Consider the following 72,089-nt stretch of genomic DNA (forward strand, 5'->3'; position numbering starts at 1 on the left):
GTCTAAAATTTCTCTAAATATTAAATAATTGTCATATACCTTGTATCAATTATTAACCAATGTTTTATATTATGTCTAATTTGTTATAATTACTTAAACTGCACATGTTTTTATTTTATTTTTGAAGATTGTAAAATTATTATTTTTAAATGTTTTGTAATAATTTGGAGCTTTTCACCCATGCCTCCACTGAAAATGGGCTTCTACCCAGTTGGACTTTCCTGGTAATCAAATGTCAATAAATAAATAAATAAATGATTGTATTACTGATGCATTAAAAGGATGTGGAGAGGGCAGGTATGCTGGTTATCAAAAATGCAGAAACTTGATGGCACCAAATAAGACCCATGGGTAAAATGCACACCACCTAAATACATACCTGGCTGTTATGATTGATTAAAGGTATGGACTTGCTGAAAAAGAAGAGAATTTGAAAATGCAGGTGCAAGTCAAACCTTACTAGGTGTATAACATGCCTAGATACAATTGTCCTGACTGTAAATTAAACCATGTGTATTCTACTTGTAGTACTATCACCAAGGTTTTAGTTGCTTTTGAAGGTAAGGGTCTGAGGGTCTTTGTAATTATCAAAGGGTCAGTCAGAAAGGTGGCAGTGGAATACACATTAATGCTGTTAAAGATAGAGGAAGGGGATACTTTCTGGGTGGCTGAGATAGAAGCTTCATAGTATCATGGACATATACATAGCCGGCCTTAGGCACAGGCCAACTAGGCGGCCGCCTAGGGTGCTGCTCTATCAGGGGCACTCTTCCAGTATTAATTTGGTGTAGGTAGACCAAGATGGGGGCACTGGGTGGTGTGGTGAGGGGCGCCATGGAGCCCTTTTGCCTAGGGCACCAATTGACCTAAGGCCGCTCCTGGACATATAGATCAGAAACTGTAAAGTCTTATTAAATAGGTAATGCTGAAGCACACTTGAGATGCTACCTAAACAGGACAGGATAATGTCAAAAATCTATTACTGAAGGATTGACACCATCCCCACTATGACCAGACTAGTCACTCACAGGATTCTCCACCATGAATTTGAAGTCAGTCTGGAGGGAGGGGAGAAATAGCTAAACCATTATTAGACAAAGAATTGATAACCAGAAGATTGACCATTTGAGATACCCAGAGCCCACCTTCAGAGCTTAATTATATCAGCCCATCTGTTGGCGTATAACAAGTGTCTGGGGTAATTCTCACTGCCATATCATTTTTCATATTTGAAAGGGGAGTCAGTTAACAAGAGCATAGATAAGAAGGCTGCTAAGGTTCATTCTGAAACTCTGGACAATGTGATCAAAATTATAAAGTCAACTCAGGATCTGTACATTGTAAAGCTGGATATAGATTCATCCTTTCACTCACTGCTGGTTCAGTGACAGGACTGGCAATACTTTTTTTTCTTTTTATTTTTTGGCTCCTTGTCTGTCCTTTCCTTATTCACTGAGTCTAACAGATGTGCTTTATTCTCTCCTGGAATCTTCCTGACCCATATCTGGGGCTGGTGGGGGTATGAAGGACTGTAGTGCAGTGTCATACTGTTGACTCTGACTGCTTTCCAATTATTCTTTAGCCCCCCCCCCCATGGCATCCTTGTAAGTTCCACAATAGCTGCCTTTAGGAGGTACATGAGCACATCTGCCCATGTGTAACCTCCTGACCAAGCAGCACACCTCTTGCTGCATGGGTCATGATGCACTCTTCATGCTGAAATTGCAGCGGTCTAGGCTGTTTCCCTTCAAGGATGGGCTTGCTTGTGTTGGTGGATGTACGTTTTTTTTGTGTGTGTGTGTGTGTGTGTGTGTGTGTGTGTGTGTGTGTGTGTGTGTGTGTGTGTGTGTGTGTGTGTGTGTGTGTGTGTGTGGCTGAGTGCATATGGGGAAGTGCCTGATGCCATCCAAGATTCATGGACCATCAGTGCTAACTGCCTTAGGGTGCTTATCTGAACTCATGGTGTTTCATTCATTCAAGCACATAATGCCTTTTTTTGTATATTTCCAGTTTACTCCCACAGCTCCTTCTGGCATCTTTTTTTGGGTCTGGTTTCTTTAATTAAGTAACTTACCAGCTAATAATAGACAGTATTAGAAAGTACATGAAGTCATTAACAAAATGACACTAAAATTGTTAATCTAGGATGTCCTGCAGTAGCAAAATGAATCACTGTTTGCCATTTATTATTCATATTTTCATATTTATATTTATATTTTCATACCTGGGTGCCCTACATGTTATTGAGGGGTATGGTGCGATATGTGTGGTAAGAGAAATAAAAAAAATATTTTCAATATCCATTTATATTACACTTTATCTGAGATAATGCTAGTTGTTAGTAATAATGAAAACAAATAATATTTCCATATGTACTTAATACTTCAAGAAACTTGACTTACATACTGTTGCATGATATCTGGTGAAATCACTCATAGATTAATTTTTTGTGTCATGTGAAAAAGTTATGTCCGTTAACAAAAATATTCTAACAATATATGTCTAAGTTGTACAGTTTCCAAGCTATGATAAATATTTTGTGAATGTTTAACAAGAAATATAATCTTGGGTTAGACTATATTATATTGTAATATTTATGACAAGACTATGAATGCACTGACTGTTATCACTATAAAGACTCCTTCTTACTGATAACACTGCTACTTGTACAGTTGTGATAGCCCTTATTGTTCACAAAATATTTAAATTTGTTTATCTTATGCTTTTTAATTTTATTTTTCAGAAAATGTTCTGGAGTGTAAAACGTGTGTAGGTTGTTAGAGGTGTGACATTCCATACCACATAGTTGTTAATGGTGATTCAGTGACATGCAAATTAGCTGACAATGAGTTTGTTCCTCATAGTGAGTAATATGCCTCTGAATCAGAAACACTGTATTGCAGAAATAAGCACTTTTTATTGCAAATGTTTCTGTGGGCATTAGGTGTGTTTCTGAATCCCGAGGAGAATTTCTAGAACCAGCTTTTCAGTTTTATGTTGTTTATTTACAAGGATGAACATCAAATTGCTTTCTTGCAAAAACTATGAGGAGTACCACTTAAGAAGCTCAGTCACACATGCACTTCTAGTTTGTTTCAATAAATACTTTTCTAACACATACTCTTGTAAATCCAAGTGCACAAAATCCAGTCTATTTACAAAAATAGACATAGATTCTTACCAAAGTACAGTAAAAGCTGCATCCTTTTAGTCTATAAAAGTACAGTATCCATTATCCTTCCTGCTCATTACACAGAGTGTTTCCCAGAACTGGCCATTAAAATAAAGAGTACTTATAGGTAGTACCATTTTCCCTTCAACTCGCTTTACCATATAAGCAGGGGTAATACTCGTAATATAGCCTTTTTAGAACAACAACTCATGTCCTTTTTCAGGTTTAAGGGACAGCTTCCAGACTATTTTCATCCTTTACACACATCTTCATTGATACCGCTCTTCAGCATACTCTTTACACCCAGAGGTCATGAATGTGACTCACTTAGGAGGCATTGGTCAAAAATACACTCCTAGAGGCATCAGATACTTATTGTCATGTAGGATTCCCCCTCTCTGGTTTGCCTGCTTGCTTTATGCTTACAACTCCTGCATCTCCTTCTCTCTTTCTCTCTCCATCCATGTGGTCTATCTGCCTTTTTCACATTTAGAAACTTTGTATGTCCCTTCTATGACACATCAACTGGGTAAGACAATAGAAGCAAGTGTATAAATGAACTCATCAATAAGCAGTGTGCTATCCAGTTCAGCAATGACTATGACATGTGACCCCCCCCCCCAAAAAAAAAGTAAATCCACTGGGTCTTTCACTAGCAAATGAGGTGTAATCCTGAGACAGCCTATCTGCATGTAGATAACCATTGCTGGATGATATTGGGTTTTAAAACTATAAGGCTGGAAGGTCAATGCTCATCTAGCTAATTTTGGTTTGCATTCCGTCTGATGGTAATTGTAGGGGAGGCATAGTTATTGATCGACACAATTTCTCTCTGCAGTAAATAGTAATTTTGCATAGTGAAAGCTTGTATTATTGCAAGACGTTTTCTGTCTACAGCTGAATAATATATGAATGTACTTTTGAGCTTTCTACTTTGCAACACATGTGATACTCATCTCCATTTATAGACTAATGCAAGTCTACACCTTTGCCTGCCTCAAAGGCATGCATTAGCACTAAGAAGTGCTTGGAAATGTCTAGTATTGCTTCTGAACACAGCATATAATTTAGATGTCTAAAGGCTTGATCTGCTTCAACTGTCCATTTAACTAACCTTTAAGAAAGCATTACAAATGGTCATATCAGTTAGGGAGCCAAGCAATGGTAACAACATTAGCTTGGCAAGCCTAAAATGTGCCTGGAGGAGTAAAAGGTTTAGACATGCTGAAGACATAGTGAATGCTTTAAAAGAGCAGGTAGAGAGATGGTGGGGAAGTTTTAAGGAGTTCCAAAAACACAGAAAGAATTTGGATTGAGGAGGTGAATTGCTTTTTTGGGGGGATAGAAGGAACAAGAGCAGATAGGCAACAGAAAGGTGAACAGCAGAGCAGATGGAAAAGCTAGTAGGAAGATGAGAATAATAGAAGAATGGGTTCTGATAAAGAAAGGTAGAATTAATTTATATATATGGAGTTTAGGAGAGGAAGACAGAGAGGGTACTATGAAAAGTTTACTGCTGACATGGGAGAAGAACGGCTCCCAGTAGGGTAATAAGACGTTCTGGACAGAAGTATGGAGGTTAGCTAGGAAAGTGGAGTTTATGGACCAAGTGGAGGATGTGCAGTGAAGATTTCATTATAGATGGTAGGAAGTGCCAGTCCAGGTGAGAAGGAAAAAATGGCGTCCAGATGAAAAATGATGGAGATGTTGAGAGGAGGCAGTAGACCATCTACGTACATATTAGTCCTGCAAGGCAGTTCAGAAAATGTGGAGTAGAACACAGCAGGGAAAGCAAGAAATATTTAAGAAGAACATTGATTTCTTGTGGGCCTTAAGCTTCTGTGGTGTGGAATGTGAGAATGATAAATGGAAGAAGGTAAACAAATAGCAGTGTTTTGGGCAGGAACAGGATTTAAAAGCGTAGTGATAAAGGATGGGAAGGAGATGAGTGGGCAGTGGGGAAAAGATAATTTACACACACACACATCCCTGATCCAATAATGGAAACTTCATCTTGTGACCTAAGGTAATGCCTCTATCACTCATTAGACCATCATGGTTCTTTATTTGAACTGTATGATTCTTATTTAGTAAAATGCATATAATACATCTAAAAAAGTGTTTGTTAACTCAAGTACACTTCAGAAGCACTGTCTGGTTATGTGATTTGTTAGAGTACAACTGTTGGTAAATGAACGCTTTTAGACTCAAACCTAGTGCTCCTGAAGACAGGAAACTGCCCCTTTAAAAATGTTCAGCCTTAATCCCCTGCACTAAATACCACATCTCATTACACATCTTCATTTTCTAATAAATTACAAATGATTTAAATCATTGAGATTTAGAAGCATTTAATAAAGCCAGACTTTTGTGTTTCATAGTTCTTATACAAACCTGTTGTTCTAGTATCCTTTTAAGTGACTCAGAGTACCCTAACTCTTATATGGCTCAGATTTTAAATAATATTTTCTGCTATATTTAATGTATATTTATTCCTTGTCCCTCACTAACTTCTTTTTTTCCTTTGGTAAAATCACAGAGGAATGCAGTCATTGTATAACGCCAGTTATAGCAATGTCATAGTTCTTATTGTTCAGCAAATACTTATCCATACAACTCCTATTTTTGTGTCAAAGTTTAAGTGAATTAGAGTTCTCAGACACTTAAGGTCCTGAAATAGCAAATTTCTTCCTGTAGTCAAAAGTATAGGTTTTGAACACTTCTACCTCTATGTGTCTACTGTATGACTTTGAGCAAATCACTTAACTAGAGAGTGCTCCAAACTGTCCATGAAAATGGATGCTGACCAGTGGGGTTATGATTTGTCACCCCCCCCCCATTATTATGAGATTTACTCAGAATTATTGAGCAAATAAATTGAGAGGTGCTTTTTTCCTGGTCTGTATCCTGTAAAATGTGTGGGTTTGTAGAAAATTGTTGCAGATTGAGGCAATAAATAATGTCTGGCATTTGAGTTTCAGACTTTGTACACTTCATAAAATGCTTACTAATGCAAATATTGTTATTCTAGCAATTTGTAAAACATATAAGATAAATATTTAACATGTTTTATTCATTTTGTTTGTTTGTGTCTAATTCTTGAGGTTTATAAATAAATACTTGGCTAGCTACATGTGTGGGTCATTATAAACCTAGCCAGTTTCCTCAAAGGTGAGAATCAAGCTTGGTACCTTGTGTCTGTGAAGTAAACATTTTAAAAATTACACCAAACCTCGAGCCCCAAATGGAGAGTGAGGGGAAAAAACTTTTTCCTACAGATGGCAGCCTATTGACAGTCCACCCACTTAGTCCTTAGCATTAGTTCCATGGTCAGACACTGGGCTTGTCTAGGATTTAAATCTGGGACTTCTTCCACCCTAAATGAGAATCATACCTCTAGACCAACATGCCTCTGACAAAGACTGAGGCCAAAAGAATTTAGCAGTGTAAACTTTATAGGTAAATACTAGGCTAGCTTCTCTTGTGATCCATTCTAAGCCTAGGTGATTTCCCTGAAAGGTGAGAGTCAAACCACACACCTTGTGTCTATGAATTATGGACATTGACCATTATCCCAACTTCCTAAGACAGTGAGAAGGCAGGGGAGAACTGGGTTTTACTTTATGGTTCTGGCAGCAGTGAGCTGAGATATATTCCTAGGCCATTATTTATGGACTTATTCATTCAGCTTATCTCAAGCAGATATCTGAGTTGTACAGTCATAAAGTGTCTGTAATTGGTGGCTGTGTGTGTGTGAGCGTGTGTGTGCATGTGTGTGTGTGTGTGTGTGTGTGTGTGTGTGTGTGTGTGTGTGTGTGTGTGTGTGTGTGTGTGTGTGTGTGTGTGTGTGTGTGTGTGCAGATGACACAGTTCCCAAGTGTTCCTGATGTTTTCTCCTCATATTTGTGGCTTGTTCCTTACAGCTTATGGCTTTCTGTTAGTGTTGTGGACTGCAGTATATGCAGTCAAAGAAACAGCTGTTGTTGTTGTATCTTTCAGCTTTTCCTGGTTAGAAGTCGCCACAGCGGAACTCCGGTCTGCTAATGATTGGCAGTAGATTTTTACATGCCGAGTTGCCAGCTCTGATGCACATCCTTCATCGAAGGTATGCCCATTCACGCATGTCTCCACACAGAAGACGCTTTAGCTGAGAATTGAACAGGACAACGTCTTACTGGGAGGTGACAACGCTACCGCAGCACCACCACCGCAGTATAGAAAGAGCTGTAATTGCTATATTTAAATGCTTGGTTTCTGTAACCCAGAGTATTTATGGTGTAAAGGAAGGAAGTGATGGAGCATCATCATATGAGCCAAGTTCTTTAGGGACAATCTTTAGTTTATTTGTTTTGTATATTATGTCACTGTGAATAGACTGGAAAGTATGAAGTTTACAAGCTTAATGTTAATATTTTGAGTATTAATACATTTTTAGTTTAGCTTATTTTTAGCAGGAGCATCATCACATGAGACATGTTCTTCAGGCATAATCTTTGGTTTTCTTTGTTTTATTGTATCTATATTAAAAGATTGAATGCCCACAACACTGAAACCCAGTTCATTGAGATGAGAACATTGAAGAATACAAATGTCAAAATCCAACTTCTTCGAATCTCACTGCATCGAATTGCAATAGTTTGCCAACAGCTCAGAAATCTCCATTTAAGTCAGATTGAATGCAACTACTAATGCTACTACCAACATGTTATATATACTAAAAGTAACATGGAAGATGTTAACATCTCAGCTGTTGGCCAACTACTGTAATTTAATGAGGCAAGATTCGAAGAAGTCAGCTTGGTTTTCAAAAATTGTATTCTTCGATGTACTGGTCTCGATGAACTGGGCTTCAATGTTGTGGCCGTTTGAATACAGATCCATTTCATTGACTGCTAACAGTTTGTTTATTATTTTCTGGAGAAGCATGAAGTGTAATGTTTTAATGTTATTGTTTTAACTATGATTACAGTTTTAGTTTAGCTTGTTTTTTGCAAACACGTGGGTGTGAAATGCACTGTGTTGTGTTGCAACAGTTTGTCTGGCACTTAGTGAAGATGAGTAAGGTTATCAGCTATTAATGAGCTGCTTCTAGTAATACAGGTCTTGATTTCCCATTTCTCTGCTGTGTGACTCTGAACAAATCACTTCATCATACATTTCTCCTGGGCTGCCCCTGAAAAAGGAGACTTGTGTCCAGCGGGCTGTCCCAAGCTATTAGCAAATGTTTTATACATTTGTCTTTTGAATTTCTTTTTTCTGCAACAGAGATATAAATATTTGAATAATACAGTTTTTTTGTTTTTGCTGGGAACTGAGATGAAATTGTTTGTAAGCTAATATGTGTTTGGAAGCATACATGGTTGATTTGATGTTAAATCTGTAGTTATTTGAAATTATTTTGTGTATAGGCTTAACATTCAACAGTTTATACAAAGATATCATCAATAAATTAAAGAATTAGAGCACAATAATGTGCACATATTTTGTGATAGTTATTTTATGTATAAAATTAGATAATTGTTTTATAAAGAAAGGGGGGAGAACTCTTGAAATACATAACACTAGAAGAATCTGGTCATTTGTAAATTTAAAGTTGTGATTTAAACAAGGGTAAAATAGGAAGAGATGGGATCAACAAAGTGTTGATTATTCAGGATGCTTAGCTGAAGTTCCAGTTACATTTAATACACAGTTTTCTCTCACTGATAATTGTTGTGACTTTTCAGTCCCCCTATATATATATATATATATATATATATATATATATATATATATATATATATATTGATATATATATTTCTTAGCAAAAATATTGTTTCCAGCCTTTGAAACATTCCACTCCTTTTGTCAGTAGTCTGAACAACCATGACTATCTGTAAAGTATTGCATGCTTCATCACCTTTCTGAATCCCTTATGTCCTGAATGCAAATGTGGCCTGAATTTAAAAAAAGTATGACCTGATAGATCTATACATATGTAGAGTTCCTCACATGCACAGAATAGGAGGAATACTGTATACAAGAATGCATAATTTCCTGCTCCTACATAAGCCCATCATCCAAAGAAACACAGAAAAACAGAAACATGCATACACACACAAATACACACAAACACATCATGCAGCAAAAGTGTTATTTTGTTATTTTATCTACATAAGCAACATGTGTTTGCCAGAAAATTAAAAATTTGCACTCTGTCCTATCAACTAAAACGGTCTGTAAGACAATATTTTCTTTTCTCCATTGCATCACATGAATGATGTACACAGCTTTTAGCATTTGACTTTTCTGCAATAATCTAGATTAAATGATCAAAGCACTAATGTTTTTTTTTTGGTCCCCAGCATCACATTCATATCAGGTTTACCAGCTTGTCTCTGCCCCCCCCCCCCAGCACTTGCTCCAGTGTTGCTGAGGCTGGTTGTGGAACCTAAGGAGATCCTGGGGGCTCATCTAACTCCACTTCCCTCCTGAGGGTTTATTATATGCCCTACCTATTTTCTGCCCTGATTTTCATGTGCATTAATTTCATTTGAGGTCAACTCCCCTCACTGAACCATAGCTTCACTAAGGGAGCATCATTGCTGAATGATTTACCACCCAAGATAGGCACATCGACCCCTCCCTCCCTGCCACTCTGTCTGTCTCCTGAGCCCTTAATTGAACTTGGGTTGACTGGGCTGTAGTAAGGATTGTATCTCTCCATGCTATCAGAGTTGCTAAAGCATTAATGTTTTAACATTATCTAGTATTCTAATACATTTTCTCTAACCAGTATAACATATTTGAATAAATTAAGGACAATTTTTCAGAGGTGTATTTCACAGATTTTGGTAGTGAAACCAAAAGCATTTAAGTATTAAGTAGATAATTAATCCATCTGCATTCCTGGCCTTAACACTTTGATGCTCTGTATCTCAATTTCTTCAGTAGTGCAGTAAAAGAAACATCCTAATACAATGGGAAAGTGCATGTTACATTGTATCCTGTGGAAGTGCAATGAAAGGAAGTGCTGTTCTTGTACACACAGCCTTGCTTATTATCTGCTACTACATTTTGATAACACTTTGCTGTGCAGGTTAGTCCCAGTAGACCAATGATCTCTTCTCAGGGGAGACAAGAGGTGGCATTTATATTATCTAGAGGAAATCTGACCAAGGCAAAAGGGACCCTCCCATACTCTTTGATAAGTGCATGCATGTGAGATACCACCAGTGCAGGCACTGACATATTATGGTTAAGCATTGCACAATCTATTGTTCAGATTCTTCTCATTCCTGCTGACTTCAGTGTTACTCTTGGATTTTATATGTGACTTGTAAACAAATCCACAAATTCAAACAACTATAGTCTTCACACAGGTTTAATATTCTCGACAAAAATAAAAACTTAAAGTGCTTTTCGTTTGCTGACATGCAAACTTCTTCAGAAGTACCAATACAAACAATTAACTATTCTTAAATAGGCACTCAGTCAAAAATGCGGGAAACAACACAATTAATTACTTAAACAGACACTATCCCTACAAAATGTCAATATATTTTAAAATTATTTTTACACTAAATTCTTCATGTACCTGAATTACATTAAAAACATTAATTAATTAAAATAAAATTGGAACAATAAAACTCTGTTAAACTGCATTGCTACATTGCTACAAGAGTGTTCACAGACAAGGAAAATAATAACACATTCTAATAAACATTATCTTTGTAAACTTTTAAGTTTAAGAACACTAGTGATGGAACATGATTCATTCAAGCCTGGAATATTAAACGCATTTAGTTTAATCTGCCATATTAGTTCCAACTCTTCTAATTTGAAGGAAAACGGACCACCCCTAGCGTCATACAAGATATTATCCATGACCATGAATTTAAATTGATGATGCACATTTGAATGAATGTGCTTTGCTAGAGCATTATCTAATTTATTATGACTAATGGCGTAAAGGTGCTTGTATATTCTGTCCCAGAACCTACTTTCCATTTTGCCCACATAAAATGCGGGGACACCTTGAGCATCTTGCCAAATAAACTATGGACCTAGTATTACAATTAAACCTTGATCTTAATTTATAATGTTGCCCATTTATTACTAATAAATTTGTAACATTAATATGTTTACAGTAATTACAGTTTTCACACTTAAACATCCCTACTATTTTAGAGACCCTAATTTGCCATTTCTCTAATAGGTTCTTCAGGTTGCTACCCTGTTTAAACACTATAGTTGGTGTACTGCCCAATTTCTCAAACAAAACCTGATTACATCTAAAAAGGTCCCAGTTCTTCCGCACTATTTTAACAATTAAGTTACTCTGAGCATTGAATGTAGTTATAAAGCTACTTTGTGAATTTTGAACATTCTGTGCAGACGACTTACTACTAACTGCATTTATCGATACTTCTGATATCATAGAACTAGAACCTGCTAAAGATTTAATCACCAAAATCAGTTTGAAGGTCAACTTTTCTCATTTATGAGTGACCTCTTCTATTAAAGAGTCCAATAAGGATTCTGGATAGCCACGGTGCATGAACATTTTTTTCAAAAATAAACATTCTTTAGAAAAATCGTCGTCTTGGCTAGTAATATGTGAAGCCCTCACTAGTTGACCTTTAATAACAGACCTTTTTTGATGAAAGGGTGGCAGCTAGAAAAATGAAGAAAGGAATTAGAATATGTACCTTTCCTGAAAATTTGAGCAGTAAAACACCTTAATGTGCTATTTTTAGTTAATACTACTAATCAGCAAGAAGCTGCCCAAGGTCGATCATTAATTCACCACCAAACCAGTTCTGTTTATCGGCAGGACAGTGATGGAAATCCTTTTTCCTTAGCAGCATGGAACTACTCTTTTTCTGTCGTGGATTTGGCTTCTTCTGGCGATTCACAGCCGGGGAGAGGTAACAATTTTGGTTCTCCTGACGCTTACTTGTTGAAGCTTAAAAAAACTCAGCTTGAAATTTCTTATTTTAAAGAATGTTTAAAGCAAAGAGTGGTTCCTAAAGGCTTACATAGAGTACAATACCCGACTGGTTTAGTCAAACACTCGCCTTTCCACACTGAGTTAATTCAACTTTTCGATAAGCAAGGTTTCAAGCTTATCGAATTAATGATTAAACACTACTCGTTGTTTGCTGATGTCATATCAAACATGATCAATGAGTTAGATAATAAAGTGCACAGTGACTTAGAATTTGAGAGATATAAATTTGAATACAGTAGAGTTTTCTCTAGTATTGACCAGCATATGAACAAGCTTAAGGGAAACAAGGTTAAAAAATTGGATCATGACTGTAAAGCGTATAGCCAAGGGGTAGCTTATCCACCCCCTTCGCTTGCCCAAGTTTGGCGTCCTGGTCAATTGGTTTTCAACCAACAAGGGACTGATTTACAGCAAGCAAGCAACTTGACCGTAGGGCAACCAGTCCAATTTGGTGATCACATGTTGGTCTTGAATAATAGGAACAATGTTCAGATGGATGAGCTCGATAATTTTGTTGAACTCGGTGTGGATGGTTCTAGTCAGCCCGAAATCCGGAGGAGTGAGAGGCTGCAAAATGCCCCTCGAGTGAATTGCAATTATAATAACAGACAATTCTTTAACCAGAATGGTAACCAACAACAGGTTTTTTGGCAGGCCAATCACACAGGTGCCAAGCCGAAACAACAGAGAAATGCCCAGGGGAACAGGGGAAAACAAAATTATAACTGGAAACAAATGTAATGTTCATGGAAGACTCCTTTAGTGAGGCAGTACTAACCTCACTAGGGGTTTCTTCACCTCTGTCTGTGTGTGTGCTGATGTTGGGTTACATGTTCAGGTTCGTAATGATGTTAATTGTTCTTTTACATCACCAGTTAGTTCTGTAGAATTACAAGTACAACAAACAGGACCGAGAGTAATTGTAAATAAGGAGGAAGATTTTAGAGTTTACAATTTTTCAGCTAGTGTAATTTCTTTAGATATAGTGAACTTTTTAGCTAAAGGTCACACCTGTGTATCATGGCACCGAATGGATATTGCTAAAACTATAATAGAGTTAAAGACCTTTACTAGAAAGTTAAACTTTCAGTTTGCGAATTCAGCAAATATAATAGGTGCCCATATGTTCTGTACCCCAAGTACTTATAATCCTCCATTACATACGGTTCTTCAAACTTTTGAACAGCTGTGTGAACTGGACCTTAGGTATATGGTTAATCATAGGTCAAATTTAAAATATTGTTGTGATAGTTACAATAGTGAATGTGACTATTTAAAATATATTCAATCTCAAGGTATACGGTTGTGTAAACCTGATATAGGGGGTGGATTAGTGGTATTTGATAGGGCCGATTATATTGATCGTATGGAAAGATTGTTGTGTAGTGGAACTTACCAAGAGAGTTCTAGATCAGAAGCCAATAAGGCTTACAATTTAATCAAAATATGTTTAAACGATTTGTTCATTGAGGGCCGTATAGATCAAGTAGTGCTCAATTACATGGTCACCGTGTTTCCTAAATATCTGTCCATGTTCAGAATCCCTAAAATACATAAGGATTTAGAAGACCCACCTATGAGGCCACTTGTTGACAGTCGTGGGTCTCCAACTTATGCGTGTTCTAAGGTCATTGACTCAATGTTGCAGAAATTTGTAGTCTTAGAAAAGCAAATATCTAAAGATTCCTGGTCATTCTTGGCTAATGTGAATGACTTAGAATATAAGGAGGAGTGCAGCTTCTTAACAATTGATGTCAAGGACCTATAAACATGTATTCCCCATCAGGTTAGCATTGAATGGGTAGCTGCAATGATGGAGAAACATAGTGCTTCGAGTAAATATATAGCCCTGTTGATGGAACTTTTAGATCTTACCCTCTCTAACAATTTTTTCACTTTCAATAATCAGTTTTATTTACAAAAAGTAGGCCTGGCAAAGGGTTCACCATGTGGAGCAATTGTGGCCAATTTAGTTATGGCTCATTGGGAATCCAACTTCGTGCTAAATGACACAAACGTTTCTGAATGTCTGGTATATTATACTAGATTTTTGGACGATATTTTCATCCTGCTTAGAGGTGACGAAGAAATAGCACGTGAGTTGGTAGATAGGTTCAATGAGACCACAGATTTTTTTGCAGTTTACATACAGTTTTAGTATTGAAGCCATATCATATTTAGATATTTGGTTAACTAAAAATAGCACATTAAGGTGTTTTACTGCTCAAATTTTCAGGAAAGGTACATATTCTAATTCCTTTCTTCATTTTTCTAGCTGCCACCCTTTCCATCAAAAAAGTTCTGTTATTAAAGGTCAACTAGTGAGGGCTTCACATATTACTAGCCAAGACGACAATTTTTATAAAGAATGTTTATTTTTGAAAAAAATGTTCATGCACCGTGGCTATCCAGAATCCTTATTGGACGCTTTAATAGAAGAGGTCACTCATAAAAGAGAAAAGTTGATCTTCAAACCGATTTTGGTGATTAAATCTTTAGCAGGTTCTAGTTCTATGATATCAGAAGTATCAATAAATGCAGTTAGTAGTAAGTCGTCTGCACAGAATGTTCAAAATTCACAAAGTAGCTTTATAACTACATTCAATGCTCAGAGTAACTTCATTGTTAAAATAGTGCGGAAGAACTAGGACCTTTTTAGAGGTAATCAGGTTTTGTTTGAGAAATTGGGCAGTACACCAACTATAGTGTTTAAACGGGGTAGCAACCTGAAGAACCTATTAGAGAAATGGCAATTTAGGGTCTCTAAAATAGTAGGGATGTTTAAGTGCGAAAACTGTAATTACTGTAAACATATTTATGTTACAAATTTTTTTGTAATAAATGGGCAACATTATAAATTAAGATCAAGGTTTAATTGTAATACTAGGTCCATAGTTTATTTGGCGAGATGCTCAAGTTGTCCCGCATTTTATGTGGGCAAAACGGAATGTAGGTTCCGGGACAGAATATACGAGCACCTTTACTCCATTAGTCATAATAAATTAGATAATGCTCTAGCAAAGCACATTCATTCAAATGTGCATCATCAATTTAAATTCATAGTCATAGATTATATCTTGTATGACACTAGGTGTGGTCTGTTTTCCTTCAAATTAGAAGAGTTGGAACTAATATGGCAGATTAAACTAAATGCATTTAATATTCCAGGCTTGAATGAATCATGTTCCATCACTAGTGTTCTTATACTCAAAAGTTTACAAAGATAATGTTTATTAGAATGTGCTATTATTTTCCTTGTCTGTGAACACTCTTGTAGCAATGTAGCAATGCAGTTTAACAGAGTTTTATTGTTCCAATTTTATTTTAATTAATTAATTGTGTTTCCCACATTTTTGACTGAGTGCCTATTTAAAAATAGTTAATTCTTTGTATTGGTACTTCTGAAGAAGTTTGCATGTCAGCAAACAAAAAGCGCTTTAAGTTTTTTATTTTTATCGAGACTATTAAACCTGTGTGAAGACTCTATAGTTGTTTGAATTCGTGGATTTGTTTACAAGTTTTTTGTGCCTTGGTCATTTCATATGTGGCTATTAGAATGAGAGTCTGGACTTATTTTTGCTGCGTAGAGCAGCAGTTATTAGGTCTGTATGTGTTAGATGAATCTCATACAGCTAATTGCACTGCATGACTCTGTTATACCTCATATAGAAACAATTCAGGCTACATTACTAGAAGGGTTTTTGTACTACATCTTAAAGTATTATTGGTACAGGCCTCACAAGCTTGTTCATTAAAAAAGTTATCATCCCTGTTGAAATTCATTAAGCTTTCACATTCAGAAACTAATTAATGACGTTCCATCATTAAATTGTTCATAGGTTCATAGGTTGGTACTAGGCTATTGGCCCTCGGGCCTATACAAGCCTAGCCATAACATTTCAATGGCTATTTCTTCCCACACTATTTACTTCCCTGGACCTCTAACCAGCAGGGTGACTGAAATGATCCCTGGGGTGAATTTCCTTTCTCCCATCCAATCATCAAGGTTACTTTTGAAGAGGCCTAAAGAGGCACTCTGCTTGACATTTATGGGCAGCCTATTCCAGAGACTGGGGAGTCTCTAGGTCAGGAACCTATCCCTCCAGCATGTTTTGTTCATTGTGATGACAAGGTTTAGATCCCTGGAGCATGTGGCTCTGAGGGATTGGGATTTCTTTAAGTGTAGCATGTCCAACAGCTCTGGGTTTCACATGGCCTTGCATGATAAGCAGAGATCGCCTCTGAGTAGATGATATGCGACAGAGTATAGCTGGAGTTTTTTTAAGGTGGTCAGTGTAGGGCATCTGCTTTAGACCTGGGATTCTTTTAGTGATGTATTTCTGCGGCCTTTCCAGTTGTTGCAGATGTCTTGAGAGGTACATACCAAATGGGGTGTTGTATTCTATAATGGGTCTAATGAGGGATAAGTACAGTGGGACAATGATCTACTTTTTTCTGGATGAAAAGCCCTTAGTGATGAGGTGTGCCACATAGATGGATTTCCTGATTGTTGTGGCGATGTGGTTATCGAAGTTGAGACCACTGTCCACCTGTGTCCCTAAGTCTCTTATCACACTTTCGGTGTTTAGTGTACTGCCACCTATGTGGTAATTCATGGATACATGTTTTTTTCCAAGGGGGATAACTATACATTTCTTGGCATTGAGCTTGAGCCCATGGCTCTGGCACCAAGTATCTGTTTCTGTAAGGCCAGTTTGTAGAGTATCCACATCATTTGGGGATTCAATAATGGCTCCCAGTTTACAGTCATCTGTGAACTTTGTTAGCCAGAGTCCCTTAGAGAAGTAGATGCCAAACAAGAGTGGTCCCAGGACTGAACCCTGAGGTACTCCACTTGTCACTTGTCTGCAGCTGGATTTGGAGTTGGCTACTTTTACAGTGTGAGTTCTGTCAGTAAGCCAGTTAGCAACCCATCGAGTGATGCAGGGAGTAATGCCCAGCTTAGTAAGTTTATCTATGATTCCAGAGTGGGGGATGGTGTCAAAGGCCTTGGCGAGGTCCAGATAGGCTGTGTGGACCACCTTGCCCTCATCCACGGCTCTGGAGACTGATTAGAGGAAGTCAATCAGGTTCAGGAGACAAGATCAGGCCTTCACAAACCCAAACTGGGTGGGGTCTGGTGTTTGAAGGTTGCCAATGTCTTTATTTATAAGTTCCATGATAATACGTTCCATGGCCTTGAAGATCAGGCTCATCAGACTGATGGGGCAGTAGTTCCCGGGATCCAAGGTGGATTCCCCCTTGTGGAGTGGGATAACTGTAGCTGTGTGCCACTCAGTGGACACAAAGCCTGAGGTGAGGCTGTAATTAAACATGACACTTAGATGAGGTGCCAGTTCATTTTGTAGTTCATGTAGTACACAGCCTGGGATGTCATCTGGTCCCATGGATGCTGTATTCTTAGCTTTAGAGAGTGCGTTTTTTACCTCTGTGGTGATTATTACCAGAAGTTGGCAATCTTCCGGTATTGAGATAGGTCGTTTCGGGGGTGAAGTTGGCACTGAATCAATCTGCCAGGATATTCCCAATATCCTTGTGATCGGTATATTTAATGCCATTCTGTTGTAGCTCAGAGCAGATCTGAGTATTGCCATTTAGATTCTTGACATAGTTATAGAATGTCTTGTGGTTGTCTTTGGAATCTTTGGCAATTTTATTTTCGTAACTAGCTTTGGAGGATTTTATGAGGGATCTCAGCTTCTTACTGAAGCTGGTAAGGGAGTTTTTTGCATCCTGAGATTTTCCTTTTTTCTGCAACAATTTCTTCCTTTTGTTGTAAAGTTTGTTTATGGCAGGGGACCATCTGATTGGCTTCCTTTTTTTGGAGGAGAGCAGCTTGGTTCTATTTGGGATGGCACGATTCATGCATGAGTGGATGTGCTTGTACAGTGCCTTAGTGAAGGATGCAGCAATTGAACTTTTAGTTCCCATCTGCATGGGTGTCATAAAGTTTGCCACTTCTGACTTGAGTGGCATGAAGTTGGCTTTGGAGAAGTTTTTTATGGAGGTTTCCTTACTAGGGAGGTTAGAGTGGGATGTGGATGCTAAGGATGATTAGCTTATGGTCAGACCTATCCAACGAGGAGGTGACCATAGGTGTGGAGCATCAGTTTCCCATGTTGGTAATGACCAGGTCTAGGATATTGGAGCCTTTGATGGGGCTATGGATTAGTTGAGCCAGGGTGTTGGAATTTATGAATTCCAAGAACCGTTGGTCAAGGTGTTGGTACATGAGTAGTTTTCCCAGTTAATGGTAGGGTAGTTGAAATTACCCAGTATTAGGGTGTTTGGTTGTATCTTAATATTTTCCAGTATGTTTAGAAAGGTGTAGTGAGAATCTTGGGGCATGGTGCGGGATCTGTAGCAAACTACAATTTGGATTGCAGTCTTACATATTGTTAGTTGCACCTGGAGAATTTCAGATGCATTGTGTTGGGCAACTACCCTGGTAGTGTGAATATCCTTGGTGAATATGGACACTCCTCCACCTTTAGTGTTTCGGTCCTCATTTGGTGGCCGAAAAGTGTGGAAAGAGTTGTAGCCTGGTATTGCAGGGGTGCTCTCTGGACCCTTGAACCAGGTCACTGTTACTGCACAGATATCATTGTTCTCCATTTTTAGGAGTGCCTCGAGAGAGTGCATTTTGAGGTTAAGACTTCTAGCATTGAGTAGCATTACCTTCAGATTTTGCATGCTTGTACCTGTTACGGTGGTGGTTTTGTCCTTTGAACTTTGTCTAAAAAAGGCACTATAGGGGTGGCAAGAGCCTTAGCTAGTAATCTGAATCCTAGGGGGCGACAGGTGCAGACCATCTCTGGCAAAGCATCGTGGTCTGTCGATCATGCCGTCCCAGGTAGACAGACACTGGATCCCCTTTGAATGACACCAGAAGCTTAGCCAATTGTTGAAGTCAATCATTTTGTCCTTATATTGTGGTATCATTCTGGGTGAAGGCAGGATGCTACTCAGGGCTAGGGTCATACCTGCCTGGACCACATGATCCGAGAGCTCTTCCATGTCTCTTTTCATGTAGTCCAGGGAGGTACGTCTCAAGTCATTCACTCCAACATGGACAATGACAGAGTCATATTTGTACTTGTTGTGGAGTGACTTGAGTGCATGCATTATGTGGTGGATCCTGGCACCCGACAGGCAGCTGACTGTAATTTCCTCCTTGTTCAGCCTGGTGAGTGGGACATCAGTGTGCCTGACTATAAAGTCACCTATGACTAAAGTGTTAGGTATGTTGTCTTAGCTTAGGGGCTGTTGCTGGGGGGGAAACTGGTGTTGTGGGCTATGTGACACTTTGGTTGTGATTGGTGTTTGTTTGCATTTCAGCTTCAGAGGTCCTTGTTTCTTGGGCAGGTTACAGTTAAGGGCCTCCACATATGTGGATTTAGTGCTGCTATGTGTGGATGTTGGTGGTGTGGGTTTAGAAGGGCTATGTGTTGCTTGAGGTGTAGTGTGGGTGTTACCCTTCTCCTCTTGACTGTCTAGCACAATCTTGGGTGGAGAGAGCTTTGCTTTCAGTTTGGCTATGTAAGTGCATCTCTCACAGGTTGTAGTGTTGGGTGGTAGGAGGAGAGGCTTGTCTGTGTACATGAGGCAAGTGCTGCATTGCCCCAGTATGCCCAGATTCACCAGGTGGACAGGAGAAATCACCAGAAGCTGACCCTTGGACATGTCTGGTTTGGTGTTTTTTTTTTTTGTAAAGTACAGGAGCTGTTTTCCCTTACATTAGCTAGGTACTTTGCAATTATAGGCTATTTAGTGCCTACAATTAATGTCTCCTTATTAACAAGGAGAGTAGAGTGCTTGTATCAGTTTAAGGCTTCATAGTGCTTTCCAGCAGGTATTAGAGCAAGTGCTAGTCACAGGGATGCTTAAAGGTAAGATGAAAAAAAAAAGATTTATCCTAAACACTGCAGTGTGCACTAGAGAATTTAGATGTGAAAGTAGGCAACAAGTTTTACCTGTTTAAAAAGTTAAGTTTTAGTGGAGAGTCACTATTTTTAAAACAGCAAGATAGATTGAAAGGGGTGGTCACTTTTGTATTCTGGTACTATGGAATACAGTAGGATGGCTAATAAATTTAAATAGTTTAAGGGGGGTGATTTCACAAAATGACAATGTTGTGCTTACTCACACAAGTCAATGAAAGCAGAGAGGAAATGAGATATATGGTCAAATTAACATAAGGGGCAGGCAACTAGAAAGACAGTGGTATTAGAAATTTCTGCCTGACTCACAAGAGGCAGATTTGTGGTCTCTTTTGAAGTTTTAAAATACAGTTAGAAGCAGAATACAAGTAAAACACAAGGTAAAGAAAACAAATCACAGTATTCAAAATATAAAAAGGCAATAAAGTAATACAAAATACAACAAATAAAAACATTTGTTTAAATATTTCCAATAAAAGACATATAATCCTTTATACAATTCATTCTGCATACACATTAGGAAATTAATTAATGCCATTCCATCATTAATTTGTAATATTTTGTTTTAATATTTCCATTAAAAGCATATACAAAAGTCATGTTATGCAACAATTATAAATAAAGGTTAGTAGTCCAGAGAGCATACGCAATAGACAGTTGTTCTTTGTCATGAATGACATATTAGCGAATCTGGAACAGCTAATTTATGAAATATTTGTCACAAAATGAATAACAGATTGTTAAACAAAGATCATCTCGCTGATCACTGTTTCATTAATTGCATATTAAATGAAAGCTCTACAGCTCATTAATATATAAGCAGTTTGTTTTTCTTGGCTTGTTATTGGTGAATAGGTTAGCAAATCAGTTTGAACCTTTGGGGTATTTGTCTTTGTTTTATAAACAGTTAAATGAAAAAGGTACACTTTTCCAAATAAAATTGGGAACTCATTGCAGCTACAAAGTTGTCTAAGTTATATTTGCAGTTATATGGGATAGTTATTGGAGGCTTCACATCTTTTTTACTGAACTGGAGAATGAACGTCTGGAAAATGTGGTACCTTTCTTTTCTCACACCAGATAGATTCTCCATAATGTACATGAACATGCATGAAATCTCATAAATCCACATGAGAACATTATCCTTTATGATAGTTCACAGCTGACAGAATACTGGCTGGAGACACTGAATATGAAAGCAATCATCTGGCCTAAGACTGTGATTGTCAATAAAGCACTTGTGATATTCACCTCCCCTAATCCCACGAGGGATTCTTCAGTCTTAACACAAACTAATATGGATAGTGGTGGCTGTTGCAAGAACAAGCATAACAGGGCACTAAAAAGACTTTCACCTCATGGAATTTTAGATTACACTACACACCATTTATCAAATGTAGATCCTTAGACAGCAGTCGAGAAGTTACAAAAATAAAACCTCTAGCAACACCATATCAGGTTACATCGAGGAATTGATTAAATTAGCTGTTTGCCTCTAACCTGATTCATTCAACTTAAGTTATGCTATTGTTTTTACATTATACCTGACTGATAAAATGGAATATGAAGATAATTGCTTGAACTGTCTCAAAAATTCTAAGCTTTTCATGTGTGTGTTTAGAATGGTGTGTGTATATTTTGCAAAACCACAGCAAAACATTTAAGCAAAGAAACAATAAAGTAAACTACCTATTAAGGAGGCATGCTGTGAAAAGTGTGCTGAGAGATGTAAGCAAAGTATAACATCATTCGCTGCCAAGACGCCATCCTATCACCATTAGGCTATTGGATTCAGGCATTCTAAAAACAAAGAAAGCCTGTAGGAGAAGGACATGCTATTCAGTGTGCTTTATCAAGTTCAGGCATGTCATCAAAAAAACATGAGGAGTGATAAAAAAGTATTACATCAGATGCATGTTTTCCAGAAATAATGTTCTTTATGACATTCTTTTTAAAAGAATGCTATCTGGTTCAGGTAACACACACACACACACACACACACACACACACACACACACACACACACACACACACACACACACACACACACACACACACTCAGTCACACACACACATACATACACTCAGTCACAACATGCATAGATTGGGGCATTTCTTGGATAGCCAGTTGAATTGATGACACATATTTTTCATGAGGAAGGACTTTCCTTAAAAGGCACCCCAGCTAGGTTATTAATTGGAAAACCAAGAGTTTTGAGACAGCAGTGCTATCTTTTGCAGCACATAATTTGCTATTTTCAAGTCAATAATCCAAAAATGCACTAAAGTATAAATAATTTGTTAATTAATTATTCTGTATTCTCTTTGGATTCTGAATAAACCACTACGGTATTGGATAAAAGAGCGTCTAGTTTTCAAATATTGGGATCAAATCTGCATAACAATATATTTAAATTTGTTAAAAGCTGATTTCCCTACTCCTTTAATAATCTTAGGTCACTGTGAAATATACTTGCTGTGCTTAGATCATTGATATGAGCAATTAATGGAGATTTTTGAAGAAATTCATAAAATGTATATTGCAAGAAAATAAAAGAAATCTTATGATTGTTTACTTTTTTTTCTATAATTGTATGTGTACCTATGTAACCTTTTTTAATGTTATATTTAATCTTCTTCTTTTGGCTTTTCCCAGTTAGGGGTCGCCACAGAGGATCACCTGTTGGCTCATGACTGGCAGTAGAGTTTTTATGGTGTTGAGTTGCCAGACCAGCGCCCAACCTTCCACAGAAGGCACACACACACACACACACACACACACACACACACACACACACACACACACACACACACACACACACACACACACACACACACACACACACAAACCTAGGGCCACTTTAGAGTGTTCAATCCACCTACAGCATGTCTTTGGGATGTGGGAGGAAACCCATGTGACCACAGGGAGGACATGCAGACTCAGCACAGAAGGCACCCCAGCCAAGGATCGAACCAGAGAACCTCTTGCTGTGAGGTGGCAACGCTAACTGCTGCACCACCATGGCCACCCTTTAATGTTATATTTAATACAGATGATAAAAACGAAGGAAAATAAATTCCAATGACCATTTGCCAGCAATGTCATGGTGTATGTTAGACATCAGCCAGACTATCAACCAATTATTATGGACAGAGGTGGCTAACTTCATGGCACCCATGCCAATGGAAAATAGATGCATGACTGCTGAATCATACACCAATGCACTGTACAAACACATACATAAATGCTTGGAACTAGCCATACCCAACAGAACCAAGACACTCTTCTCCAAAAAAGGAAGCCAATCTGGTGGTCCCCTGCCATTAATAAACTCTATAACAGAAGGAAGAAACTGTTGCAGAAAAAGATGAAGTCCCAAGACTAGAAAAACTCCCTTATTAGCTTCAACAAAAAGTAGAGATCCCTCATCAAAGCCTCTAAAGCCAGGTATGAAGGCAGAATTGTGGCAGGCACAAAAACAACCACAAATCATTCTATAATTATATCAAGAATTTCCATGGCAATACCTAGCTTTGCTCTGTGTTACTGCACAATGGTACCTCCTATACTAAGTCAACAGATATTGCCAACATACTGGCTGACAGATTGAGTGCAAACTTTAACCCCCTCTCCACCCCTAAAGGACCAATCACAATAATGAAAGAATGCCAGGCCCTCAGCATTACTACAGCATAGGTTAAAGCTGCATTGTCCAAGGCCAGAAATACAGCTTCCATGGGACCTAACAATATCCCTGGCTGTGTTCTACATGAACTACAAAGTGAACTGGCATCACATTTGTGTGCCCCGTTCACTCACAGCTTCATCTTAGGCTTTGCTCCTACCGAATGGTGCACTGGTATAGTCATCCCTCTCCATAAAGGGGGAGTGAATATAGACCTTGGGAATTATCGCCTCATTAGCCTGATGAGTCTGATATAAAGGCTGTGGAGCGCATCATCATGGACGTAATTAACAAGGGTATAGGGAATCTCCAAACTCTAGATTCCATGCAATCTGGTTTTATGAAAGGTAGATCATGCCTGTTCAACCTGGTTGACTTCTTTGAGTCAGTCACCAGAGCTGTGGATGAGGGTAAGGCAGTTCATACAGCCTACCAAGATCTGGCCAAGGCCTTTAATATTATCCCTCACTTAGGAATTATTAACAAACTCACCAAACTAGGCATTGACCACTATATAATTAGGTTGGTTGCAAATTGGCTCACAGATAGAACCCACAGCATGAAAGTAGCAGACTCCAAGTCAGACTGCTAACCAGTCATGAGTGGAGTCCCACATGTATCGGTCCTAGGTTCTCTCCTGCTTGGCATCTTCTTCTCAGAAGTCCAGGCCAACATGGAGGGAATCTGGCTGACCACATTCACAGATAACTGCAAGCTGACAGTCATTATTAACTTCCCAAGTGATGCAAACATTCTACAGAAAAGCCTCACTAAGACCAATGACTGGTGTTGAAACCATGGCCTTAAGATTAATGCCAAAAATGCTTCATCATCCCCTTTGGGAAAAATTCAGTTCTCACTAATTACTACATCGATGGGAGCTCTCTGAGCACTGAAGGCGTTATAAAAGATCTGGGGACACAGGCTAATAGCAACCTCTCCTTTGACCACCACATTGCCACTGTGGTAAGAAAGTGCTTCTATGTGGTACATTTAATTACCAAGGGTTTTGCATCCGGGAAGAAAGAGGTCATCATCTCTTTCTACTTATCCCTCATTAGACCAATCATCAAGTATAATGCCCTATTTGGCATGTATCTCACTAGACACCTGCAACAGCTGGAGAGGCCACAAAAGTACCTCATGAAGATGATCCTAGGCCTTAAACACATGTCCTACACAGACAAACTCAAAAAACTCCAGCTATTCTATGTTTCATATCATCTACTAAGTGGCAATCTCTGCTTGACTTACAAAGCCATGTCTGACCTCAGCTCTCTTAGAAATGCTACATCTAAAGAAATCCCAATCCCTCCACACCACACACTCCAGAGACCTCAACCTCATTACTACAATCAACAGAACATGATGGATCGACAGATTAATAATCCAGAGACTGCCCATGCTCTGGAATAGACTTGCCATACATGTCAAACAGAGCACTTCACTGGCCCTCTTCAAGAGAAATCTTGATGAGTGAATGGGAAATAGAAAGTTCACCCCAGGGATCACTCCAGTGGCTCTACCTGATAGAGGCACTGGGAACTAACATTGGGTGGCACAACGCCAGGGCACGTCTATGGGCTAGGCTTGTAAAGGCTCCAGGGCCATTGGCCTAGTACACACCTATGAACCTATGAACATGCTTATTAAACTGAACACATAATAAATAGAAGTAACATAAATAAATCTTTCTCTGATAAAACAAACAATAAAATATTAAGATATAAATATTGGCAGCTGACAAAAATCAAAATAAATAGAACCAGCATAAGTTCTGTAAAAAAGGAATGTGTAGGACATAGCTGTGTACTTTAAGTGCTGAGAGTAATGCTTTAACCTTTCCTGCAGGTCTAATAAGGTTTGGCTATGAGAACTTCACTAACATCATTGATTTTGTCTACTGCATACTGCTCTACAGTTTTTGTTTCCTTTTAAGACATAATTCTACTTTACAGTAACATCATGACAGGTAACCAGGTGTCTATTTCAAAATGCAGTTACCATGCTTTAATGAGTGGCTTAAATGTATGGCTATTATTATCATATACAAGAGAACACACATGCCCATATCATCTTCTCAAAATCTGGCCACAATTAACATTAAACTGAATATAGGATTTTTTTTTTAATGTAAGTGCCCATCAAGAAATGGGGTGAAACACTTGTTAAGACTAACAACCAAAGGAACGGTGTTTTAGGCAGTTTAAAGGACAAGAGGACAAAATTACAATATGAATCCTGTAAATCTTTTAATGTTAAAAACTATGTTTTTAATCTTTTAGTGTTAAAAACTATCTTAAGTGTTTTCATTTTGTTAATTACAACCACCTCCCCTGGGAACTTGAGAATTTTTTCAATAATACAAAATTTAAATTTATCAAATATCCAACATTTCCACTATGTTTAAACAAGGCATTGTTGTTACATCTCGTAGAAATGTCATATATGTGTTTATATATTCTCTTTTTGAAAATCCTTTCTGTTTTCCCAATGTAGAAACTTAGGCAGATAGCACACTTTGCAAAATAAACTATGCCCATCGACAAACAGTCCCCATCTTGTAGTTTTACAGTGGTACTTGAACCTTTCCCTATTGTAATTGTTTCCCCCTCAAAGATATGGGAACAGTATTTACAATGACCACATTTTCTAGTACCTCTGCTTTGTTTTTCACTGACATAGCCTCTCTCAAAGTTGTTCTCCAAAATCTCTTTTAAATTATGGGGTGTCTTAAAAATAAAACATGGTTTCTCCTCCAGAATATGGAAAATGTCACTATCCATTCTCAATATACCCCAGTTCTTGGGAATAATTCTCTTAAGGTCTTCTGGCCCTGAATTATATTGGATAACTAAGGCCCTTTCATATGTCTGTCCAAAATTTGATTGTCATAATTCTGTTTAAAAAATACTGTGTTGCCTAACAAAGGTTTATATTTTGTACCCCATTTACCCAAAATATTTATTATATTTGTTAACTGGGTAATGTCTGTTTTTGCCAGGAGCTTGTTTTCAGTGGAGACCTGGGGAGAAAAGCTCCAAAAAATAACAATGCTAACACTAATGATTATATACAAAGAAATACAAATAGAGTACACAGATGTAAAATATTGCAGACACAAATAGTAATAGTGAGAGTGTGACAGCTAACATTGCTACCAAGTCAGTTGCTATTTACAAAGAACAATTTTTGAGCTTAGTATATGTGAAACCATGTCCTACAGAGCAGTGTAAAGTAGTTGTGAAATAATCAGTGTAGAATAAAGATGAACTGAAGATGATCGTTTTGATGTACTGCGCATGCGTATGGGACTTGCATTCCCATGCATACCCAGTACAGCAATGTTTTGAAACGTAAGCAATGGAGAAAAGAAAGTCTCCGTTGCTCCATTTTCTCTCTCTTTTTTTTTTAATTGTAAAAAAAAAAAAAAAAGGTTTTGAAGCCCTTCATACCAACGGAAAAAGTCTGGACGACCAGACCTTTTTCCGTTGGTATATTGTGGGATTTGCAACGGGCACGCTGGTTGGGCTGGGTCAATCAGCATGCACATTTTCGAATATTAATAGGGAATCATTGTATAATAATGATTTTTTTGCAGCATTAATATTGTGTGCATATTTATACCCACCAATATTTATATTACATATGTACAGATTTTTTTTAAGGTTTATTGTCTTATGGCATTACATTAAAAATGTTTTTATAGGAATTCATTATGATAGTTTTAGAACATCTTTTTTTGTAATGGAAAATGGCATATATAATGAATGTTGGTTTTGAAATAATGGAGTATATGATTTTAAAATTTAAGCTGTGGAGATCAACAAGATGATCGGTTAACAGCTGTATTTTAAGGAAGGATTTCTCACTTCCACCATGTTCTGATGAAGTTTTAGAACTAACAAGATGAAACACTTAACATTGTTTTTAACAGCAAAAGATTTAAAACATCGTTTTTAGCATTAAAATATTTAACAGGATTCATAATGGATTTTTGTTCTTTTGTCCTTTAAGCTGCCTGAAGCACTGTTCTTTTGGTTGTTAGCCCATCATGAAATGCTTATTCATTTTTGATTATGTTTTACACAGCAAACAAAAAAGCCTAGGGAAAATCCTTTATGATAAAATTCAGCTCAGTGCCTCCACTCTTAGCATAGCCAAGGTAAACCACAGAATGTGCTCTTGTAGGATATATTGAATATGAAGAGAAGTCAGCTCTACTGAGGACCTATGTGCCACTAAAGGAACAAAATGGTGGCCAATACATAGTCACTGAGAAAAGTGGCAACTTGTTGATGTGTCAGTAATCAAACAAATATCCTTACCTCATAGCTTTAAAACATTTTATAGCAGCATCATACACCTGCTATACTTTAGCAGTAAAGGTTATATTCTAGATTGAGTATTTTATCCTGGCAATATCAAGTTTGAAAGATTTTTTTTTACTCTTGCATAGACATCTATATGGAAAAGTCACAAGGTTATTCTACCATCTCCAACTTGGATTTTGTTATAAAACTACTTCAGGATGATTACTGTATAGGTTCATGGCTACATGTTAGGCTGGCTGCCCTTGTCGGCTATTTCAAGTCTACCCAATTTCTCTTTAGGGTGACAATTAAACCTTGCATCATGCCTGTGCGATAAACACCTTAACCATTATGCTGACCTCAACCCTAAACTCTTACTAGATAAACCTTGCTGTGCTTAGATCACACTTAGGAGACCATTATGGAACCCTTCCCTATTTCTTAAATAAACCAAACAGCTGTCTAGTTAATTAATTAATTTCAAAGTAGGGAAAATCAAGAATGAGGGAATCAAACTATTGAATTCAGGAAGCACCTCATTCACGTTTACTTTGTTCCTCTGTCATATATACAGTTGTCTATAAAATATAAGTTGGCTTTTAACAACTGATGTTATGTTGCTAAGGGCTTCTGGATGACAAAAGTAGTAAATCAAGTTTGCCTGAACTGATTGTTACTCCAGAATAGTATAGTGAAGGAATGTTACCACAAGTCTAACTAGAAACAGTTTTGATTTCTGTTGTGTATGGAATCATGTTATAAAATTTTCTACAAGTTACATTGGAAAATGTTTTTCCTAATGCCTTTTAAATATCAATGTGTGAGTAGCAAGCTATCTTAGTAGGTGAGTACTAGGCTAGCTGTCCTGATGGACCATTTTAACCTTAGTCAATCACATCTAATGAAAATCAAACCCTGTAGTTTTTTGTCTGTGGGGTAAACACCATAACCATTATGCCAACTCCCTGCCTCCAACTCTTAACACTCTTTCATCTGACTGTCTTTTACAAATACAGCTTGAAATTATTACCTGTATAGATATTATGTATAATTATCCTATTTTACATCTGCTCATTTATTCTTGTTTATTAGTAGGATTCTATTCTCATCATCCATGTTATATTACAAGATTTGTTTTATGGAAAAATGAAATATTTATCCTATCCCATATATCATCTAACTCCTTATAACATTCTACCTCTCTTCAATATCTCCATTCAGTCTCACTCATACTCCACAAGTACCACATTCTTCAGAATGTCTCTGTGCCTGCCGATTTCCTCGTCTGCACCAATCACTCTAGTAACACATTTCATAGGTAACAAATCCCTTAGTCTGGTCTCAGTGGCCAGGAGGGTAAACACACGCACATTCTTTTTCCATCTTTTCACAGCCAGTTCTAATCCTCAGAGTAAATACTTCACACCACAGCTATATATATATATATATATATATATATATATATATATATATATGTGTGCACACACACACACACACACACACACACACACACACACACACACATATATATATATATATATATATATATATATATATATATATATATATATATATATATATATATTATGTTTGTCTGCAATAAATTTTAACTAATTTTCCTGCCTACAAAGTCAGTCTTTCTAAGATTTCTTTAAACTCTTCCCTTGGGATCCATTTCTGCATAATTCATTTTGTCATTAGTAAATGCTGATCCTGTTTTCTTTTCTTTTAATATATCTGAAACAATCACAGTTATGAGTCCTTTCTCCCCATTCCAACCCCTATAGTAATGAATTACTGACTTATTTTATTCATACCATTTTCCATGTCACCACTGTCCTCTATGTCTTTCTCAGAAACAATACCTCAGTCTTTTTCTCAGTCTTAGCCCTTCCCCACTACCTATAGTTTTCTTAGTTACCATCTGTGTAGGTCCAAGCCAAGGCCTTGGTTATGTCCAGTTAGACTGCCCATAATTGCCTTGTCAAATTCTCCTATGGACCAGTCATGAAACTAAGTAAGGTTGGACATAATGGCTCCTTTTAGCCAAAAATCTATGTTCTTTATGGTTCTGGAGAATGCTGTCATCTAGAAAAGCAGACCGCCCTTCCATCAAATTTCTCTCTGTGATTTTTCTCTGCCACTGAAGTCAGACTAACAGACCTGGAGTTCTAAAGACTTTTCCTGCTTCCACCTTGTTTCCCACATGTAACACTTGCTGTCTTATAGTCTTCAGGTACTTATACCCTGCCTTTTAATTAGCAAAGATCCCCAGCAGGGTACCTGCAAGCACATTTGACAGAGTCCCTATGAAACAGTTTATCTGGGCTACCTGCCTTAGCCTTCTTTAGGGTTATTGGTTCTAGCTCCATTTTCTTTCTGTTTATGCTGGCATTCATCTACTACTGTACACATCCCTAGCCCCTCTCAACATGGTATGCACTACTTCCTTATGTTTGTGAATTCTAAGGTTAAGCATTCATTCAATACCCATTTTCCCCTGTATTCTGTGATCTCCATCTATTGTTTAGCCATTGTATAACATCTTAAACATCATCTTCAAAAATGCAAACACGCAACCCCAAACTTTATCTCTGAAAATGAATAGTGATTATTTTTTGAGACACACCTCTTTGATACTGAAACAAAGAGAAACTCCTGAAGTAATGAGTTTAAGCCAATCTGGCATTCTGAAAAAGAAAGCAGTTTTACAAAATATATAATCATAAACCATAGATAAAGTATGGTAAACATGATCATTTGCCTTATTTTAACAGACTTTATTGTATAATATATAATCTATCTATATATATATCTATATCTATATATATATATATATATATATATATATATATATATATATATATATATATATATATATATATACATACATACATATACATATACGTGTGTGTGTGTGTGTGTGTGTGTGTGCACGCACTCGCGCACGTGAATGTGTTAATTTTTATGAGATGCTATACCTTTAAACCTATATCTTTAAATTCTCTCCAATCCTCATGCAGCTTTTCCAAGTACATCTGTGCCTCACTACTTTCCGCAATATGCATTAAAAAGCCAATGTTTCCTTCTCTACCACTACTACTACTACTGCTAGTGCTGCCAACTCCCCTTTTTGTTGCATCTTTACTACTATTCTACTTGTCTCCTAGTACTGCACCATCAATCCGTTCCCACTCTTTTCTTTTCACCCCTTGCATGCCTCTTATTTTGCCCTGTTTGCTAGTATCACATCACTGTAAAGATGCTTTGGCCTTTTCCCCTTTTCCTCTTTTTAGCATTGTTCTCAAAACCTTATCCTTAGCCTTTTGAAGTGAGTCCTCACTCAGTGGCATAACATTTTCATTCCTCAGTTTGCTTCCTATGCCTTAATTCATCTTTGTAAATCTGTCTAGGTCAAAATAATTCACCACACTGAAGTTCCACATCTGATTACTTGCGCTCCACTGGCCTATAAACTACAGAGTTATGTGGTCACAGACTGCTAATGATGTCATCACCTGGACACCTATGACTACTCTGCCTTCATTGGGACCACATCCAAAAATCTACTTTTTCCAGTACACTCCCAAACAAACTGGTTAAACCCCTCATGTTGAGATCCTCACTTACTCCAAATTCGTTTTGCTGCTGTGGAACTTAGGATTTCGTAGTTCTCTACTAGCAGAACCAGACATCATCAGTAATAGCCCTTGTCTTTCAACAATTCAACTCTCATATTTTTCTACCTTCAGTCTCGCATTCTCTTCCTTTGACATGTCTGTGAGCCTTTGCATTGTACTGATCTAGCTGTACTTCCCTCATTTCCCTCCATTAACACTAAAGTGATTCCTCAAAGTTCTGTTCTTCAGCATTCTTTTGCTTTTATTTATGTTGTGATATTTCTTCTCCTCTATGATTTATAGCTCATGGCCTACATTATGTAGCTTGACAGCCACCTTCTAATCTGCTCTGTCTGCCACTCCTAATCAGTTTAGACCTTATGTCATTCATGTCCTAACTTCTTTCCTTTTGTGATTCTTTTTTTTTTGTGGATGTGATTCCACCAGTCTCGACACTGACATTACCTTAAAGCATCACTGCTTCAGGATACACTATTCTTCTGCCGAGACTTCAAAAATTGTTTGCTAAACATACCTATTCATGCTATAAGCTATCCTTGCATATTATTCTACATTATAATGCCTAAAAACTTAATTATGTCATTGACATTCTAATGCCCATAAAGACATATTTTCTTAACCCAGCTCTGAGCATTGCTGTCCATTTGGAATAGAGTGTGCCTACTGCTGACATATAGACGGATTATCTGCCTCACCTCCCCATCTTCCTTCCTTCCTTCCTTCCCCTTCTGGTTTGACTGTTGTCATAACCAGCCAATATAGTTGCTAATCATCATCATTTGCAGCATGCTGGCTGTTGCTATAAGAGGCATGTCTGGTCTATGGTGTCTCCATTGCAGAAACTGTTAATCAGCTTGACCCTCCAGTCATCAAAAATCACGTTACTGTCCATACAAGGGTTCTTCTCTCTTGTACCCCACTTCAACTCAATATCACTACACCATCTTCCTCACGGTTCTCCAGATATTACAGCTCTCAGTGACAGAAATGCCATATACCCTTCCACAATTGTTGCTAAACACATATTCTTTTTTTAAGAAATGTTTTTATTAATTTAGCATATTTACAATATCTACACAGGAAGAAATTCAACTTAACATATTGGTATAGAATGATAGGAATACACTGAATCATCAAGGTGATTTTATACAATTAACACACTAAGAATCTTGGTATTTCAATAGCAACATTTCAAGGTCTTACTATAATTTGTAGATCTTACTCCTATAGCCAATTCTTGGCGTTTTAGGATACCATAAGAATGAAGTTAATTTTTTTCATTTTCTTTAAAATATTTTGTCATGCTAAATATGTCCTCAAAAGTAAAAAAAATCATTATATTTTTAGCACTTCTATTTCTTTTTCAAAATTTTTACTAATAATCATATTGACATCTGGATATATTTTTATTCCAAAATATTTTAATTATTTTCCTTACCAATTATATTTGCATTTATCCTTCAACACTATTCAACACTATTCATCCTTCAACACAAAAAGCTGTATTTTAAATTGACATTCTCTATTAAATGAGAATCCATCAATTTTTCCATTGTTTCTTATACTATTAGCTAAGGATTCGATAACTAATGTAAATAATAAAGGGGACAAGGGACAACTTGTTTTATGCCTTTGTTTAAACTGAATCCTTAAAAAAATGTAAGACCCAATTATAACATATGCTTTGGAGTCTCTATACAGGTTTTTTAATATTCCAATAAACTTCTGGAAATGCAAATGCTTGTAAAGTTTTAAACGTGCAGTTCCAGTCTACAAAATCAAAAGCTGTATCAATATCTAAGCCAATCAGGGCCAATTTCTTGTTCATTCCATTTGCTAAATCTAAGATAGTTACTACCCTTTTTATATTAGCATATGTCAATCTATTGGCTATAAATACTGTTTGATCTTTATTAATTAATCTACTATATCTCTTAATCTTGTGGAAAAAATGGAAGTAAATATTTTATAGTTTACATTTAATAATGAAATGTAATAGGCCTATATGAGGAGTGTCAAAGGAAAAATATACTTTAAAAATGATCAAAACATGGTAGGTTCAGGTTAAGGCACTTTAATCTTGCAGCAAGGAGACAAAAACGTGGTATTACAGAGTTTGTCTAACTAGAAACAGGAAATACTTTCACTTTTATACATTCTCTAACTAGATGTAGCCTACCAAGCTGACGTAATAAATTACCAGTCTTTTCATCATCATTTGTTGAGCATCAGTCCCATGAATTTCTGCTGATTTATCAATTTTTGTGAGAAACTTCCTGAGGAAAACAACGTGGCATTGATTACCACCAGTTAGATACATGTTATGTTACCATTCAAGGTACTATGGCTAATTCAAGCACAATGCTAACAGTTCATTTCCCTAATAATACTTTGTCTACTTTATCTCTAAGCTTCTGCAGCTGTACATGTTCTCATGCTTCGAACAGAGCTGATTGTTTAAAATCATTACATTTACAGAATATAGTATTGTTCATTCATTCGTTCCTGACCTAGCAGATAAGCACCTGCTTCTCAAGTACATTTCCAGAAGGCATAAACATGAATATTGCTGTGGTAGCAATTACTAGGTCAGAGGCATCTTGCAAGTTTCAGAAAGCATACTGCAGTTTTCAAAAAGCATCTTTTTCAGTCTCATATGAAACTCAATTTATATATAACACAGTGCATGTAAAATAGAATGAAAAATGTGTTAATTCTTCTGACTGTTAATTAGCATTAAGCATACACACATTAATACATATTTTTCTAACATTTCCCTCCTGTTAATACTTTTTAATTCTATTTTCAGAAAAGGATAAACAATTTGCTTCTTTTCCTAACCTCTTCCAATCAGGATTTGTGGTTAAGAAAGTCATTCAGTTTAAAACTTTTTATGAAAGTGTTTCACATTTTAGCAACTCTTCAAATTCAGTACTTTGATACATAGTCTCAGATACTGATATGTCTATGAATTCTTTTATTAATTTCTTCATGCAGGGGATTCCACAACAAACACAAACTCCTATTAGGAGTAATCCTACCCCAATGGCAATCAGTATGTTCATTAGGATGGAACCCCGCCCCCCAAATACATTCTGGAAAAAGTCTGTCAGAGGGTTTGGGCCTGGTTTGGTCATGGCCGACACTTGCTGAATTACCTCAAGATGATCATTAATCTCATGCTGATGATCAGGAATAAATGTGCAGCATTCTTCTTTGATTAAAGCACACATCCCACCCCTCACCGCTAGGGTGAAGTCAAAAGTCATTCGGTTTTGGAGCACCACAGTTCTCATGGCATTCAGTTCATCAGTTATCAGTTCAAGAGCAGAGAAAGTTGCATTACTCATTACTTTGATAAGTTTAGATAGTTTTTGCAGCTCCCAAATCAATTTAACTGTGCCATATGCAGGTAATATTCATGCCCACGATATGACAGCATCACTCAAGTCCATGTGCGCAAGTTTGGTTCCCACATTATGATGGTCTTTCCAGCCTGCCTCAATCTGTCACACTGGATTCTCAGGTTTCTTAACAGTCTTTTTGGTTACATCTTAGGTATTTTGAATACTTCCCTGAGGTAAAACTGCAGTGTGTCGTATGGCCGGGACCAGGTATCCCAAAATACAACTGCCAGACCAATTCTCAGGTAACCATTTATATGCTTTTTTACCACACACAAAATAACAGTCCTCTACTTTAGTTGTTACTTTGTTACGAAATGACTGCCCTGCATGAAACATTTTCCCATCTATTACGGATAACTGTTTAAAAAGTACAGGATTACATTGTACCTGATCAAGAGTCTTATGCATAGATTTAAGAAATGAGTTATAATCTGTACTACAAGATCCACCTAAATCATTCGCTTTTGTATAACATTTATACTGTACAGTGACATTACACTTGCTCCATCCCACTTGGATGGTATCAATTTTGTAAAAACATACAATTCCTTTTTGTGTTGCAGGCAAATACAGTGCTACCTTATCATATGTTTTAATAGCAACTGTGACAAAAAACAGATTTTCCCAGGTCTCATTGACCCCCAGGGGGATAGTAGCCATCAATAAACCTCTGTATGTTGTTGGTATGGCCGTGCAGACCCAGCAGTTCGAAACATTAAAAGTCTCAGCATACACACGTGTAATTGCCTGATAAGTGTTAAAGTTCAGATGCCAGTCTATGTTTGGCCCATCACGTTTAATCAGTTCAACTTTTGTGGCAGGAAAAAGGAGTGCCCACAACAAAAATAACAATGTGATTAGCATAGCTATCAAAATGATCATGCAAATTTTCTGAGGTTGCTCAATGTCTCTATTCACTCTATACCCGGCCATTGTTTTCTCGTTGTACAACAGTAACAAGGTTTTTGTCCAATTCAAAGTTCTTAACCAGTTTACAGTGTGTCAAATGAATCCAGGAAGCTTGCTCCACAATCTTGACTGCAGTGGGTGTCGAAAGTAGTACCTGGTACGGCCCTTCCCACTTCGGAGAACTCCAGTTCTTTTTCTTCACAATCTTTACCCAGACCGGGGTGCCTGGGGCTACTGCTGCTTCCAATTCCGGTTGCTCTTTATCTGAAACAGAATTTAACTGCAAAAGTTTGTTACTCAAAAATCGTCTCATATACCCTGCAAGTGAACTGTCAGCCTCTTGCTCTGCAGACATGAGAGGTTTCCACTGAGGTGTATAATATGCCCTCCCAAACAAAGTTTCAAAAGGAGTCAATCCCTTTGCGTTTGGAACAGTTCTCATGCTCAACAGTTCCAGAGGCAAACAGTGCAACCAGTTTTTTTGTGTCTCACTCATCAATTTCCTAAGCTTATTCTTCAACATCCCATTATGCCTCTCTACTAATCCTGCAGATTGGGGGTGGTATGTGCAGTGATTTTTTTAATGATATTCCAAAATAGCGACTAAGTTCTTGCACTGTTTGGTTCACGAAATGTGTACCGTTATCACTATAAATCTTTTCCGGTATGCCAAATCTAGGTATAATTTCTTTAACAAGGACCTTTGCAACAGTAGCTGCATCTGGATTTTTAGTTGGAAAAGCTTCCACCCATTTGGAAAACATATCTATAATGATAAGGCCATACTTTTTATTCTCACATTTATTCAGTTCTATGAAATCCATACAAATAGTATGAAACGGATATGGTGGTGTAGGGAAACTAACTTGCTTAGGCTTCAATGCCCCTTGTGCATGATGCTTGTTACAAACATGGCATGCTGCACAAAAATTTTTTGTATAGTTTGTAAATCCATACGTTGTAAACACTCGATTCACTAACTGTACCATCCCCCCTGTTGAGACATGGCTCTGCCCATGGCTCAACAAAGCTGCATATCTACACAAGTTAGATGGCAGAATTGGTTTCTTTTCCTTGGAGATGTACAGTCCCTTTTCAAGAATTGCTCCTCGTTTTATCCACTTCTATTTTTCTACATTTGCTGTAAGTGTCTGCATTGTTTTCAACATTTCTAAATCTAAAATCTCAAAGGGTTGTAATTCCTCACTCAAATGAAAAGCTTCTGAGGCTGAAGCTGCCGGTTTTGCAGCTGTATCAGCCACGCATTACCTTTTGAAATTCTATCCTGTTGCTTGGTATGAGCTACGCATTTGCAAATAGCTACTTTTTGAGGTAACTGAATGGAGTCTAATAAATATAAAATAAATTGCACATGATTAATTGGTTTACCAGTAGATGTTATCATTCCTCTATTTTTCCACTGCTGTGCAAAAACATGTACAGTAGAAAAAGCATACTGACTGTCAGTAAAAATATTCACTTTCTTACCTTCCGCTAAGGTACATGCCCTTGTCAAGGCAATCAGTTCTGCTGCTTGTGCAGATAAGTTGTGTGGTAAAGATTTTGCTTCTAAAGTCTCAGTATCAGAAACGACTGCATACCCCACTAGAGTCTGTCCTGTAGGACCCCTCCTGCACGAGCCATCCACATTGTATGTCACCTCAGCATCATCCAAGGGAACATCTGTAAGGTCTTGTCTAGGTAATGTCTTTTGCTCAGTCTCCTGCAGGCAGCAGTGTGGTTTGCCACCTGCAGGGGTTGGGAGCAAGCTTGACGGATTCAAAGTTGTGCATTGTTCAATTGTCATATGAGGTTGGCTCAACAGTATAGTCATACAGGAAAGATGTCTAGCAGGAGAAATAAATGCTACTTTTTCTTGCAGTAAAATAATTGCGACTGCATGAGGCACTCTCAATGTGAGAGGGTGGAACAACACTACTGAGGCCAAAGCCTGCACTGCCATTACAACTGCAACTACTGCTTGTACACAGTGGGGTAGGGATCGTGCCACTGGGTCTAACTGTGATGAATAGTAAGCTATGGGGCGTTGTTTGTCCCCATGTTACTGTGTCAACACTGATGTCATATAACCTTGCTTACAGTCTACAGTTTGGAAAAATCACTTATGATAGTTTGGTAAACCTAAAACTAAGGATGATGCTATCAGTTGTTTTAACTTGCAGAAAGCTGCTTCTGCTTCTGGTATCCACTGTAATAAATCCTGTGCTGCCATCGGCTTTTTGAATATTGAATTAGTCAGTGAAGCAGATTCCAAAGCATAATTTGGTATCCAACTCCAACAAAAGTTAGTAGTTCCCAGGAAGGACATCATTTCCTTCTTGGTAGTTGGTCTAGGTGATTGTAATATTGCTGTTTTTCTGTCTTCATCTAATATTCTGCCTTCTTTGGATATTACATATTCCAGGTATTTAACTTGTTTTCTCCAAAGTTGTAGTTTGTTTTTGTTCACCTTGTGTCCTTGAGTAGCTAAAAATTGTAATAATGCTATGGTATCCTCTCTACATTCTTGCTGGGTGGGGGCTGCCAGCAGAATGTTGTCTACATAAAGTAAAATCTGACTACCTTTCGGTGGGATAAATCCTGCCAGGTTGCTTGCCATTTCTTGTGCAAATATTGTTGGACTTTCACAATATCACTGTGGTAATCTCGTATATGTATACCGTTTCCCCTGAAATGTAAATGCAAACCAATGTTGGCTGTCGGGGTGTATCGGTATTGAGAAAAATGCATTACTAATATCTACCACAGAAAAATACTTTTGCTGAGGCTTTAAATCATTCAATAGAGTGTGTGGATCTGGCACCGTTGGTGCCCTAGGTATAACTGCATTATTTTCAGCTTGTAAATCTTGGACCATATGCCACTCCCCATTTGCTTTCCTAACAGGAAATAAGGGTGTATTACATGGTGAATCGGGAGATTCTATTAAGACTCATTCCTTGAGTAAGGCTGCTATTATAGGTTTGATCCCTATCTCTGCATCCTTTCTCATGAGATACTGTCTTTTCTGAGGTCTAAATGCTGATTTTGGTGTAATAGTAACTGGTCCTGCTGTTCGAATAAGCCCTACATCTGATTTCCTGTTGACCAGAGAGTCTCTGGTATGTTTCGCAAGGCTTTTTCCTCTTCTTCCAATAAGAGTAATACTCAGCTATTCTCACTGGCCTGTGCGTGCACAGCTGGGTGTGTCTGTGTTATCCAATTCAATTTCTGATTCTGTACTCCTTGTTCAGAGAGTTCTAATTCTGTCTGCTTTTCCCACCTTGTGACTTTTTCTCCTAAGCCTGCCCATTTCAAACTTCTATTTTTGGTTAAGCTAACATGTGGCAATCAATTAGATTTGTAAAGTGCTAAAAATTCCTGGGGCAATGAACAGCTTATTACACTGTTTCCTTCTGTGTCCCAGTACAGGCTTCGTAACACTAGCCTTTTTGCATGGTTTTAAAACAACTCCTGTTCGTATTCTTTATCAGGTCCTGGTCTATTACAGTAATATAGAGTACAATGCAACAAATATTGTTTGTCAATGTCAAAGGAGGGGGATTTACAAATGGTTTTGATCAGTTCAATCAGTTCTTTGGTTACTGCCCCTGGACCAGTAGTAACCAAGTCCTGGCTGTATCAATAATATGTCTCACCCTCCTGTCGCACTACAAAAGTATCCATTTGTCGCTGTGCTTCCATACCCTGCATGGTTGGAACTATGGCTATGCCAAATATCTGCATTAAGTCTCTGCCCAAGAGATTTACTGGGCATTTTGCAGAAACCACAATTTTACTTTTCTGGGTCATTCCTGAAACGGGGTCTGTTATTGCTATGTCATGGGGAGAGTGGCTCACGATACAGCTGTCTATTAGCTGCTTTCACTAGTATATAATCTGGTGATTCTGAATCTTCCAGTAGTTTGGAAGGATGTATCAGGGTCCGTGAAGCCCCTGAGTCACACAAAAATTTGACTTCCCTCCCCTCTACTAGAAGCGTAACTTCCGGTTTTGTGTCTGCTAAGTAGAGCTCTAGGCTCAATAATGCTAAGTCTAAAATTTTATTTTCATCAACATCTACAAGTTCATGTACATCCTCTACCCCTTCTGTCACATCCTCTACCCTTGCTATCACATTTGCATTTGCCTTTTCCCGTTTATTGTCATTCAGTGATTTCTGACTATCATATAGTCATTCCTCATCCTCCTTATTTTCTGTAGTCACCTTTTTATTTAGCCTGCAATCCCTTGCCAAATGTCCTTTTTTCCCACATTTGAAACATTCACCCCTTTTCTTTCTTTCTTCAAAGTCTTCTGATCGTTTATCAGATTGCTTGTTTCCCTGGGTATTTTTCTTACCCTTTCTCCCAGTTTTTACTACAAAAACTTCTGACCCATCTTCTGCCAAAAATACTTGAGTTTTCTTCTTCTTTTTACTATTAAAATGCCTTTCTGCATGTCTTGCATATTCAAGTAATGGCTGCAATCTACTTGTTCGATGATCTACCTTGTGCTTTGTAATAAAGCTGCTAATGGGAGTTATACTTCCTTTCAGGAATGCATTATTTAGCTGCTGCTCATATGGAGAATCATGTGTCTGATTTTCTGGTATCTGCATTCTGCAGTGGTTATTAAAACATTCTAATAATCTAGCATAATATTTATCAACCGTTTCACCTTCTTGTTGAATGCACTGATTAATGCAAGTCCAATCAGCCCTAGGCTTCTATTTTTCAGAGATTTGGTCTGTCAGACCCTTTACTCTGCCATCTAATTCTGCATTAGTATGTGGGAGTGGTCTAAGCTCCGCGTCACGGGGATTCCAGTCACCACTGATCATGTGCCAATCTGGACCTACAATTTGTCTAACTACTTTTTCTACTTCCTCTGCATTTAAATGGTAACTTAATCTCATACCCTATAAATCTTAAAAAAATTTTCTAAAATTCACTTTCGGATGGGGAATTCCCTCCATGGCTTTCCGGACATCTTCTGGTGTCCACGGTCTATAAACTAAAAGAGTCGGGTCCTGTCCTGCCTGTCCTGCCTGAGGATTTGGTACTTCTATGAGTGGACATATCTCTTTCTCACTCATAGCTCGTGATTATCTATTTATTTCATATAATTCAATCTCCCCTCTCAAGTTGTGTGTTCGAGACCTTGTCTCGATAGGATCCCTGACAAATGGTTTTGATGCTGTAGAAACAGCTGGGTATAGTGGAGGTGGATCAGCTTGTCCACTCGCTTCATATTCTGGTAAGGGAAGTGGAGGGGGCGAAGGAGGGGCTGTCGCTATTACCAAGTTATTATCTTCTTTGTCTAAGGACATTGTTTTTGAATTTTTAATCTTTTGTTCCCTGCAATTTGCTTCCTCAAGCCACCTGTGTGCCTGAGGAACTCCTAATTGTCGTTACTTTTTTAATTGACCTTTTGCGTCTGTTTTAAGTTGCCTGACAAGTTTAATAAGTGCAAGTTTATCTAAATTACCATCAAATTTATACTTATCAACCCATTTTGTATAGTACTTAACATTGTCGACACGCTGTAATTGCATATATTTCACGTCTTCAGTTAGGGGCGGGTCTCGGGAACTTTTCGTGCACTGATTTCCCATGTTGCCTTAGCTAAGCTGTAAATTGTTATGTAACCCTTCTTATCACGTGGTACCATGGTTCTACACCTTTTCACAGTTTATCTAGAATAACTGTCTACCTATTCTGTTTCCCTGATCTATGACAAGACAGTAACCTTTTTTGTCCCTGATCTGCACATGCAAATCTTACTGACAAAAACAGTTCTGTAACTAGTCCCTGATCTTAAAACAGAAATAAGGTAAGTTCCTCCTTACCTGACCCTCCGTGAGTTGATCCACCGGATCATTGACTCGTCCTCCAATCCCAGATCAGAAACAGTGGCTTGCCTCTTTCGAACGACAATTCAGTCGGAGGTCATTCAAAACAGAAGAGCCAATTTGGCCTCTTCTCCATACGGACACATGCCACTGGGCCCAATTCTGACCTAGGCCTAGAGCAAGAGTTAATTTCCGGTCCGAAGGACCAAACTGTCAAAGGAAAAATATACTTTAAAAAATGTTCAAAACATGGTAGGTTCAGGTTAAGGCACTTTAATCTTGCAGCAAGGAGACAAAAACGTGTTATTATAGAGTTTGTCTAACTAGAAACAGGAAATACTTTCACTTTTATACATTCTCTAACTAGACGTGGCCTACCAAGCTGACGTAATAAATTACCAGTCTTTTCATCATCATTTGTTGACCATCAGTCCCATGAATTTCTGCTGATTTATCAATTTTTGTGAGAAACTTCCTGAGGAAAACAACATGGCCTTGATTACCACCAGTTTGATACATGTTATGTTACCATTCAATGTACTATGGCTAATTCAAGCACAATGCTAACAGTTCATTTCTCTAATAATCCTTTGTCTACTTTATCTCTAAGCTTCTGCAGCTGTACATGTTCTCATGCTTCGAACAGAGCTGATTGTTTAAAATCATTACATTTACAGAATATAGTATTGTTCATTCATTCGTTCCTGACCTAGCAGATAAGCACCTGCTTCTCAAGTACATTTCCAAAAGGCATAAACATGAATATTGCTGTGCTAGCAATTACTAGGTCAGAGGGCATCTTGCAAGTTTCAGAAAGCATACTGCAGTTTTCAAAAAGCATCTTTTTCAGTCTCATATGAAGCTCAATTTATATATAACACAGTGCATGTAAAATAGAATGAAAAGCATGTTAATTCTTCTGACTATTAATTAGCATTAAGCATACACACATTAATACATATTTTTCTAACAAGGAGACTAGCTTATTATCCTTGCCTTGTTTAAGTATAGTTCAGATTACAGAAAATTTCCATGAGGGAGGAATTATTTTGTTACCCTGAATTATCCAGAAAATGTTACTCAGTAATTCTCAAATATTTAATGGAAGCAGATTATATAATTCCATACTTAAACCATCTAACCCTGAAGCTTTACCATTTTTACCTTTCTTAAAGGTTTTTTAACTTTTATCTGGGTAATAGGCTTATTCAACTGAGATATCTGTAGGCCATTTAGATTACAAGTAACATTTTTCTTTAAATAATTGCCAGTTTTGGAATCATCATGATTATTATTTTATCTTTATTAAGATCCTCATGGAATTTTTTTTTTAATTTTAAGCATTCTTCTATATCTGAAGTAAGCTTATTAGTGTCAGGACTTTGGATAGTATTGATTTGTGCATTTTTGCTTAAAGTTTTACTTCTGTTAGCTAAGCTATGTAGATGTTTTGAAGATATCACATAGCTTTTAGCTATCTCCACTGTATTCATTAAAACTGATTTATTTCAGTATTATCTTATTTATTTGTTTGTAGTTCAGATCTCACTTTGTGTATTTCATCTTGTATTTCTAACAACTTTTTCTCCTATTCTTTCATTTTATTACTAGCCCTTCTTCCCATCCTTTAATAAGCATTTTAAGGATTCCCATAGTATGACTTTACTAACCTGACCATTATCATTCAAAAATAAAAAAAAATCTTCAATTTGTTCCTTAAGGTAACTTTTAAACTCTTTTAATTTCATCATATATACTAGGATTATATATATATATATATATATATATATATATATATATATATATATATATATATATATATATATATATATATCATGTCAAAAAATACAGACATATTTTATAGCTCTAACAAAACACTCTGAATTAGTTTTTAATGTACAGGTGTTTATATTTCAAATTTCTGTAATACTATTAACACAGCAGATATTACAATATTTAAAAATGTTAGCTTACTAAACTACTTCATAAAAAAATGCAAATTACTGAGGTCACAGAGAATGTACTTTTTCTATGGAGTCAAAACAAGTATTGCAGTCTATATTGTACTCAAAAGTTACAAAGTGTTCAATTTAAATCCCATTCTCCTTTCTGGGGTTCAAACATATTGAACAATCTGTTTTACTTTCTATCAAAATGAATGTACTGATTCAGCAAGACAACACTCATTTTTTCAGCTTTGACTTATGAAATGAGTTATTTCAGGCAGTCTTAGTGAACCTAATAGTATTCAACATGTAAAAAGCTTCTAAGTTCACATGACAATGCTTCAGATTTCAGCTTTAATATTATTTTGAAATACTTTATATGATTTTCTATGCAAAGTATATGAGATCTTGTACATTCCCATTTTTGTCATAGGCGGGTATATGAAATAGACATCTTTCTTAAAAGCAGTTTATCGAAATATATTTTTTCTTATTTCCCACTAGTATTCTACCTTATTCTATATAGCTTGTATTTCTAAAATCTCCAAAGAGCTATTTCATCATCACTTCTCTGTTAAATATTATAGTATGTATTTTTTTTATTTACTGATACTGCTGTTTTAATAATCTTACATAGCAGATATTGCAGTCCTTTGTTTATGCAGATTCATAAGATGTTTCCTCTTATTAATTCTAATATTACAAGCAATCTTGACTATATTTAAAAGAATGCCTGCTTATTTCATTTGAATACTTGTGTTTAGCCATTGTGACCTGCAGTTCTGATCTAAGCTTTACAAGATGACATCAGAATCAGGCTACAGCATGTGAAAAATAACAGCTCACGGCACACGGCTGCTGCTAATTTCTTCTCTGAGTTTCTCATTCTTCTTTGTTCTTTAAAGCTGTTCTAATCTGTAGCAAACGTCTAACTTTACTTCCTTCAATTAACATATACAGTTAATATGTATAGTTAATGTTAAAAGCACTGCAGCATAAGCTGTTAACATGTAAAATGTTACCAAATTATATGTTACAACACTACTATACATATTATATGTTATAACACTATGGTAGCTTTTGTCTTCCCAATTCTTCACTTCTAAGAAAAGAAAAGAGGTGTTATTTTGAGCAGATGTCTCACATACATACTTGAGAAAAGAAAAAAAAATAGAAAGTTATTTTTCTTCCTTCATAGACATCAATGATGAACTATGACCTAGATTTTCTTTGGCACAGCTCAAGGTGGGAAGTTGTATCATTCTGAAGAGATGGAACATTATTTTGTTCTTAAGCTTTCTCAGTGTGTATGTTGTTTCATAAATGACCTGTGAAAGGAATGTGTTACACAGGGCCAAGGAAAATAAAATCACCAGCACTTTAACACTTTGAATTAGCATATTACTTAGATCTGACATTCAGTTAACTCAGCAATGCTCATACAAAATGATGTTGCATAAACAAAATACAATTCTTAACTTATATAGCTTTAAAGTTACCAATTCAATTGCTTATAATATAATGACATTTTCTTTCTGAAAGTATTTAACATTTAAAATCTCACTTATAGGCTTAGTTAAATGAAATATTGTCTTTCACTGTAAATATAGCAAAACAGTAAAACTACCCTTTTATATTCCTCATCATGAAAAAATGATTTAGCTTAAACTATAAATATATACTTACACATGTTTTGATGCCAAAAGTCCAATACAAACCTTTTACTTAAAGGCAAATCTATTGTTTCAGAAAATAATAGTCCAGCAATCAGTGAATAAGAACCATTTATTTCAGGCTTTTAGTTTTAGAAGCAGTTTTCCAAGAATTCAGCTCACTCTGTCTTTTCAGAGATATACTGTTCCACACCATTTCTTCAGTATTAAGGATTTTATTCCTGTTAACAAAAGTGGATGCCTCCTCCACAGTATTAAATATTTTGGTTTCTTCGGAAAGGAATAATTTGATCATTGCAGGAAACGCCAAAGTGGCTTTAATGTTATTCTTTTTTAAGTTCCTTGATCAGTGGTAAACGGGATTTTCTTTTACTCATTACTTTACTGGAATAGAAATTAGGAAGGATTCAATAAAGACTACACAGTTGTTTTTCACAGATGTCCACAGACAGTTTTAGACTCAGTAAGTGCTTTGTAGAGGCACACACTCCTGTGCAAACAAGGTAAACACTGTGGCATGCTAATTATAACATAAGCAGCTGAACTGCATGCAAATCAGCCAGTCAAACAGAGTGGAGCTATTGAACAAGCATAATGCATCTTTGTAGACTCCATGTTGATTTCTCCTGCAAATTCCAAAATGTTTGAAATACAGCCATGGAAAGGAGTAAACACAGACAGAATGTTATGGGCTGCTGCTACTTTAATTCATTTGTATGTGCTACAGGCTGATGCCAGTGCTGCTGCTGTTGCTAATAGGCCTAGACTGGGAAGGAGAAGAGTTTTCAGGCCCCATTAACTTTTCACAACGTACATGATGTGGAAATTGTAGATCGCTACAGGGTGGATAGGGACACACTACAGGAACTCTGTGACCTCTGCTGTCGTCAACTCAGAGCCAAAGCCAACTGAGTGGAACCCATCCCAGTGGAGACATAGATATATGAAGCCCTTAGAATCTTAGCTACAGGTACCTTTCAAAAACCAACAGGGGACAAGCTGGATGTCACAGGCATCAGTATCCAGAATCTTCCATCAGTTCCTGAATCCTATGCTCCGACATGCTAATGGCCAGATATATTTCCCCCATAGTTCTGAGATGGGGCCAGAAATATGCAGCACATTACCCTGAAGTACTGGGTGCCATAGATTGCACACATACAGAAATGAAGGCACCACCCTGGGAACAGGGTAGGCTCTACATGAACAGAAAGGGCTATCACTCTATCAACTGCCAAGTGGTGTGTAATGCCAGGGGAATAATATTGAACATGTGTGCTGCCAACCCTGGTAGTTACCACAAGTCACATAACTGGCACACCTCCTACCTGTAGCAGATGTTTGCTATGGGGGATATCCTACCAGGTCATTTACTGGGGGATGTAGGCTATGCACTGGAAGTGTGGCTGTTGACACCCATCAAAAATGCACACACACCCAAGGAAGAATGCCATAATGAGACCACACCCAAACCAGAAATATCATAAAGCATGTGTTTGGGCTGCTGATATCACAGTTCCAGTGCCTAGATACATCTGGGGAGCCCTGCATTACAATTCAAGGACATGTATAGAAATATTCATAGTATGTACCATGCTACAAAACATAATCCTGAGGAAAGAGCTTTGGCAGGACCAGTAAGGGGAAGTGGCACATATCCCACTATGGCCACCACAGCCACAAGCAGATGTGGAGTCAGAGTGGGAACTACTAGCTGCTGTCAGTGTAGGCAGATGTCAGTGTGCTCAGTATACCCTTGCATTGGTTAAGAGACAACATTCACCACCTAAGAGCCTAAAACCTTCCTCCTAACCACATACATATAGCAAAATTGATGCCAGGCAACTCACACAACCTTTACCTCCCCATGTATTGGCCATGTACTGCATGCATCAGACAGAGCCAGCCCAGAACTAAAACTGTAGCAACTACTGCATGTACAAGATAAGCCCTGAACATGAAGTATATTGTTTAATAATATGAATGTGTGGCATGTCCTTGTATTTCACTATTTGGTCCAGTAAGCATGTAAAAGGTAAGAGATTTGTACAAAAAATACTTTAACATATGATAGCAGAGACTTATTTGACTTATATGTGCCCATTATGAAGTAGTAGGCTTCAGGCATCAAAGATTCACAAAGTCATACCTCTCAAAATTACTGATGACCACTGTATGCCTTTGATTTAGCACCATATGTTTGTACTGGAAAATAATTAAAGAGAGAAGTTATAAAGTAATTATATACATTGCAGTTTCTGACTTCACAACCCTCACAAGATGGTTCACTATAAACTTGGGATATTTGGATGTTATCAACTGTCTAGCATTCCAAGGCCAATATATGTCAAAGGTCAATTAACAGTTCAACACCACAAATGTAGATATACTAAGTACTAAATTAGCTATGCTCCCTGAGCATCAGACACAACGCGTATGTACCCTTGAATCCAAAAGATAGAAAAAAAGGATATGGCACAGTTATTAAAGTCAAAGTCAAAGAAAACTTTGTCATTCAGAACTACACCACAGTGTAGCTGAATGAAATTACAATACATTGTTCTCAATGCAAGAAACAGTTGCACATATAGACAGAGAAAAAATAATAAAATATCACAGTAGAAATTTAATAAGTAGCAATTAGTAAGTAAAGTAGGACACCCATCCCAGAACAGGAGGCAAGGAAGACAAGGAACAATATGATGGTAATATTGTCAAAGTAAAATTGAAACAATAGCAGAAAATCTATGATTAGACTGAATTATTGCACAGTTGGCATATTGCGCTTTACAGTCCTTCAGTATGTTAGGTGAGCCACCTTAGTATTGCATTTGGTTATTGCATATCCATAAAATAAGTCACTTGATAGGCTAGTTATTTAACAGAAGTGGTTGAGTGTTTTGACAGACTCATGGTTCACTTTTCTCAAGAGTTCAACAGTCTTATGGAGAGTGGAAAGAAAATGCTATTTAGTCTGGTGGTCTTACAATGCAGACTTTTGCATCTCCTGCCTGAGGAGAGGCAAGAGTGCAGACCATTGGCAGGATGCGTTGGATCGCTGGAAATCTTTTTGGCCCTGTTGATGCACCGGCATTTGTGTAGATCTTCCAAAGGTGTAAGGGAGATGTCATTGATTCTTTCTACTGACCTTACAACTCTCTTGAGAGCCTTCTGATCCTGATTGTTACAGCTCCCATGCCAGACTGTAATGCTGTTGGTCAGGACACTTTCAGTGTTGTCCCTAGAAAAGGTCTGAAGTATGGAGCTTGGTAATTTTGCCTTCCTAAGTTTCCTTAGAAACTGCAAGCATTGCTGAGCTTTTTTGACTGTGCTGGATACATGGACTGACCAGGACAAGTTCTCCATGATATGAACACCCAAGAACTTTGTACTCTTGACCCTTTCCACTGTCATCCCTTTCATCACTAGAGGTTTGTGTGGTACTTGAGATCTTCTGAAATCAACAATTAACTCCTCTGTCTTGCTTAACATTCAGTGCTAGATTGTTATCACACCGGACCAGTAGTTGATCAGTCTTGTTCCTGTAGACCTCCTCTTCTCCATCTTTGACCAGGCCTATAACAGTGGTGTCATCCGTGAATTTGATGATCCTATTCATGCCATGTCTGGCCATGTAGTCATGGTAAGCAGTGAAAAGAAGAGGGCTTAAGACAAACCCCTATGGTACTCCTGTGTTCAGGATGATATTTCTGGAGCTGTTGTCTCCCACATGAACCTTTTGAGGACTTTCGGTAAGGAAGTTCAGAATCCAATTGCATAAATGAGAGTCTATGCCCAGTTGTAGTAGCTTCAATATCAGATTCTGAGGGATGACAGTGTTGAAGACAGAACTAAAATCAATGAATAGCAGTCTCGCATAGCAGTTTTTTGTCTTCTAAATGGTCCAGTGTTTCATGGAGAGCTAGTGAGATGGCATCCTCTGTTCTGCAGTTTGTTCTGTATGCAAATTGCAGTGTGTCCAGCATCACAGGTAAGATTGAGGTTATATGATCTTTGACCAGCCTCTCCAGGCACTTCATTACCATTGAGGTTAAAGCAACTGGTCAGTAGTCATTTGGAGTTGTTGGTTGTGGTTTCTTGGGTAGAGGAATGATAGCTATCTCCTTGAAGCATTTCCGAACACTGGTTAAATGGAGTGAGGTTTTGAAGATGTCAGTGAGTACTAGAGCTAGTTCTGCCACACATTCCCTTAGTACCCTGACCATGATGCTGTCAGGGCCAGCTGCTTTCCTTAGAATGACATACTTTAGGGTTCTGGTGACATCAATTTTACTGAAGCTCAGCACTGCTGCATCCTTGTCTTCAGGGATTCTGCATGCTGGCATTTTGCTGACAGCATCAAACTTACTGAAGAATTTGTTCAATTGGTTCAGAAACTTGATGCTATCATCACATGAAGATGATGCAGGCTTGTAGTCAGTGATGGTTTGAATTCCTTTTTGTAGTTGCCTGGTATCGCTCTAGTCCCTGAAGTGGCTTTGGATTTTTCTGCCTTAGGATCTTTTTGCCTCTTGGATACATTTGTTCAGTTTGGCTCTGGCCACCCTTAAAGCTTCCATATTTTGGGATGTGAAAGCTGCTTTTCAAGAGCTCTTACACCTCACTAGTTAGCCAAGGTTTTTGATTTGCCAGTATGATGATGAATTTGGTGCTTGTTACATCCTCCACACACTTAGAAATGTAAGCTATAACTGACTCAGTGTATGTGTCCAAGTCAATATGGTTGTTTGTCAAAGGAGCCTCTCTAAACACTGACCAGTCTGTACAGTCAAAGCAGTCTTGTAGAGCTGAGATTACTCCCTCAGGCCAGATCCTTATTTGTTTTCTAGCTGGTGTACTGGCATTCAGTATGGATTTATAAGCTGGAATCAGCATGATGGCTAGGTGGTCAGAACTCTCTAGATGTGGATAAGGTTTTGCTTTATATGCACCTTTGATGTTAGTGTAGACCTTATCCAGTATATTTACCCCCTTTGTAGCAAACTTTATATGTTGGTGGCAGTGGGGTAATACAGTTTTTAGGTTAGCCTGATTGAAGTTTCCTGCAATTAATATTGCATGCTCTGGATTTCTGTTTTGCTGGTCACTTATTATTTATTTATTTATTTATTGCCATTTGTTAATCGGGTTTGTCCAACTGGGCTTGTGGCCCATTTTCAGTGGAGACCCGAGGAGAAAAGCCCCAGTAATACATTTTAAAACAAGTACAATTTTAAACAATATTGATAAAATAGCAGTTATAGCAAAACAATTCACATATGTTGGGATACATGCATAAAGTTAAAGTTGCATTAAAAAGAAGCTAAGTAACAATTTTACAATGATATAGTTCAATAGGTCAACAATGAACATTTTTTGTTTGTATAAAATTGTGCAAATGCATAGTAGACACATTGGAGAGAGAGGTGTAATGAAGTACTAAGTATGGTCCTTTTGAGGGTACATAAAGGGAAGGAAGACTAGGTAGGGTCATGGCAAGGGCAGGTTGTGGAATTTTTAAAGTGTGAGATGTGGGAGATTGAACGTAAGTCAAGGGGAAGTTTATTCCAAGCATGGGCAAGGGAGTGTTTGTAGAGTAGTTTGCCTACTGACCTTTTTGGGTGGTAGATATCAAGTAATTGTTGGTTAGAATTATGGAGGGTCTGGGATAAGATGTAGATGGAGACTAAGTAAGATATAGATGGACAGAAGGAGGGTTTATAAACAATAGAGTGTAGCATATGAAACTGATAAGATAGCAGAAACTGGGGAAGTTCAAGCCATTGAAGAGAGTTTAAAGAAATGCAGTGGTGTGAGTTGTATGGGGAGTTAGTAATGAATCTGGCTATTTTATGGTAAGTCTGTTGCAGTTTGTTTAGAGTGGAGGCCTGGATACTGGTAAGAACTGGGGTGGCGTATAAGAGAGAGGGGAGGAGGAGTGCCTGGCCCAGGGTAAGTCTAGATTCAGGGGTTAGGAATTTTTTGTTCCGATATAGCAGACCTAGTTTCTGGTTTGTTTTTTTATACATTGGAGTATGTGTAGGTTGAACTTGAGTTTGTCATCGATAATGATCCCTAGGAGTTGTGGGTGTCAGGTTGGATATTTGTATTGTTAGAAGATGTAATAAAAAAGGAGGTTTTGTGATGAGAAAGAGAATGGGGAAGGAAAAGTAGGAGTTTGGTCTTTTTGGGATTTAGGATCAATAGGTTGTGAGAGAGCCATTGTTCAGTGGATAGTAGGGCCTGTTGGGTCAGGGAATGTAGTTCAGGAATGTTATTTGAGGTGGATATAAGTGTGGAGTCGTCGGCATACTGAATAAGGGAGGATTCTTTGCAAGAGGTGTAAAGATCATTGGTGAAGATGTTAAACAAAAGGGGTCCCTCGATGGAGCTTTGGGGAACACCAGTGGAGATGGGAAGGAAAGGTGAGGAGGATGAGAGCCATTTGACAGATTGTTCCCTGCCAGATAGGTAATTATTAAACCAGGCAAGTGCAGAGGGGGATAGGTGGAGATTTGTGAGTTTGGATAGTAGTAGAGGATGAGAGACAGTATTGAAGGCTTTTGAGAGATCTAGGAAGAGACAGGACATGAGTTTATTGTTGTCTAGGGCCTCAGCAATGATATGAGTGAAGGATAGGAGGGCAGTGGTGGTGCTGTGGTGAGGACAATATCCATGTTGGCTAGGGGTAAGTAAGTGGTGTGTGAGGAGGTGATTGAGAAGCTCTGAGTGAATACATTTTTCTAATATCTTGGAGAGGGGGGACAGAATGGCAATGGGTCGGTAGTTTGAGGGGTCACTGGAGTTTCCACCTTTATGAAGAAGGATAGGGAAGAAAGATTTCCAAAGGGTGGGAACAGTTGATTCCAGAATAGATCGATTAATTAATATAGATACAGGATAGGCAATTGAGTCTGCAGCAAGTTTGAGGAATGTAGGAGATAGATTGTCAGTAGAAGGAGAGCAAGGTTTTAGCTTGAGTAGTAGAGATTTGATGTAAGTAATGGGAACTGGCTCAAAAGAAAAGAAAGTTGTGTTAGTGGGACTTGGAGAGGTGGGTCTCAAAGTAGAGTTTGGCTTAGAGGTTACCAGATTTTGGATGGAAAAGATAAATGTTTATTCAGGAGGGTAGCTGTTTCCTGAGAGGAAGAGTTAGGGTATGGAGAGGGATTAGAGGGTTTTCCAGGATAGAGGATGTTGTTGAGAGTTGACCAAAATTTTTGAGGATTGGATTTGTTGTTAAATTGAGCAGAGCTATAGTATAACTTTTTGTCATTAGTTGTATGTTTTTTGCAAGGTTCCTCAGTTGCCTGTATTTTTGAAGAAAAGGTGGTTGTTTAGTTTTAGTCCAGGTTTTCCAAGCATGATCTCTTTGTTTCATAAGGGACTTAGTCTCTTTGGAGAGCCAGGGAGCATGGTTTGATTTTACTCTGATCTTCCTAGAGGGAGCTAAGGAGTTTAGAGTATTCATGAAGATGCTATTAAAAGTGCTTACAGCATCGTTTAGGGGGAGGAGTTTTAGAATGGACCAATCTATTTTGTGGAGAATGGAGTTAAATTGGGATGAATTGAAAGTGGATAGTTTTTGACAGTCTTTGATAAGGTGGGGTTTAGGAATATGGGAGTAGTGTCTTAGGATGGTGGTAGGGAGATGATCACTGAGGGAGTCAGGTAAGGTGGTGGGATTGTGGTATTGGTGGGGGGAATTGGTAAGGATGCAGTCTATGATGGAGCTGGAAGAGGAATTTTTATGGAAGCGAGTGGGAGATGTTATAAGTTGGTGGAAGCCATGTAGGTGGATACTGAGCTGGGGGGGAGTCAGTTGTGAGTTTGGACCAATCAATGTTGACATCACCAAGGATAAGTGTCTCATATGGTATGTTGTGGGAGAACCAGAATAGGATGTTTTCAAGAATGGGCAGATTGTTACCAGGAAGAAGGTAGATAGAGGCAATTGCAAGTTTTTTGTGGGGATTCAGATGGCAGTTAAGGATGATAATTTCAGCTGGGAGGAAGTCAGGAATTGGGGAAGGGTATGGTGAGAGGTTAAGAATGTTTGAGTAGAGGATGATCACGCCACCACCTTTTTTTACAGGTCTATCAGATCGGAAGATATTATAACCTGGTGGGAGTATTTCACTATTTGAGATGTGTGGCTTGAGCCAGGTTTCAGATAGGGAGAGGATGTGAGGGGTATTGTGAGCTATCCATGAGTGCAGCTCAGTGCCTTTATTTGCTAGACTCTGAATATTCAATGAGTAAATAGTTAAGTATTTGGATGGAGATGATTGTTGTGACTGAGGTTGGTGACTGTTAAAGGAGTAAGATGGGGGCAGTGTAGAGGTAGTTTTGGGGAGAGAAGAGGGGTCAGGGTTGGGATGGATATCTCCAGAACAAAGTAGGTTTTTAGTGAGGAGAGAATGTGTAGTAGATGCTGGAGTTTGCATAGCTTTGATTTAGTTTTGTGGGAAGGTTTAAAAACCTGTATTATGGATAGTTTATATAGACTTGAGATAGAGGTAGTAAAGAGATTAGAGGAGATAGTAAAACATGAAGTAGTTGGATATATGTTGCATGAGTGAGAAGTTGGTGAACATAGGAGTGGGTCAGAGAGATTGGACTGGTAAGAGGTGGATATAGAGAGAATAAGTAGTAGTGTAGAAGATATTAGAAAATAATACATGTTGGAATAAAATATGGTCAGATAGAGTAGGTAGAAAGACAGTAGTATAGATGAAGTGGTATTGACAAGATTGACAGATTAGTAAGGTGGTTGTGGTAATAGGCAGGAAGTGGAATTGTAGTGGCTAGTGGGACAGGAAGGGGAGGGATAGTTAGGTATAAAGGTAATTGTAATGGGGTGGGTGGGAATGGGGGTATGATAGGGTAGCGAAGTGAGCCCGAGCGTAGCGAGGGCGAACGGAGTGGGGCTATGCACCCTGGTCAAGATGAAGTCATAGAAACAATCAGAAAAGATAGTGAAACACTAGCTTGAGAGACAAGGATATAACATTTCTAAAGGTATAGTCACCAGAAATAAAATAAAAAGAAATAAAATATGAGCAGAAGTAAGCTTACAAAAGGACACTGGCCTCAAGCCACACAAATAGATTTACTTGAAGGAAACCCAGTGCTGTATGGTTAAAATAAGCTACAATAGAGAGGGGCTTTGCAGGGGGAGAGAGAGGTATGACTAGCAGCTAAAAGCAGGGCAAAATATAAAAAAACATTAATATGTAGACGGTAAAATAGGGCAGGTGCACTAGGAAAGGCAATTATGAGTGAGGCTAGAAATGAATTCAGGGAAGGGTAAAGTGCAGAACAGGAGAATATACACAGAAACAGTATGAGGATAGTGGGTAACCAAAGAGAAAGGATAGGAGCTGCTGGCATCTGCTTTTCATGGTGACTAGCAAAAAAAAAACACTGTAAATTATTGTTGTGCTTATAAAGTCTAGCATTAATAAAAAGATTAGCTTATGTAGTACTTATTTACTAGGGCACATACTTCAGTGGTATTATTTTAAGCTTAAAATGGTGGCTTCCGGACAGATAGTTAGAGTTGCAGGGTATCTGTTAAGGTCCTCAAACCTGTGCTGCCTGTACTGTGGCCAGGAGAAAACTGCAGGGAAAAATCCACTAGGGCTATAAAAACAGAGAGAAGGGAGATTAGTTATGAGCAAGTAATTCAGGAAAAGAGCGAGAGACAAAAACACCATGGGTAGAGAGAAAAGAATTAATACAGGTAGGCAGAGATAGTATACCTAGCATTAATTTCCATTGTATGAGTGTCTTACACACATAGCTAGCTAAGAACACAGCAGTGTTTACACCTATGCATAAAGTAATGCAGAACAACAGTAGTTAACAACAGCACAGTGTAGACATACACAAGGCAATAATTCACAAAGCAGGAAAACAGAAATCCAGGATACTGAGGACAACAACAACTGGTACACTTTCAGGCAATAGTTCTTCCTTTTACTTTAGTGCTACACCAAGAAATTACAGTGAAAATACTATAGATACATCTAAATGTGAAGTTAAGGTGCCTGTTGCTCCTTGCAACAAGAAACTTGGTAAATATTCACATTTACAGTTTTCTTTCATTAAAAAACAAGAAATAATATGAGTACAATTCAAACGCTAAGCTACCCATGATCATAAGGTGCTGGAGCTCCTTGCGACAGGGAAAATAGACTTTAAATATTCACAAAACTAGAGTCGTGAGAAAATTTATAAACTTATAGACTGATATAAGGTGGACAGAGCATCACTGATATTTGCATCAGGTGGGATGTAGACTGCTGTGATGCATATTCCATCGAACTTTCTTGGCAAGTAGAAGGGCCTGCATTGTAGTGACAGAATTTCTATGTTTTCTGAGCAAAAGGTGGTGGTCACTACACAGCTGCTGCACCAGTTCTTATTAACATATGCACACTACCCCTCCTCTTGACTTGCCACATAGTGACTTAATCCTGTCTGCTCTGAATAAAGTCATGCCCTCTACATTTACTGTGCTATCAGTGATATTTTGTTTTAACCATGTTTCAGTAAACACAAATAAATTGCTGTTTCTTACCTTGTTTTGTGATGAGAGTTCCAGTCTTAAGTGATCCATCTTATTTTCAAGTACGCATATGTTTCCTAGTAGTATGGAGGGCAGTGCAGGACTGTGAGGGTTTACCTTCAATTTGGCTGAAATTCCTATTCTAGTGCCTCTTTTCCTCAATCTGGTACATTGTTTCCTTTTTTTGTGACTACCAGTTGCAACGAACTTGCGATCTGATCAACGTTTGCATTCATCTTCATGTTCCAGCAAAATTCTTAGCTGTAGTAGGTCCTGTAGTATGTTTGATCTTACAGGCCTCACTGTAAATAGCTGATCAAACCTACAGCACAAGAAGAATGTAGATCCAATTTTTAACAGATTCTCAGCACTCTAATTTAATCTAACCATGTTTCCTTCCTCTTTAACTGCTTTTCTTGAAGTTTCTGGTAAAAAAGAAGACAAAAGAAGCATTTTCCTGATGAGATCTGAAGCAGCTGCTGCCACTTAGGTGCTGCCCTTTTATAGCCATATCTATATTTTATATATATATATATATATATATATATATATATATATATATATATATATATATATATATATATATATATATATATGTGTATATATATATATATATATATATATATATATATATATATATAGAGAGAGAGAGAGAGCATATTATATATATATATATATATATATATATATATATATATATATATATATATATATATATATATATATATGTAATATATTTATGGCTAAATCATCACTTGCACAGGGTTTTGTGTGGGGGGGGGCAGGAAGCCTAGGTTGACAATAAAGGTCTGTAAGTGCGTGTGTGTGATCAAGAAAGAGAAGCACACAGACAGCTGGGTACATCAACAAATGGCCAGTGAGGCAAGATTAGTAACTGTTGTGTGTGTGTCTGTAGGGGTCCTCCAGGTGAAACTGGTGTGTGAGTGTCTGCATGAACACAGCCAAGCCCTATGCTGGCCCTACATCTCAATATGTCAGACAGGGGTCAGCCATGCATGGTAGAGGTGGCAGTTCATCATTGTCATCCCCGACCACAAGAACTGGCTCTGCCAGGAGTTGCACTGGCATATCCATGCCCATGGTCAGATGCAGTGCTGCTACCTGAACATGACTGATGTCTGCTGGATGAACTCCCTTCTGCTCTGTTCTGTTCTGTTTCTTTCACAGTTGCAGGTATCAGGAGGTCAATGTTTGAACCCATGAGGCAGACTGTCGAGGATGAGAAAAACATATGGTATGTATGCAGCAGAAGAGTGGTATTATTGTAGCATTAAAAGTTAAAGATAGGTTTTTTGGTATTTTATAGAGTTGTATCGAATTGACCATGCATATCTCAACTGTAATAGCAAGTATGCATGAATTAGTCTGTAGCACAAACCAAAAGTATAATATAGACTTTATTCAGAGGCTGTGGAATGAAATACCACACTTCCCAACTACAGAATACTGTTAATTCTGCAATTATATTTAAATTAAATTCAAATCTCTCTACCAGTGGCACAGATGCCCTGTTGTAAACTGTAGTCTGTGTAATTGAAAAACACATATGTGCAGTATATGCACATGTCAAGGAGTACTTACTGCAATCTGTAGTATAGTGTGAATCTGCTAGGAGCTGGTACTCTTAAAAGGAAAATGTATCTATTAGGAGGTGGTAGTCTTAAAAGTAAAAGTTAATAGAGTCAAATAATTGTATTAATGCATTGTATGTCACATGTGAAGGTTCTAATCTTGTCTCTTTTTTTCTTTCACCCCAACCCTTATCTCTCTTTTTTTAGTTTATTTGTATTTTATTTAATTTTAATTTATTTTTTTTAAATTTTATTACACCATCAAGATGTGTCCATGTCATCCATGTGTACCACATCACTAAATGCTCCAAAGCACAGTGGGGTAGTTCTGCTCCACAGGATCTGCCAACCCCCCCTCTACCACCTCCAGCACATTGCCCAGCACATATGGGAGCCAACCTGGTGCATTGCCTCTGCTGCCCCTGCACTTCCTGCACTGTCTGGTAGTCCTGTCTTAGAGGCTGGTCCAGTGGTTTCCTCCAGGAACAGTGGCAGAGGTGGTGTTTTTATCACCAGCACAGAGTTATCAGGCATGGTGCATAGGGTTGTGCACTGCACTGCTGGAGTACACCTACACCAGCTATAGAGGCTGCTCTCCCTCATTTTACAAAGTATGAGGAGGAGGAGGAGAAAAACACCTCAAGCACTCCAGCCAGCAGTGGAGTGACGTGACAGTGATGACAGTCCAGTTGGTGAGGACTCATTTCTCACTGTCATCCAGCTTGATGACAATGGGTTTGGTATGTCCCCATCCTCACCTCAATCATGGTGTCCTATAACCTTTTGTGTCCATCACCATCCCTGTCTCTTGTCTTGTTTTCTTTTCTGTCTGCAATTGCTTCCTCACCAACCCAACTTACCTGATCCAGACATTCCTACATCCCTTCCTCAACATTCCTCTCTCTCCCCCCAAAAAAAAATTCCCATACATAGCTCTCTATTTTGCACACGTGTCTTCTTGACACACTTAATTCACTCCAACTGGCTATAAAACTTGTTGTATTGTAGTCATCCCTCTCTCTGGACGTGACAGTACAAATTCAGTTAATATTTTCTACATATGTTCAGTTTACACTGTTAAAGAAATGCATAGCTATGCTTCTTTCCTATCTCCCTCCTTCACATTTGTGCCCTGCTTTCCATTTCTTCTTCCCCCTCCTTGTTCCCCATTTCACCACTGTCCTATCTTCTCATTTCATCTCTTTCAGCCATTTTTGCATAAATGTGCAGCAAAGGGGAACAGTGGCAATGTATTTACATGCATTTAAAAGTATTAGATATGGCAGCAATGTATTTAAATATATTTTAAAGTATTAGATACACCTCTATTTGAATCCAATACCATCTGGCCCCAAAAAGGAATGTATTAGTACATTAACACCTGCTGCCACAGACTCAGTTATGCTGCAGGTGTATTCCATAGATTCAGTACTAAGTGTCAGGCTTTAGCAATGCAGTTTGCCTTTGTGCACTGCTTACCTACATGCAAACGTGTATCACGCATGCTGTATGCACTTTGGTAACTGTCATGCAAACTTGCTGCTCACCATGCTATGAAAATGTACATATTATGTTGTTTTACTGCTGTTTACTGTCCATTCCCTCTGTATGACATGAAATTGCATGTGTAAACATTACAAACTGAGGCCCCTATCTAACATTATGTCACATATTTACAATACATCCATCTGTTGCTACCCCCCCAAGCACTGCAACCCTAGTGCCTCAGTACTTTTTCCACACATATATCAACCACAGTACAAAATATAATATCAAATGTTGTGTGCTATGAAATGCACTTCAATCTGGTAATATGCAGAACTATGACTATTGACCAATATGTATAAAAACACTTATCTGCAAGGCTAGGGAAGGAATCAGCATGGACCACATCTACAGCAACATGGGTGACCTTCAACACAATTAGCCCTACCCACTTTGTTTTTCTCAAGGGTAAATCTTGCTTATTGAACATTGTGGACTTCTTGGATACTGACCCCACAGACCTGGATGAATAATAACAGGAAATACCACCTATGTTCACTTATCAAGGCCTTTGACACTATCCCCCATTCGTGTTTCATAGTGAAGATCTCCCATTTGGGAATTAAGACATACAGTAGTACAGGGATAGGCATATCTCTCACTGACACAACACACCCTCTCAAAGTTGGGGACTACACCTCGACCAGTAGTCAATTACTATTAGAATACACACAGATCTGAGCTGGGACCTCAGCTGTTTAGAAACTACTTTCCTGAAGCACAGGCAATGATATAGGGCCTGTGGTTTACCAAGTTTGCAGATGACTGATAACTGGACAGATTAATATAGAGTCCCCCAATGATGGCAACATATTATGGAAGGGGCTGCCATACACAAATGACTGGTGCCAAATGCACAGACTGAACCTTGGAAATGAAGTACCCCTGTTAATTATGATATACATAGCACCCCTCTAAGCTCAAACACAGTGTTTTGAGACTTGGGGACACATAGACAGCAATCTACACTTTCATCACTATGTGTCACAGTGGTGATACACACATTTTGTATTTTGCACATAATACATATGGACATCACATCCAAGACCAGGGTGGTCATACCTGTGCTGTACTCTACCCTTATCAGACCACTAATTGAGTACAATGCTCCCTTCTGTGTGTACTTAACCAGACACCTGCAACAACTGCAGAAAACACAGGGTTGTGTCTTGCCTGAAAGACTTCAGGGCCACCAAACATGACATACATGGAAAGGCTGAAAGACCTGTCAGTGTACTCAGTATCATACAGGCTGCTGAAATGTGACCTATGCCTGCCATACATAGCAGTCTCAGACCCTGCCCTACTGGAAATGCTGCACATCTGCAAATTGAATGGGACAAGAATAACTTGGCCTGGGGTTCTCAACTTGGCCTGTGACATAAACAGAACATGCTAGGGAGACAGATATATCCCCCAACACACACTACTCTGTAATAGGTTCCCACTGCATGCAAATCAGTATTCCTCAATGACCCTGTTCAAGCACAACCTTGACTACTGGTTGGGTGACTATAAAGTCACCTCTGAGGTGGCAGCTATGTCCTTCATGGACATGGCCAGTTGGTGCTGCTCACAAAATTGTTTTGCTAACAATGACCATCCAACTATGCTCAATAAGGGTTCTTGTGTTTTTATACAGCTAGGCTTCTAAACACCTTAGGGCCATTGGACTAGTAGCCTCCTATATACATATAAATCTATGAGCCTATGCAGGTCTACCAACATTTTGTCTCCCACATGGCCTGCTGATGTCTTCTATTATAAGTTCATCTGCAGTCTTGCAAAAGTCAGACTTGTGCAGTGGTACGTGCATAATGTACTGTGTTCTGTAGTCTGTGTACTTAGATAGGTAGGGGTTTTGTTCTCACTGCAGTCAACTGAGTGTGTGTGTCTAGCCAGAAGAGCAGACGTGTGCATCCTACAGTTGCCACTCTAATCCCAAGGATTGACAGTATTTTGATGTTTGCACATGCTTACACATCCACTTCATGCAGACCTCCCAACATCTTCTCTCCAACATGCAATGCTGATGCCATCCACGATAAGCTGGCCTGCAGCTGGCCTGCAGCCTTGTAAAGGTCAGATCTGGGCTGTGGTGCTGGCATAAAGTACTGAGTTCTGTAGTGTGTGTACTTAAATATATAGTGGTTCAGTTCTTACTGCAGTCAACTGAGCATGTGTGTGTGTGTGTGTGTGTGTGTGTGTGTGTGTGTGTGTGTGTGTGTGTGTGTGTGTGTGCGCACACGGGCATGTCTAGCCAGAAGAGCAGTAGTGTGTATCCTGCTATTACAGCTCCAATCCCATGAATTGACAGTATTTTGATACTTGCACATGCCTACAGATCCAGTTTATGTAGGCCTCCCACCTTCTTTGTCCAACATGCACTGCTGATGTCATCCACCATAAGTTGGCCTGCAACTGTGTAAAAGTCAGATTTGTGCCATAGTGCTTGTGTAAAGTACTGTATTGTATAGTCTGTGTACTTAGATAGGTAGGGGTTCTCTTCTCACTGTAGTCAACTGTGTGTGTGTGTGTGTGTGTGTGTGTGTGTGTGTGTGTGTGTGTGTGTGTGTGTGTGTGTGAGCTGTTGCTTGACATTACAGAGAGCTTCTACACCAGCACATGAGGCACTGTTATATTTTCCTTAACAGACACTGCTGATGTCATCAGCTTAATTGTTGTCTGAGACTCTCCAAGTCAGACTTGAGCTGTAGTGCTTGTGTAAAGTAATGGGTTTTGTAGTCTGTGTACTTGGATAGGTAGAGATTCTATTCTCACTACAGTCAACTGTGCATGTGTGTGTGAGCTGCTGCTTGACATTACAGATAGCTTTATACAAAAGCATGTGAGGCACTGTTATATTCTCCTCAACAGACACTGCTGATGTCATCAGCTCTATCAGATTTTTGGATAGGCTGTACTCCCACCAGTGAAGGCCAGAAGTCACCTCATCCTATACAGTAAAGATTACATTGACATGGCTTTTAATCTATCCACATTCATCATAGCATGGTTTGTAGGCCCTGTGTTCTCTTGCTGAAAAGGCCCTATGGTCTCTCCAGCTGCTACATGCATCTGGTGAGGTACATGAAAAAGACAGCCATAGTGTTGTAATGAGGTAGTATTGTGATGATGTTTGACCCCAGTGCTGTCATACAATCCTAAGATCTCAGTATGATGGAGTAACTTATGATGTGCATAACATAGGCTTTCATTACTGCTTCCCCATAAAAGCATCTAATTCTCATAAAATCGAAACTCAAAACACTGAGACCATAACATCGAAAACCCAAAATACTAAAAACTCATAACACCAAAAACTCAGAGCACTGAAACTTTGCATCATAACATCGAAAACTACAAAGCACATATAAATAACTTTCCCTCCACCTATAGCAATGCCAAACTAACAAGCACTTTTTACTATGATTCTGCAAGGGAGCAAGACCCCACACCCCGCCATAAATTAAATATACCAACACCAAGATCACACTACAGTAGAAAAAAGTTAATTTCCTACCCCTACTGTATCGCAATCACCATACAAAACGTACACATAATGTCTAAATCACTTACCTGTATGGCCTAAAAAACATACAGATTAGTAAAATAAACACTAATTAAATAATATACATTCCTGAACTATATAAATAATAATTATATAAATAAAAACTACAATGTCTTATACCACAAGATTAACAGATTAAACTGTAGCATTGACATGTTTGATGATACACTACTCAATGCTATACATTTTTAGTGTTATGAAATTCAATGTTATGAGTTTTCAGTGTTTAAGGTTTTCGATGTTATGGTCTCAGTGTTTTGAATTTTGATGTTATGAGAATTAGATGTTTTGAAGGGGAACCTCATTACCAGTGTGGACACTTGGTGGTGAAACTTCAGAGTGCTATCTACATGTGTTCTCAGTGCTTGCATCAATGGGTTTCTGCATAGCAGGATTGTTGTCAATGTGGTAATTAACATGTAGTTCCACTTTTCAGATGGACAACATTACAAGCACATATTTCTGCACTTATTTGCACATTGTGTGCCTTTTTCAACATTCAGTAGTGTGTGTGATCTCCTCCTTTACTATGTTATCACCATTGGTAGACTCAGTGATTCCAGACAATATGCAAGAATCAGCAAACATGTTAAGCCAAAGACATATAATTTAGCCTGAACTGTTGATAAATAGAGTTCAAATTGTAAAGGGCCAAGCACAGATCCCAGGGTTTGTCAGTGGTAACAGCTCTACTGTTACATGTTGATTCACCAACTTTCACGTGATGTGTTCTGTCAGTGATCCAATTGGTTACTCACAACTAACATGATACGTGCAAGAGGGAGTGTGTCAAAACCCAAGCCCAGATCATGACAGGCAGTATGCACCATCTTACCTTCATCCAGGCCTATCACATGAAATAAAGGGGCTGTGGCAACATCACAGATCACCTGTGGCGAGACTCAGCACATACACCTCCCTGATATGGTTAAATACACAGTTCAGCATGCCCTATACACAGCCTAAGCTCCCATTCAAGGGTGTACATCGGTATGCATCCACCTCAGTTGGGGGAACAGCAGCTGATGCATGCATGTATAGAGACATCCTGACTCTTTTTGACTGTGAGGTAGACCAACATGTCATCATGGACCTCTTCTACATGTACACTCGTAATATTCTAGGTGTGTGCAACAGACCTGTGTGAGTTATTAATGCTAAATCAAATCTGTTACATCTGACAGGTGTCCTCAAAGAGGTCATTGAGGGCATGCATGATAACAACAATATCATCTTGTGGAACTTGACCAGGTCAAGGCATTTGACATAAATCCACACTGAGATATTGAATCAGCACTGTCATATGTGGCCATAAACTACTATATCACCAAATGGGTGGACCAGTGTATGACATACATGGCATCTCACTATGATGAAATGTGTGATGTGACCTATATGTTGGGTCCAGTGATCAGGTCAGTACCTCAGGGATGTCTGCTAGGCCCTTTCCTGACCATTAGTTAAGTAATGGGCATCACAGATGACATACACATGTTGTATCCACAGCTGCCTGAAGGACTTCCAGGTGTGGGCAATCAGTGAGTGACTTTAACTGTGATATTAAATGTAATACAAACAGTATCAAAACATACCAAAAACTGCTGGCACAGCCATGACAACACCTGCATTGACAAGAAACATGCAGGGATTTGTTGAATCAGGAAATACATACACCATCAAAGTATAATCTGGACATCACACCCTATAAATCAGACCAGCAGGTTTGTGACCCATGTCCTGAGGTAGATAGTAAATGGTACATCCACCAGAATGTGGTCACAATGCTGACTACTCTCTTGAATGTAACACAAGTAGTGTATATGTGAAGGACATGCAAACCACAGGCCATAATACCTTCATGGTTCCCAGCCTTCATCACACCAATAACTGTGTACAATGCACCTTTTTTCATGTACCTCCCTACATATCTTCCAGTGATGTGTAACTGAGGTGTATCAATTTTGTCATAGTGCGTTGACGCAGCTTATTGGGTATGCCCAGGTATTCTTTCTGTGGAATATATTTGACTGTCTGATGGTGCGGAACACCAATCAGGTTGTTATACCAGATGCATGTGTGCTGTCTGTTCTGCTTTTGCACACACTACATACATAATGCATGTATATAATTCATGATAATGTGGATTGTGCTATCTATCTATCTATATATATATATATATATATATATATATATATATATATATATATATATATATATGTGTGTGTGTGTGTGTGTGTGTGTGTGCAACTAGCCTGTATTGCTCATATTGCTGCATACAGGTATAGCAGTGTTCCTCCTAACAACTCCTGCAGATAGTACAATGCTAGGACAGAGTGCATGGTTAGCCTCATAGATTGTGGATGTATCATAATAGTTGTTCAAGTGTGTGTGTGCAGGATCATCTCTTATCACTGTACATCACATATGTTATGTTATGCCTCTGACATAACATCACATATGTTATGTCAGAGGCATGGGATTAGTGGTGGTATTATTCTGATATTGTCAATCATTGTGGTTGGCTCTTGCAATGTTTGCCATGATCCTTTACATATGGCCACCTTGCTGGAGACCTCTGCTGAGAGTGCACTCATATTCAGTCATATTAGTTGGCACAGCTTCACAATATGCACCCTACCCCAACTGCATGTCAGATGCCTGATATATGTCCTCTGTATTATTCATGTAAGGATGTTTATCTCACACAAACATCCTCCCATTGTTAGGTCACCTTGTGCGACAGTCACATAAAAACATTTTACTGTACAGTCCTTACTATACCATATAGATATGTGATTGGTGTTGCTGCTACAACCATCTTTCATTGACATGATTTCCTCTGCTGTACATGAAGGAGTTTCACCTGTCCTTTTTACCTCTGTTCATTCCTACAATTTATCTGAGTGTCCCTGTTCAATACACACACTTACCCTAAGTGATCATTTTACATAGCAGTCCATGTCCTGTTACAGATCATCAACACAGCTTCAGTACAGAATGCCAGGAATGGGATATCACAATAACCTGTACTGTGGGTACACTGGCCTGTACTGTGTTTGGACCATATACTTCACATTCATACCGCTCAAATGTCCAGATATTCCCAGGATGTCCAGATGTTTTCCTTATCAAATTTGTGGCTTTCTGCCATATCACTGGTATGATATCTGGACTGATGTGACCCATTATTACATACATTTGAGTGCATACCTTTCAACTATCCTAATTTGTGTAGAATGTCCAGTATTTGTCACATATTTGTGTTCTTTTCCTCATAACATTTTTGTTTTCTTTTCAAACCATTGGAATGTCATTGCAGAGTGAAGTCAGAAACTGACTGACATTTAAATTTCAAACTTTATGCTCTTCAGAAAGTTCTGTGTAATGAATAACCTATTTATTCTATCAACTTTCTAAGTTTGGAAGTGTATTATTAAAAATCTGTCCCTATTTTGGCCCTTTGCCCCCCCCCCACATTATATATGTCTTTGTCCACGTATCTTGCTCAAAAAGGATGACAGGTATGTTTGAGTTTCATTCCACTACATGTCTGTGCAACAGCTATGGCAAATATCTCCCTACTTCTGGTTAAAAGTCCCTGCATTATGTTGGCCTTTGTGGAGATATGTTGCAGTAATAGATTCTCAGCTATCCATGAAGATCTGGTGGTCATTGTGGCATTCTGCACAAATCTGCAGACCGTAGGTGTTCTGCTTTAAACAGAATTGTATTCGCATTTGCTTATATTGTTTCCTGGCTGGCAACATTGTTGCCAGCCATGTAGCCTAACTTAGGCACACTGCATATCATTAATATGTGTTGTTCGCTACCGCTTGCAGGGCATCATCACACAAACATGTAAACTCCATGTAGGTTCTGCACAAAGCCGACCTGGAATTTATTGAATCCTGGGGATTATCAAATATGACTACACGTTCACCTATTTTAATAGGTGGGCTGCACTATGTTGCATTTAATATTTGATCTTTTTCTAAGCTAGACATGAACTTAACTATAATTGAATGTGGTGGTGAGTTGGCCTTCTTAGAAAGTGTGCTCAGGAATCTATGTGCTCTTTCAAAACCAAAAGATAAAGTTTCATACAGATTTAATGTTTTATGTAGCCAGGTAGTAAATGCTGAGGCACTGACCAAACTGAACTATACTATTTACAGTTGTTGTACTACTTTCTGGGAATATTGAATCAAATTGGTGAATCAGTAACTTATTTAAATGCTGATTATATTCATTCATCAGCAGACAGCATAGTGGTGCAGTGGTTGCATTGTTACCTCACAGCACAAGGGTCTCCGGTTTGATTCTGGGCTGTGGAAACTTCTGTGTAGACTCTGCACATTCTCCCTGTGCTCGTGTGAGTTTCCTTCAGCTGCTCTGCTTTTCTCCCACGATATAAAGATATGTTCCTGGAGCATTTCTCCCTAGACCTCTGTTGAAAATTGGCTTTGTTCTAAGTCGGACTTTCCTGATAAACAAATGTTAAATAAATATTTTTTTAGATTTTAATTTAGGAGCAATACCTTGAATCTAATAGCAATATCAGAATCATGACTAAAACAAAATTATGAATTATTTCAAACTACCATCTCAGAATATCAAGATTGAAATAATAATCTCTGTTGATCACTAAAGGCCATCTGGTCCCAATGACTATTAGACCAAATAAGCAAACAAACTGGCTAGACCATCACAGACACACTTTATTGACAAGCAAAAGTTAAAAGCAATAAAACTACATAGGAGATAAAAGACAGAAAACAAGTAAAAACAGTCCAAAATGGATTAGCGCTTTCAGCCCTCCAGACTTTCTCAGATCTTAAAACATTACAATGTAATTTTTGTTAGTATCATGATGGGTATGCCATCAAAATTTGTCTAATGGGGCACCGCCTCTTCAAGATCGGCCTTAACAGGTCTATATCACTTCCTCTGTGTCTTAATATCTAACCAAGCATGATTCCTCTGATGAACCTCCACCCTTTTAAGATTGGCTTTAACAGAATCATGCATTCAACCCAGGTGGGCGATTAGCCCGCATATCTGCTATCCATTTAATTTCCTCAACCTCTGTTTTATTATGCATATCATCTCTTCTCTGATCTTCAAAATCAATTTCCAACACCATGAATGAAAAGCTGTGGCTACGATTAAGCATAATAAATAATATGCTATGAGAGTGCATTACTCTGACTTGCATTCTTGATATCATTTAAATGATGAAGAATGTGTTCTTTAAAAATTCTAGTATATAAATATAATCCAATAATACCTGCTGGTAAATCTCACCATGCATACGTAGACTCACTCAAGGCACCAAAATGATATCCAAATTCAAATTAAACAGATCCGTGTATTCCAAACACTTACGAAAAGACTATTCAGTCATGATAACCTGGGAACAATACAGTTGACGCATTTCATCCAAAGGGACTATTCAGTTACAGCAACTTCCGAACAATACTATTAGAGTAAAAACTAGTTTATTGTGAGTGAGCGCTTTCGCTTACAGCTTTTTCAAACTTCTAAATAAACCAATCACAAAAGCCCATATATATAGAAAGAGTTAAAAACAATTAATCAATTAGTCAGACAACCATAAAAGGTATACGTGCATATATTACAATCCAAGCATTTCATATTGCACGTTATAAAAACATTTTTCATATTGAAATAAAAAACATGATATATGAACATTAAAACCATGTGGTTTTACTCAGTCCCTACACACATATATCTATATATATATATATATATATATATATATATATATATCTATATATATATATGTGTGTGTGTGTATGTTAATTATTAAAAAATTAACTTAATAAAACATTTTAATATATCTAAAATTTCTTCACTGGTATAAACCATAACCACTAAAATATAAAAATGTCTATGCTGATATGAACTATTTAGAACAGGATGAATTAACTAATGAAAGTTACAATGTAAATGTATCAATAAATTATAAATACAAAAATATATACATATATATCTATGTACACATGTGTACATACACATGCTTACACAATTTATACACACATTATCCATGGTGTGATTTACCAGCAGGTATTATTGGATTATATTTATATACTGGCGTTTTTGATCCTACTGGTTATCCTGAGTTTGCCGGGTGCAGTATTATTATTAACACTTTAAAAATTCTATTCATTTTGCCAATATAAAATCCAGAACAGCAAATGCAGGTGGTGACATAAATCACATTTTGCGGTCTGCATATTTATTAAGCCAATACATCTTATGGGTAGTGGGATGTACACATTTATTAGTGGTGTTGATATAACCACAGGCTTTACAAGCAAAAGTACCCTTCTTAGAGGTCATGTTGTTGGTTGCTTTGCTATTTCTAAGACAAAGCAAACATTAATTTGATTTTTAAAGCGGAAGTTAGATTCCTCCCCTACAATGCATCTCAGGTTGTTATCCATCGTTAATATTGACCAAGTCTTTCTGATAATATTACATATTTAGGATGTATCTGAGCTATATGTAAGAAGGCATCTAATGGGTCACTCTCTATTAAGTCATCCATGGTTATTAGTTTCTGTGTTAGTATTCACTTTATCGAAAAAGAAGGGTTGCCCTTTGGCATTCCTTAATTCTTGCATCCCCACAATATGCAGTTGAATATCCTTTTTCCTTATAACCTCTATCATAAAAATTCTGCAGGAGAAGTTGTGTTTCATTCTAATATGTTTTCACATCTGTATAAAGCCTTGATGTATGAAGAAGCTGACCCTTAACTATCTGGGGAAAAACATGTCGTGAACGCATGCTTGTTCTATGCAAGCGGTGATTCCTCCGAAAGTCCTTTCGGTAAACTTCCATATTCCTCCTGTTTCATTCATTGTTATCTTGACATAAAAGTAGCTCATTTCTGTTGTTGACTTATGGACTTCAAACTCAAGAAAGAACATAGTTGTTTCTAAGTACTTGACAAAATTGAAAAGACTGATTTCACTTCCTCTCCACATGAGAAAAATATCATCCACATATTGACCATAATACAAGATGTTGTTCTTCCATGTGTTAATTTCATTGAATATATATTTAATTTCCATTGAGCCATAACAATGTTTGAATAACTATTGACACATAAGGTGCCCATGGCCACTCACCAGTTTTGCCAATAGTAATCACCTTCGTACAAAAATTGTTTTCCAAAATAAGCTCCTGTAATACACGTGCACATCTAGCAGACATCATTCCTTTAACTTCTGTTCGCACAAAATATATGGCAGCATTTAAGTCAAGGTTATAGAAACCTCTATGATCACTTCTCTGTCAAAGATCGACCACGTCTTTCTCACATATCTGCATAAATAACTAAATTGCAGGGTGTGGTATTGGTCCAAAAGTACTTGTTTTTTTAAACCTTTAACTGTTTGTTCAGTGTTCATGCTTCCAAATAAAATTTTTAGCGTAATAGTTCTCCCAAAACATTTGATATCAGTAATGAATTCACTCAGCCTTGATCTAAGTGCCTGTATGAAAGAAAGACCCTTGTCTAACAAACAAACTTGTGTCTCATTCAATGGATAATTAGAGACTTTAACAAGGAAGGTAATAGTTGTGGACTCCAATGATTCATCATTTTCCTTCTTTTTCTCTGTCTGCTCAGGAAACATTGTTGATGCGGATGTTTTTGTTTGATCAGTATTGGAAGTCTGTGAAAAGATGGTAGGTGAAAAGCTCCATCTTTCGGTCTCATACCTGAGTCCATCATATGGAGTGCTCTATGAACGTTATTAGTCCTAATACCATCATCCTGATTGATTGTAATGTTCTGTACAGTTAAAACTTCAGTATCACTGTTAGAGCTAGAATCTTGCAGGGGGGTCACTTTCTCGCATCTGTTAAAACTTCAGTATCACTGTTAGAGCTAGAATCTTGCAGGGGGGTCACTTTCTTGCATCTGTTATCATTATTAAAAGCAGCAACTACTTTATACTGTTCACCTTGCAACTGTGGGCCACTTTGTATCCTGTTGGATGTACTAGGTGTTTCAGACTTCTCTACGGATTCATCAGTTCTCTCTTTTGCTTTGCCTAGGTGTCTCTCATTCTTTACCAGATTTAAAATCTTGAAATTCTCTAGCTAATGTATGGCTCTTCAGACTCTTTAACTTGTTATCATACAGACTGAGATTATGTTGCACAGTCTCTAACTTGCTCAAGAACGTGTCAGATAACACTGTATTTTTAAGTTTAAGCTGCTTCTTTTTGATTAAACCTGCTGTTTCCTCCTCAATAGGTTTAAAATAGTCAATTAATAACTCAATATATTTAAAACTAGTTTCAATGTTAATAACTTGCCAACGTTCAAACAATTCAGGATATGTGTTACCATAGATCGGCATACATTTGACCCGCATACACTAGGAATAACGTGTTAATGCATACAGGCTTCAAGGTGATAATGCTGCCACTGAACCCTTTTCAAACTGTACGCTGTGTTCTCCACTTTGGAGAATATTCTGTCAAAGGTTTCAGCTTCAACAGGTGCATCTAAATCCTTCAGTGCTTCTACATCTAAATCAAGCACCCAAAGCAGATTAATTAGACTTACTAAAATCTCCAGTATAGCATGATTGAAATTCCATGCTATTGTGCTAGTGGTGGTTTACTTCTCTGCATAGCAATATTGTCTCGGCTTTAGGCCTTGTATAAGGGCAGAGAGTAGTGCTCTGCTACTTTTTGCAGGACATATCATATCCAAGCTAATAGCATGCTTCCCAGAAACTTCAGCCGTCACGTCCATCTGTATTATATTTTCATGCCTAATACTTAGTTATCTCAATGTAAGTATCCGTGGGACTTGCATCCCACTAACAGCATCTACAAGAGCAGATGAAGCAGTTACTAATTTAATAAGAAACATAATTCAATGCATTAAACAAAAAAGTTCAATCTTACTTAGGTATTTCAGCCTCTACTGGGGTAAATGTATCAGCAAATCACTTGCGGAAGCATTTAGCCTGTCCACTCTCAGACAGCTAGTCTCTATTTCGATTAGGCCGAACCATTACATTTGCTTTCTTTGACTGGTTTATCACAACCTATCACCAGAGACTTTCCCCAGAAATAATTCATCACATTTGTTAGTCACCATTGCACTGCAACCACTGCCCTCTCAACAAAATGCCCAAAGTTTATAAATTCAGCTATTACATAGAGATCCTGCCACTGTAGCAGTGAACCAGCATTGCTACTCAA

This window comes from Protopterus annectens, chromosome 3.part0 (assembly GCF_019279795.1).
Source record: "Protopterus annectens isolate FY-2018-M chromosome 3.part0, PAN1.0, whole genome shotgun sequence".
Classification (NCBI taxonomy): Eukaryota; Metazoa; Chordata; order Ceratodontiformes; family Protopteridae; genus Protopterus; species Protopterus annectens.